This window comes from Suillus discolor (assembly GCF_016758755.1).
Source record: "Suillus discolor strain FC423 chromosome Unknown F5147scaffold_131, whole genome shotgun sequence".
NCBI lineage: Eukaryota > Fungi > Basidiomycota > Agaricomycetes > Boletales > Suillaceae > Suillus > Suillus discolor.
In genome coordinates this window covers 1-63,598 of record NW_024541378.1, presented here as the reverse complement: position 1 = coordinate 63,598, position 63,598 = coordinate 1, and the positions used below count along the sequence as shown (strand labels likewise).

Genomic DNA, 63,598 nt, shown 5'->3' with positions numbered 1-63,598 from the left:
CGTTGGTCGGAGGTCAGAAGATGCCAATGCTGCAATGGAAAAACAGTTTGACCTCATTGATCGCACCATCGATGAGCTTGCAGTTTTGACTGGCATGCCAACGCAGCAAGTTTTAAATTTATTTCTCAAGTCTCGCGGCCGCATCAATAACGGAACAAACCACTGGAACATTTACGGGCAATACTTTAAAGCTCACCACCTGCACGAGCTACAGCAAGCTGGCAAAGATGCGAATGTCATCAGTAAGTCTGTCTTTTAGTTCAGTCATTGTGACTCATGTTGGGGTGCAGTCACATCAACCATCCAAGGCGGATGTTATAGGTCCTTCCAGGATGCATATCCTGATGATTGGCAAGACATCCTCGACACATTCGACGAGACACGGATAGCTTCAGGCCCGCCTCTGACTGTCGCACAGCGGTCACAAGAATTCACGAGGTTGACAAAGAAAGTGACATCCTTGGTAAGTCTTACATTGTATACTCAATTTTCACGCACTGATGGTGTTACAAGTAACATCGGTCACGTGGCCCCCCTATCATTTTCCCTTCATCCTCGCCCTCACCATCTACCGGCTCGTCCTCCTTTACCGACTTTCCGTTGACTGGATCCTCGGGACCATTCCCGTCCCTCGCATCGTCTGTCTCTATGCACGTGCACGCACGTTCCTCCCCTGATTCGACCACCAATGTGGTCCCGCACCTATGACTTGGTCTTACTCGTGCCACCAATGTGGCTTTCCCTTTCTGTTCCTTCTGACTGCAGATTCCCGCACGTTGTATTCTTACCGTTGGTCCGTTCCAATGTTTCTCGGTCTCATTCCACATTCGACCATCCATCACTAATCCGGCTCTGTTGCCAATGCACCTATACCATTCTCGTTTACCCTTTACCCTTACCTACTGTGCGGTAGCCTTGCCCTTAACCCTCTCCACTTAGTATAAGTAGTCGGTCACCCTGTACTAGATTCTCTAACTTGAATCTACTCAATCTTCCCTCTGAACGCCCCTTTGGCTTCAGTCTCTGGTATCTTTTCTTAGTTGCTCATCGCGACTAAGTCTACCTTGATCGACCTCATCGTTCGGACAAGACAGTCCTAACCTTGAGCGATTCCAAAGACATCCATCTTAGAAGTCACGTGACATGTGCGTACTGTGATCACTGCCGACTCGTCGTCGCCAGTCTCACTTGCTATACCGGATCCTTCCGGTTACGTCACAAACGTTAGCGGACGACGCCCCTCTTAGGGCTCCACCTAACAGATCTATTTGAGTGCGTAACAAAAGATTCAAGTTTCACCTCGAAGCCCCGCCATCTGCGCGGCCCCCATTTGACTAAACAGACACCACGACTACCTGGATCAGGAAGTACCCCTGGGAACGCGACCCCAACACTCCTGACTCTGAAACCGAAGAATCAGAAGCAGACCACACGTCCTCTGACGAGTTTCCCGACGAACAACCGTATGGCAACCTCAACTCGAACCCCAGAACAAGAATGTCTGGAGGCCCCACCCAACCTACGACCGTGACCAAGCCTGAGATCAAGGCTGGTTCACCTCAGAATTTCGAAGGGAGCACCGACGATGCTACAAGATGGCTCTACTCTGTGGAGACATACTTCCTCATCAACCCAACGATCTACAACACCGACCAAGTCAAGGTCGCTGTTGCCCTCCAATATATGACTGGAGGAGACGCACGCATCTGGGCGGACAACTTTTACCAAGAAGCCTTTGCCAAGTCCCCGCCGGACTTCGGCACCTTCAAGGACTTCAAATTCCAGTTCAACACCTCCTTCCAGGCCATCGACCGACAAACCGAGGCCATGACCAAGATCCAATGCCTCGTACAGACTGGGGACGTCACACCCTACATCGCAGCCTTCAAAACCTACGCCGTCACTGCTAGCATCAAGCAGGACATTACGCTCATCCACTTTTTCGAGCGAGGTTTAAAGGCTGGCCTTCGCACCGCTATCTACGCGAAGGAGGCCGTCCCCACCACCATCGACAAGTGGTACTCTGCAGCCACACAGCTTGAGTCCAACTACAAGCGTGGCAAGGCAGTTACTGGTAACAACCGACCAGTACGCCCTACGGGTAACCGGCACGTCCCTAGGCCTCAGGTCCAGCACCGCGACCCTAACGCCATGGACGTGGATTGCACCCTCACACCGAAAGAGAAGCAAGACTGCTTCGATAAAGGCCTCTGCTTCAAGTGTCAGCAGAAGGGTCACCAAGCGAACGACTCCCGGTTCCACCCGAAGGTGCGCCGAGGAGACAAGAATGACGAAGAAGACACTGGCAAGAAGCCAAGCAAGTCTGGTGTCCGCCAGCTTGACGAGTCTTCTGACAAGGAAGACCTGGAGGTCAACCGAGTTGGAGGAAAGGATTTTTGAAGTGAGGAATTGTCGAACGGTCAATTTTCTCTATCTGCGCATTGTATACTAAAGCTGTTGGGAAATCCAACGAGTTTCGTGTCCCGGTGACACTATTCTCTTCTTGCAGTGCCAAAACTGTTCCAACGACCGCAATCATCGACTCTGGGGCAGGTGGGACCTTCATTAGCTATGACTTCGTCAAGTGAAATGGGATTCGAACCCACCTACTCAAGAAACCCTTCCGGATCACTACGGTGGATGGGAGCCAGTCCTCGGCAGGACAGGTCACCCACTACTGCATGCTATTCATTCGTCTCGACAAGAGACTTATGTATGGAAAGTTCAACGTAATGAAACTTTCCAAGCGTGACGATCTACTTTTTGGAAAACCTTGGCTTAGCGCCATGACTCCCGAAATCGACTGGAAGGCAAACACGATCTCCCTGCCTGCGACCAAGCAGTCAAAGGAGGTGGAGAAAGCTCTCAATGCTTCCTGCAAAGAGAGTGGAGCCCGACCCTACCTCTTCCGAGGGGAGAAAGCCGTACTCGAAGAACTCGACAAGGAGGATTTTACTCCCCTCAAACGACTCCCTGAGGGCACCCAACACTGCCTCAAGGAAATCAAGAAGCGTAAGAAATGCGCCAAGAAGAAACCAGCACCACGAATGGAGCCTTTCGAAGATATCAACTTCGACACCATGGATGACGTCTGGGTCGGACAGACCCAACCAGCGGATGAAGTTAAGGATGTTTCCACCTACCCTCTCGCTGACGACGAAATTTTAGTGGAATATGCTCCCGACGGAACCTCCGTCCGGATCATCGAGAACGTCATGTTTGACTTCCCCCTCACCCTCGACAGAACCTCCGAAAAAGAGGTCTGAAAAGCCCTGCGAAAACAGGCAAAACCCCTCCGGAACCTGTGGATCCTTGCTAGCCAGCAGGAATACACAAAGACCTCCAACAAAGCCCAAGAATTTGCCATGGAGGACATGCAAGAAAAGAAGAAGAAATCATTCGAGGAACTGGTACCTTCCTATCTTCATGATTTCGCTGACATCTTCGCGAAAGATGGTCTCAACAAGCTCCCTCCCTCACGACCGGGGGTTGACCATAGGATCGAAACAAAGGAAGGCTTCATTCCGAAGTCTTCCAGAGCATATCCGCTCTCCCCGAAGGAAACCGACGCAGTCAAGGCCTTTCTGGATGAACATCTCGCCAAAGACTTCATCCAGCCCTCGAAGTCTCCTCAAGCTGCTGGATTCTTCTTTGTCGGCAGGAAAGACAGATCCCTGCGACCATGTCAAGACTATCGGTACATCAACGAATGGACGATCAAGAACGCGTACCCACTCCCTTTGATTCCACCCTTGCTTGCGAAACTCAACAAGGCTCAGTGGTTCACAAAGGTCGACGTATGCTCAGGATACAACAACATCCTGATACACCCTGACGACAGGTGGAAAGCCGCGTTCTCCACCTCATATGGGCTCTTCGAGCCCAAGGTAATGTTCTTTGGACTGTGCAACTCTCCCACGACTTTCCAAGCTTACATGAACCAGACTTTTGCAGAAGAACTGAACGAAGGATGGCTAATCGTCTATATGGACGACATCCTAATCTTTTCAGACAATCTGGACGAACACCGACAACGGACCCGTCGTGTGTTGGAAAAACTCCGCAAGGAGTCCCTCTTCCTCAAACCCAAGAAATGCACCTTCGACTCCCAGGAAGTTGAATATCTCGGTATGATCATCCGACCAGGACAGGTCGCCATGGACCCCGCCAAGCTAAAAGGTATTAGCGAATGGCAGCAACCCTTGTCTGTCAAGGATGTACGATCCTTCCTCGGGTTCTGCAACTTCTACTGGCACTTCATCCCCCACTACTCTGACATCGCATGACCTCTTCTGGACCTCACCAAGAAGGAAGTCCCCTTCGCATGGTCAGACCCAGCCGAAGCGTCCTTCCAGCACCTAAAGACGCTCTTTACCATGGAACCGGTCCTGCGGAACCCTGACTCTTCGCATCAGTTTGCGCTTGCAACTGATGCATCCCTCTTTGCGACCGGAGCAGTATTGCTCCAGACGGATAGCAACGGGGATTACCACCCCTGTGGCTACCTTTCCCAGTCTCTGAACGCGGCGGAATGCAACTACGAGATCTATGATCAGGAGCTCCTCGCCATCATCCGTGCCCTCCAAGCTTGGAGGCACTTCTTAGAAGGGAACGCCCACCCAGTCATTGTGTTCACAGATCACAAGAACCTGATCTACTTCCGCTCTGCCCAGCGACTCACCCGACGACAGGCCCGGTGGCACCTCACGCTCACCAATTTCGACCTGGAACTACATCATGTTCCTGGTATGAAACTCGCTGCACCAGATGCCTTGTCCCGACGGCTGGACCACGACCAGTCTGGCCACGATAACGAAGACCGTGTCCTCCTCCCGGACACCCTCTTCACCCGTCTTATCGATACCGAGCTCGCTGATGAATTCCAGCGGCTCTCAGACGACCCCTCCGACCAGACTGTGAAAACAGCTCTGGACGCTCTTTCCGGGGTGTGCGCACCTCCAATGAAATCTGCGCTCTCTGACTGGAGGTTCACCAATGGTGTCCTCTTTTACAAAGATCGTGCTTACGTCTCCCCCGACCTCCGGCATCGTGTGCTTGCGCTGCACCACGATCATCCTACCGCGGGTCACCCCGGCCGTTCTGTTACTGAATGGAACATCAAGAAAGCTTACTGGTGGCCTGGCATGGGCTCCTTTATCCGAAAATACGTGGACGGCTGCGCCATGTGCCAGCAAATGAAGGTTAACACCCACCCGACGACCCCCCCCCCTGACCCCTATACCCTCGACTTCTCTCTGGCCCTTCTCTCAGGTCTCTGTCGACCTGATTACTGATCTCCCGGAGAGTGCCAGCTACGATTCCATCATGGTCGTGGTAGACCATGGGCTTACGAAGGGGGTAATTCTCTGCCCTTGCAGAACAACCATCACTGCGGAAGGCGTAGCTGAACTTTTCTTCAAGAAAGTGTTCATGCGCTTTGGACTCTACGACAAGATCATCTCAGACCAAGGCCCTCAATTCGCCTCGAAACTAGCAAGAGAACTAGGACGACTTCTCGAATACCAAGTCGCACTTTCCACTGCCTACCATCCTCAGACGGATGGCCAGACCGAACGGCTCAACCAAGAGCTAGAAACCTACCTCCGGATCTACTGCCGGACGACCCCCTCCGAATGGGCAAGGCACTTACCCATGGCCGAGTTTGTCCACAACTCCTGAAGACACTCTGCCAGGAACGCCTCCCCGTTCTTCCTGATGATGGGATATGAGCCACGAGGCATTCCCCATCTCTTCCCCGACTCTACCCTACCAACCACCAAAGAACGTGTCAAATCCCTCGCCAAGATCCGTGAGGAAGCCCTCGCATGTCACAGCCTTGCACAGCAACGCATGGCTGATCGTTCCTTTGGCCAGCGTTACAAGCCATGGAACGTTGGTGATAAAGTTAGGCTATCTGCCACGAATCTGATCACCGGGTTCCCTTCTCGGAAACTCACCCCGAAACGATATGGACCCTTCCCAATCCAGAAGGTCCTCTCTCCCATCACATTCCAGCTCAAACTGCCTGACAGCTGGCGTATCCACCCCACGTTCCATGCCTCGGAACTTTCTTCCTATCAGGAGACGGATGTGCATGGCCCGAATTTCACTGAACCTCCCCCTGACCTGATCGATGGGGAGGAACACTATGAAGTGGAAGCTATCCTCCAACACAAGGGTACCGGTGCGCACTGCCGATACCTCATGTCATGGGTAGGCTATCCACCCTCCGAATGAACGTGGCTCCCCGAAAAAGAGTTGAAGTCCGCAGTGGAGCTGCTGAAGGCGTATAAGAAGCGACTCAAGATCGCTTCAATCGCCATCAACTGTTGATCTGTTACCACCATTGCCCCTCTACAAGAACGACACCGCGACCACAGGACCAAGCGGTTCCACACCAAGGCCCATTACTCCACCTCCCCTCGCAACAAACCCTTGCCCCAGACCCCTGAATACTTCCATCGACAACAGATCCATAACCGACATTGTGCCACTAAACCCCTCGACAAGCATCGTCCCGTCACCCAAGAATTTACCTATGCCAATACCCAAGGAAAGCCCCTCAAATATGTCGGCTTCAGCATCGTCGCTTTCCTCTCCCCTCTCCGCTTCCTCTCCTGCATCTGTATACAGCCCGACCCAGATGCCCCGACAACCGCCTGGCCTTGAAAGGCCCACCTACACCCCGTACCGATGACCCTCCCTGTGCTCTGTCCAAGAAGACAGGACGCGCACCTACTGGGAAGCAGTAATCTGCGACCCTCAGTATGCCCTCCACATTGACAACTACCTCGCCCGCACCAACGATGATGTCACCTACAATATCATCAACGCCTTCAGAGGTGCGGATGCCCTTACTGGCGACATCACCAGGATCAATCTCCAGAGGGATACCACCATCTCCACCATCTCCACCCGCTACAACCAGGGTAAAATCAAGCAGGCGCTACTGAACCTGCTCGAACTTAGGAACTTCCAGTCAGTTGTTCTGGCTGTCGAGGAGGAGCGGGCATTTAATCACCCTCCCGACCCTGTCGCCGTCATTGAGCGTGCTGTCAGTGACAGAGCTCCGACTCCCTTCCTTCCGCAACCATCCATCGAAACCGATGATGAACACGTCCCCAACGTCACTCAGCTGACAAACCCCGAAATCGACCGCCTCTATGAGGAATACGAACGCGAGTGTTATGCGCCACGTAACCCCACCCCCGAGGCGGACACTATTGTCTTCCTTGAAGTACACAACTCCCCTGTCACCATCCCCGAAGCAGATGAATCCCATCCTGCTCCCACCATCGCCCCCAACGACTTCGTACCCACTCGGGACGTACCCCCTTTGACCATTGGTTCTCTAATTGAGAACCCAAACCCCCTTCCTTCCCCACGACGCCGTGGACGACGCACGCGTATGCAATCCGTACTCTCCCTCGGACTCCCCCTCTCCCATGCACATCACCCACGCACCCAGAACTTTACGAGGCACTACACCCATGAAGACGCTCAGGGCGACGCTCTGAACCGTGCCCGCATTGAGGCCACCGAGACCACCCAGATCTATCATTCCAACGTGATCTGTCGCCAATGCCATGTATATGGCCATAAACAGAAGCACTGCGCTCAGTACTTCTGCCGCATCTGTGGGCAATTTGCCCCAAAACACCTCACCCCCTTCTGTCCACAACTCGATGGACGAAAACTGCTGCGCCGGGGACCCTCCTCGGACAGATTCTATTCTGATATGCGCAGGCTTGAAGCAGCGTATGATCACGAAGCTGCCCGCATCGAACAAGAACGCGAGGAGAATGCACTCGAGGCCGCTGAATGGCTTGCCGACCTCAACTTCGATCCTAGCTGGTACGACAACCAGGATGATTAAGCTCGTTGAGCTTGAGCCTTGAAACGGGGGTAATGTTACAAGTAACATCGGTCACGTGGCCCCCCTATCATTTTCCCTTCATCCTCGCCCTCACCATCTACCGGCTCGCCCTCCTTTACCGACTTTCCGTTAACCGGATCCTCAGGACCGTTCCCGTCCCTTGCATCGCCCGCCTCTACGCACGTGCATGCACGTTCCTCCCTGATTCAACCACCAATGTGGTCCCGCACCTATGACTCGGTCTGACTCGTGCCACCAATGTGGCTTTCCTCTTTCTGTTCCTTCTGACTGCAGATTCCCGCACATTGTATTTGTACCGTTGGTCCGTCCCAATGTTTCTTGGTCTCATTCCACATTCGACCATCCATCACTAATCCGGCTCTGTTGCCAACGCACCTATACCATTCTCGTTTACCCTTTACCCTTACCTACTGTGCGGTAGCCTTGCCCTTAACCCTCTCCACTTAGTATAAGTAGTCAGTCACCCTGTATTAGATTCTCTAACTTGAATCTACTCAATCTTCCCTGGAACATACTTCCCTCTGAACGCCCCTTTGGCTTCAGTCTCTAGTATCTTTTCTTAGTTGCTCATTGCGACTAAGTCTACCTTGATCGACCTCATCGTTCGGACAAGACAGTCCTAACCTTGAGCGATTCCAAAGACATCCATCTTAGAAGTCACGTGACATGCGCGTACTGTGATCACTGCCGACTCGTCGTCGCCAGTCTCACTTGCTATACCGGATCCTTCCGGTTACGTCACGAACGTTAGCGGACGACGCCCCTCTTAGGGCTCCGCCTAACAGATCTATTTGAGTGCGTAACAGATGGAGCATACAGCTAGATCTGGCCACCGCAAAGCATGGCTTTGAAGCAGCGCTGCTTATGTGCGGGAAGGTCGTGAATCAAGATGCATCAATCGGGTACATACACACGACCTCTGGTGCAGAAGAGGTAATTTTTAATCATCGGTGTATCATAGGCCTTGCTGACTGCGTGTTCTCGTAGTTTTGGGCTTCCCGTTGTCGTGCCGATGAGGACACGATGGTGGGGCATTTTAAGGCCCATGTGTAGTAAGTCAATTATATTTTCACCTCAATACTTCAACTGACTTCTTTTTCAGCCACCAGGCTTCTCTTGCCATTGTCGAGGACGTTTACAGTGAGGCTCAGCTCAAACCTTCAGAAAAGAAAATAGCATTGCCTGGGCGACACGTGTGCGCGCCAGCGGTAGCAGAAGAGGATGACGAGGTACAGGAGGTTCCCGACAATCTCGATTGGAAGACACTGGCCGACCACATACAATGTATCAAAGTCGGCATGACCTCGATGTTCAGTAAGCTCAGCGGGAAATTAATGGCACGGTCAGGAACTTTTCCATGGAAACTATTACCCGCCGAGCTGGCGCGTCACCGTTTTGTGATGAGAGGGTATCCTGAAGACATGTTAATGCCGGGAGAGCCACGCGTAACGGTTGCACGACCCAAAGGCATCAGCGACCTTGATAAACGTGAACATGTCGTACTTGCAGATGCCTTGCGATCAGGCAGATTGACCATCGAACGACAAAAGATGGGAGACTTGAGTACGTGCGAATCAATTCAATTCTCATATGGCTAACTAATCATTTTATAGACAAAACATCTCCTATTATATTCGGCGAGGCTCCTCCTGAAGAGTCCATGCATGCACGCGGTCGTCGCATGCTTGTAGATGGCACCATCGATCGTGAGGGATTGGCCCATCTTGGACCAAGTGCAGCGGGCACAAAGGTCCAGAAGCCCCCGACACGCAAGGAAGCAGCTTCCCATCGTCATGCATCCCCCGTTCTCGTGAATGACCAGTCTCCACAACCACAGACAATCCCTTGCAAGCAGAAGCTCGTCCCGATTGTTGAGCTCCGTAAGTGTCCTCCTCCATGTCCACTGAAGGCAACCAGAAAGAAGACATCCATACCAGCAGCACGCGAGGTCACTCCCATCGACATGTCCAGCGCACAGGCCAGCTTGGAGTCAGACGCCGAGGATGAGTTGAAGGAGGACCAAGACCCTGTTGAGGGTGACGACTCGGAGTATGATGATGAAGTCGCCACCTCTCGTAAACGCAAGGTCAAGGCATCTAGAGGCTCTCGCTCACAGAAACGACGTGTCCTATCAAGCGATGTTGAAGTCATTGAACCGTCATGCGATGAGAGAAAAGAGGTCAAGGGAAAGGGCAAAGCGACTCACCAGGGCACTGGCAAAGGGCAGAAGACTGCAAAGAAGGTGCGTTATCGCTCAGTCACAGTGGAATCAGACTTGGGGCAGGAGAAAATGCCTGGTAAGCAAGGCTTTCATATGTCATCCTGTTGTACTGATCAATATCTCTTTCAGAAATTGAGCCGTTACGCCTTTGTGATGGCCCAGAGCAGCCTTTGAAGGCACCAATTCAATGTGGTGAGTCCGAATGATGACTTACATGCTGGACTTTGGCTGATGACTCTTATTTAGAGCGCCCCAAGCCGAAGAAGATTGTTCCAGGTTCTGAGGAAGCTGCCCGTCAAGCTGCTGTATACATCGAGGGTATGCGAGGAACAAATGCCACCAATGATGGAGGTTCTGGCGTCAACGGGAGTTCTGACACCAATGGAAGTTCTGACACCAACGGGGGTTCTGACCTTGCCATGCAGCCGATGTTGAGACCTGTCCAAGCCCGCCTCCCGGGCCCACGTGGCATCCAAGAATGGGCCCTCGTGCTACCACCATCATCAAGTGACTCCATGGATGCAACGTCACATGTTCATGCTGTGTCTCAGTTCCAAGTCTCACAAAATCGTCATTATCCTCAGGCTGATCAGCGCCACATCGAGCCGATAAACTATTATCAACACGGCAACCAGCCTGGTCAGCATCGCGAGCAGATAGACTATCAACGTGTCAGCAACAACCAGCCGCAATATCGTCAAGACATGATGTACACACATCATCCCACACCCTATGCGGCTCAGCCTGAAGCTCGTGAAGGCAGAGCTGGAGGGTACCGTGAAGGCAGTGGACCATCTGGAGCCTCAGAAGCCTCTTACCAGGACTCGAGGAGCTATCGCAATGATACTCGGCCCATGTACCCCCAAGATGCTGTCTCTCGTCAAGAGTCTCATTACCCAATCTACGCTGACAATGCTCTTAACTTACCCTACTCGTCATCTCCAGCTCCTTCTGAAGACGGCTACATGAGTGGGGCTCCATATTGATTGTGAGTACATCAACAGCACCATAATTCGTCTTGCGCATCTTTGTCATCTTGCTTCTTGCCTAAAGATATTAACGCATGTATCTATTCACATTCCTGGTGCCATCCTTACTTTTGATCCTGTGTGCTCGATGTTTCTGCATCTCACTCGTGCTTGCTTTGATCGGTAGTACTTAACTGCCTTCGATGATAGTTTACATTTGTATTTCCTATTCTGATAAATCAGAAGTGTCTGGTTGAACAAACATACTTCAGAAGTTCGCAAGGCGATCAGGATAAAAATAAATTGTTCAAGAAAAAAGCTGCTTGAGTCAAGTGATTGTAGTTACAGGGACACTCGAACTCTCCTCCCGTGCCACCTCGTCAACGAAAACTCCATGTTTTCGTCAAGGTACCAGTTCCCCCATCCTCCTGGAGATTGCATGCAACAAGGCAACGCTCGAAGGAGGCATCATCGAGGACGACACAGAATTACAATGGTATGTTGCAGAGTATGTATCAGTAATGTCCATGTCTGTGAGCCCCCTGAGCCTTGCAACCCTCGCAGAGACCCTCCATTCGACTCTCGCAGACCTCTGGGCTCCTCCTCGCTGGAGGTTCTACGAAATGCACTACGGTCCTAAACAGGATCTGAGGGGAGGCCTCCCTGTGGAGGTAGGCTTTCAGGCAGATTACTACCTACAACGAAACCCACCCTGACAGGCTCTCGGTACCTTTTCCAAGTGGTGCCAAGGGTGGGAAAGAAACGGACAAGAAAAATGGATCGCTTGAGTGCTGTTTATGATCACGTGCCTTGAGATCGGACCTTTCCTTTTTGAACTTTGAATCAACTTGCACTGGTGACGGGCGCTCGTAGAATGAGTTTAGGGCAAGCGGGGCCCTCCAGCTCAATGCTCAGAGGACCCGCAATCAATTTAAGCATCGAGAAGTGACAGCTCCTACTACATGAAACAGAATCCTCGAACTTGTGTAGATGCTAAGTATCTTAATCAAATCTTCTGCTATCCCTGACACTGAGAAGGGGACTGATTCACGCGTGCATTAGTACCTCTTGGTACCATTCGCGAACGTGACTTCCACTGCATCTTTGCTTTGCTCAAATTCAATGGCTTGATGGCCCCACTTGATCTCGACGCCATGCTTTTGGGCCGTGTCGATTAAAAGCTGTTGAAACTCTGGGCGCCGCACTCCAATATCGGGAAAGCCAAATCGTTCTCGCATCGTCGCTGGAAATATCGCTAATAGTGGTAGTCCATCTTTCTTTTCAATGGGTGCATTGTTCTCTGCGATGCCGCTGGTCTTGATAGGAATACGAGGCTGCGCTCTTATCGGCAACTTCCCTAACGCCCAGCTCTTGGTGTCTAAGAACCTCGTTCTCTGGATTTAAGCGGAATGTGGTGTATGCGAACTCACAAAGGGTCATGCAAGCGATGTCGTTTGTGGCATATCACATGGTGAGCAGTAACTCGAGGGGTGTTGGCGGCAAGACCACATGATGGTGGCGAGAAGAGAAGGAACACTCCACGAATACACGAGTAAGTATGTCGATATTGAGGCTTGCCAAAACTGATGACCGTTGAAGTGGCCTCTGCTGACTGGTACTAGTTTCAAGTTTCAACTAATATTGATATTCGGTTCATTCATGACGAGACGGCGAGGGTCCAGGCGACGAACGTTCTAGCAGTTACCGATGGTACTGGAACAAATACTTCAGCTTTCAACCATTAATAGGTAACATAAGGTCCTCACAAGATTTAGCCTAGCAGTTATTTGACACTTCCGTCGCGACCTGAAGCTGAATTGCTTGGATATGACAAAGGAGGAGAAAGAGAGCACCATCCGTGTCGTTGCAACTCGGAACAGGTGTGTTTAATTGTGCCGGAACCGAGCTGTATATGTGAGCGCTTGAGCAGCTGCTGACACGGCTTTCCTCTACCGATTGAATAGAGCTCGGCTTGCGAAGCAGGGTGACCGGATCCAATGAAACCATCGCATTCACTCGAAGACATTACTATGTGGAGAACCGGAGGGAACGAGAAAGCTGTCAGGGATTTGCGATATGTGGGGAGCAGTACCAAACGAAATGGACAAGGATAATGCCTTGAAAGGTCCGTGGCTGTGCCGCTTCATGTCGTTTGAACAACAGTTTTGGTCACGTGGAATGGCAGGAGGGCACCAGACGGCGGGAGGGCGCAAGAAAGCGAGCGGCGGGTGGGATGAGACGGAAAGGATGTCGATGTCAACAAGCGAAGGGGATGCATTAGCATGAAAAGTAAAGGGTGCTACAATTGCAACAATGATGCATCGATGGAGCGCTACAGTTAGTAAGTTACAGTGTGTGATGCATCAATATGGCACGAACCTATGAGCTTGGGATGGTGAACCAGCTCCGGACGATGAAAATGATGAGTGCAAGATTGCGAGCGCAACTATGATGGAATTAATACATAGTATGTTGAATGTTCAACGTTCAGTGCCGTTGTCGCGGAACTTACCCGTCGAAGTTTCCATATTTGGATGGATGCAATAGATGGTAGCAGACTCAAGTATCAATGACAGGAGCACTATTAGGCTCTTGACGAAGGTAACCGTCCTGGGCATGATGAAGGATTAAGTGAGGATTAAAATTGCGGTAGGTAGGACTGATGGTAGCAGACTCAAGTATCAATGACAGGAGCACTATTGGGCTCTTGCCGAAAGTAGCCGTCCTGGGCATGATGAAGGATTAAGTGAGGATTAAAATTGCGGTAGGTAGGACTTAAGTAGGTAGGTCACAAGCGATGACGATGTTGCAACTTATGATGTCATGTGCGGATGACACATTATTTATGGCAATTCTTGGTAACAATTGCACCAGCCAAACATCGTTCTTTGATCCGAAACGACGTGCATCGTCAAATTATTCGTCTTATCCCCAGACACCCGTTCCGAGCGTCGCTTCGACCTCCATGTAATGCCGTACCAGGTCTTGCGCTCCAGCTCTCAGCAGCGCCTCCGACTACAATAGTGATTGCCTGACCTGGGCCGCTGGAGAGAATGTTAGAGCAAGATTCCCGCGCCCTCTGCTTGTCAACTTGAGGAGACAAGAAGCAGTAAGTTCGGAATCGAATGAGTACTCTAGAGACTGAGAGTAGGAGTGAAACATCACTAGACCTGTGATAGCTTGCAAGTGACGCAGTCCATGGAGCAATGATGTTACGTTTGTCACCTTTTTACATACACATATGGAACCTGGCCTTAGAGCTTAAGGTTAGACGAGAGTTTGCGTCCTAATGCTCGGTGCTGAGGTTGGACGAACCTGACGCCTCTGTCATGCTAGTAAATTCAAGGATGTCACACGTAGAGCGTGCGCTGACTTTTAACGTTGACGATTGAAATTTTCCAGGGAGCTGAAGTGGAACCTTCTGAATCTGATCAGTGGAAAGGACTGAGGCGGCATGTCCCAGCGATATGAGTGAATCAGAGCAATTTAAACCTCGTTCAACGATCAGATGCCAGTCCCAGGGAAATCAACATTCTTTACATACGTCTGGCATTAAACAGAGTGCGCTCATCTCCAGGTCCCCGGGTCATGATTTTTATCATCGAATCCAAGCAAGACACGCAGCTCTCGTTGCAGTGCTTAAATTTCGACTACCCCAGCCTAAGGGTTTTAGTACCTATAACGACATGTCACTAATAAATGGGATCATTGCAATTTTTCCTTACCGTGATGTTTTTTTGCGTTAAACATCCATCAGCTTCGATATTGAACGGTTTGGGCCTGCAGGCTGAGAGATTTGGCTTAGAACCCAACAAGGGTTTCGGAGAGTGTTCGATTCGGGCTGGAAGAACGGTTTCTTTTATAGGCTGTGCGGAAGGCTCGGAGTGTTGGAAGCAGATTAATATTACTTGTAAGTTGGCTTAGCTGCTTACTCTGATCTTAATAAATCAATGATCGATGATGGGAGTTGCGTTACAAGCTGCAAAGCCGATGACAGCTCCACTTCCACCGTATTATGATCATGTGACTGGTATTTTCGCCTCTCTGGCACGTGAAGTATATATTCTAGTATCATGATGTTGTAGTCATTCGAGCCTCCCTTACAATGCGCATGAAGATTTCAAAGACTTACCGCTACTGGTGGCGGCTCTCCGCCGGATGCTTGGCCTAGTAGAGTCAACAAAGAGAAATGAATTGATGACTAATCAACACAAACATACGCACTCTATGACTCGGAGTAGTGTTCGAACTTCGGACGTAGATTCTATCCGACAACAGTGATGTATGATGGTCCCATCAACTTCAATGCTTGTCTACTGGTTTCAGAGATCCTTGTAAACATATTTGCAGAGGTCAACGAGCGCGACGAAGAGGAGGCAGCTAGGACTTTGGCCGCCCTCTGTCGCACATGCCGCGCATTTCGGGAGCCTGCGATGAAAGTCCTCTGGGCACACCTGGGAACTCTAGTCCCTTTAATCAGATGTATCCCTTGTGTCAAGATTGTCAAGAGTAAAGGAAAAATACAGGATGATCTCCCAACTTTGGTGAGCGCCTCCAAAGTTCACTGACCTTGCTGGGCGTCATCTGAGTATTGCCCGCAGGTCCTTGAAAGAGAGATGTCCTCTACAGACTGGGAGATATTCCTTTCACACTCGCATCTTGTTCTTTAGCGCATGTACATATATGCACGCGTGTAACTGTTCCGTACACCTGGAGGCTGGGACACGTTCGATGGACAGATACGTGAATGTATTTATTTCGAATATGTCCCCCAACCTGAGCAGCATCTATTGCGTAATGCGGACTCTGGCTCTTATTTGGTTCAGGCAGTGTTAGCGTATGCACATACAGTTGACTGTCTCATGATGTATAGTGTCGGGATCCTCCTCACACCTATACAATAGCTGGTACTGACAATGGTCCACCACTAAAAATACTATCTGATATCGTATTGAATAGGCATGCAGGGTCAATACATTATACTTGCATTTTCTCACTGTCCCACAGTGGGACCATCGGAACCTTGATACAGTATTGAAATTATGCACTAGTAAGGGCGTATACATTCAACTGTATATGCACGTGTGTAATTAATTACTCATCATGCTGGCAGCTGTTTTTATTGTATTTTACGCGAACCACATCACACTTTTTAATTGGACACCATGTGATCGCCTCTTCGACCTACTGGGTCTATATACGCGACCTTCCTATTTCAGTACGCACATTGCTTCGGATTTATTCCTGTTCGGTAATACACAGTTCGTTTGAAGGGGCTACACATCTGGAAACTCATGCCCGAGGCAGTACTTTTCCACGATCTTCTTGTTGTCTGTACTCTTCAGATGCTAAGCTGTGGTAAGCCATATCCATCATGATCACGCGGAGTGCTAGGTAAGCAGCAATTCATTGGCTTCGGGCTACCTGTGACGACCTGTTTAGATCGTCGGTGCATCTACATCAGAATATCACGGATCCATGATATTGAGGTCATATGCATTTCAACACGCGTGATCGCATCACAAGGTAGTTACTATGCCGTCCAAACGTTCAAGAAAGCAAAAACAGCCCGATTTACATAGTATCGGAACCTTGTGCTTACGGGACTCTATTTCTGGATGGCATACTAGTATATAAACAGGAGGCAGTCGTGCTGCTTGTGCTAGTATTCCAACACCAGGTCAACCTGTTCTAGTTGAGGCAAAGCTGTTATGGCGTTCATTGTCGCTGTCATCCTGTTTGCCACCGCTGTCCAGGCATTTCCGTCTCTCGGCGCGCGACAGGGTATTACTGCTCTGGCGACGTCTCAGATCGACCAATTCACTTCGTATACCTATTACGCTAGCGCAGGGTACTGCACAAACAAGCAGACGCTCGCATGGGATTGTGGCAGTGAGTGATCACAGGCACCTACTTGGACGTGTTGTTGTTCTCTGATGGCTGACGAATGATCTTCGAACAGCCAACTGCGATGCTAATCCGGGATTCAAACCGGTTGCCTCCGGTGGTAACGGTGACTCGGTTCAGTACTGTGAGTATCATTGAGCTAAGCGTTTTGTTGAGATGTTATTTCGATGACCGAAACAAACAGGGTTCGTCGGATATGACCCAAATTTGGATACGGTGATCGTCTCTCACCAGGGCACTAACCCCTCAAAAATGTGAGCCACCTTTTTCAGCTCCCTGAAAGTCTGTCTGTACTGATGTACGCTCGCCAGTCTGCCTCTCATCACGGATGGCGACTTCTTTTTGACCGCCCTAGATTCGACATTATTTCCGGGTATCAACTCAGATATTAAAGTTCACAGTGGCTTCAAAGGCGCTCAAGCCAGGTGTGTACATAGATCTGCATCATTGGCTGTACTAGCACTGAGTTCGTGATTCCACAAAGTACTGCCACTGATGTCCTTGCCGCCGTTGAATCCGCCATGTCCACCTACCGCACCACGTCGGTTACTATGGTCGGTCACTCTCTTGGTATGCTGTATTCTCGTGCTGTATTTGGCCTTGTATTTATTAAATATTCACAGGCGCTGCGATCACCCTACTTGATTCTGTATATCTTCCCCTCTGGCTTCCTGCGGGAACGACTTTCCGCACCATTGGTTATGGCCTTCCTCGTGTACGATACCCCCGGGGTCTCATTACCGCTCAGCTAATATATATAATTCTTCTCAAATAGGTTGGGAATCAAGCATTTGCCAATTATGTCGACGCAAATCTTCATCTCACGCACATCAATAATGAAGAGGACCCAATACCCATCTGCCCCGGTATGCTCTTAGGCTTTGTGCATCCTGCAGGCGAGGTGCACATCAAGGACTCCGGTGAATGGGCTTCTTGCCCCGGTGAGTTCATGCATCATATGGTCTGATAACGGAGTGCTAAATAATTGGTCATCAGGGCAAGACAACTCGAGCACTCAGTGCATTGTTGGTGATGTTCCCGAGATCTGGGACGGTACGTATTTGATAGTAGTACTGATTGTTTGTGTTGCTGATAGGCCGTACAGGTCACGAGTCTGACCACGATGGGCCATATAATGGTGTCGAGATGGGATGCTGAACTGGCACGACTTCACCTGAAGATACTTCCTTTGACTTTATGCATTACTTGCATTCTCGGTATTGTACTTTTATTTGGTGTCCGGAGTCCATTGGTTCATTGGAGTGCAATTTATATATCGGCACTGTACTCGATGCGATCCGATGCGCGGCCATGCGATTAGCAAATCGACCAAAATGAAATGAGTCAATTATGCGCCATGTCAAGGCCTGCGCATATGCATGAACAGCACACGACTGATTGTGCGGTCACCTGAATAGTACTGGATCAACCTAACGTTTGCTATTGTCCTCATTCGGGAGAGCACGAAGGCCCGTGGCTGTCTCACGGAAAAAGCAGGTGAGCCGTTCATTGATTTCCTCGTCAAAATCTTGATGATCTGGAGTGAAAGGCCCCTCGAGACGGCCTTCCTTATGCCCGGACACAGCCAATGTAGTAATGTACTGGTCAGAACAGAATATAAAATTAAAAATAGTGCTTTTATCACTAGCTATGCTGTGCAAGGGAAATATTGATCAACCAATCACCGTTGAACTTTGAATGTTGATTTGAACGTTCTCCGGAACCTTTAGTGGTTGAACGATGGAAATTGATAACTCATGATTTTCGAAAGGCACCGCCGTCCGGTTTGAAAAGAGGAGTTGTAAGCGTCGGTAATCAGTGTCGTAATCGAACCTAAGTGTTGAACGCGAACCGAATGAATTGAGCTCTCACGGGAAGGCAACGGACAAAAAGAGGGACGCACTCCAATATTGGGAAAGCCAAATCGTTCTCGCGTCGTCGCTGGAAATAGTAGTAGTTCATCTTTCTTTTCAATGGGACGAGGCTGCGTTCTTATCGGCAACTTCCCTAACGCCCAGCTCTTGGTGTCTAAGAACCTCGTTCTCTGGATTTAAGCGGAATGTGGTGTATGCGAACTCGCAAAGGGTCATGCAAGCGATGTGGTTTGTGGCACATCACATGGTGAGCAGTGACTCGAGGGGTGTTGGCGGCAAGACCACATGATAGTGGCGAGAGGAGAAGGAACACTCCACGAATACGCAAGTATGTCGATATTGAGGCTTGCCAAAACTGATGACCGTTGAAGTGGCCTCTGCCGACTGGTACTAGTTTCAAGTTTCAACTAATGTCGGTTCATTCATGACGAGACGGTGAGGGTCCAGGCGACGAACGTTCTAGCAATTACCAATGGTACTGGAGCAAATACTTCATTCTTATGTATTCAGCTTTCAATCATTAATAAGTAATATTAGATCCTCACAAGACTTAGCCTAGCAGTTATTTGACATCTCCCTCGCGACCTGAAGCTGAATTGCTTGGATATGACAAAGGAGGAGAAAGAGAGCACCATCCGCGTCGTTGCAGCTCGGAACAGGTGTGTTCGATTGTGCCGGAACCGAGCTGTATATGCGAGCGCTTGAGCAGCTGCTGACGCCGCTTTCCTCTACCGATCGAAGAGCTCGGCTTGCGGAGCAAGGTGACCTGATCCAATGAAACCATCGCGTTCACTCGAAGACATTACTATGTGGAGAACCGGAGGGAACGAGCAAGCTGTCAGGGATTTGGGATATGCGGGGAGCAGTACCAAACGAGATGAACGAGGATAGTGCGCTTTATGTCGTTTGAACAACAGTTATGTTGGTCACGTGGAATGGCAGGAGGGCACCAGACGGCGGGAGGGCGCAAGAAAGCGAGCGGCGGGTAGGATGAGACGGAAAGGATGTCGATGTCAACAAGCGAAGGGGATGCATTAGCATGAAAAGCAAAGGGTGCTACAATTGCAGCAATGATGCATCGATGGAGCGCTACAGCCAGTAAGTTACAGTATTTGATGCATCAATATGGCACGAACCTATGAGCTTGGGATGGTGAACCAGCGCCGGACGATAAAAATGATGAGTACAAGGAGGAATGAGACGAATCAGGGTCATGGGTGGGATCACTGGGATGGTGGACTAGCACAGGACAGTGAACCAGTGCCGGCCGTGGGACGATGAATGAGTGTACCAGTACCAGACGGTGGACGGCAAGCTTCTACGTCAGGGTTCCGGAGTCGGAGTCTAGGTCTTACGATTAGCTTCATGATCAGTACTAATAAATAAAGCACACTTACTAATACGTAGTAGTACCTACACATACCTTTGAATTAGACTCCTCGACATCTCCAGAAATCTGACGGCCGAATAGTATGTTGAATGTTCAGTACTGTTGTTGCGAAACTTACCTGTCAATGTTTCCATATCTGAATGGAATGGATGGTACCAGACTCAAGTATCAATGACAGGAGCACGAAGGTAGCTGTCCTGCAGTATCTGGGCATGATGAAGGACTAAGTGAGGATTAAAATTGTGCGGTAGGTCACGGTAGGACTTCAGTAGGTACTTACTACTACTGTAGAGATACGACACTAGGTTCGTCACGTGCAGCCCGTGACGATGTCACGCTTAGTCTTACAGGTTCGAATGTCCAGGTGACCTGTGACCTTACCCAAATAGATTCGCCTGCGGATCGTAGTGCTTCGCCGCTCGCAACGCCGTTTGCAACCATCTGACATGCTGCTTCGTGATTCAAGCAACTTGCTTCAGTCTGTCATGGATTCGCCTCGCATAGCGCTGACTGGTAACGAGTGGAATTGGAGACTCTGTGGTCTTAAAGCCTGCCAGTGTAAGGCCGGGGAGAATTTCAATCTCTCATTCGCGAGCCTCGCAAGTCGAGAGGCGTTGCAATATTTACGTGATGTTCAGAAGAATGATCCAGCTGGATGGACGAGGATTGCTACTGCTCAGTACAAGACTGTCAGCGTTGACCAGGCAACAAACTCCGAGTCAGAGAACGAGGCCACTGATACTACCGGAGCCGAATCCCCCTTCGACGATGCTAGCAAGCATGACCTCGATGCCAGTGACGTGCCAATGGATGCACTCCTTGATCATATGGCTTCCGGGGGTGAACACGTCCGTTCTGACTGCCGTATCGATGCAGATGGCGGACTTCTGTGTTCAAACCACTCCGAAGTCTATGATGTGGGTGACATTACTGCCAAAGATGTGGAGAGTGGCTCGAATAGTGTTCCGAAGGTTGATTACAGGCGTGGAAAGCGTAGACGCATCGCAAATTCGATGTATGATGATTTCTGGTCCCATTAGCGCATAACCTATGTTTTTTTTCCCATATGTCACAAATTAGCTTCGTCCCACCAAAAATTCATGTGACAGTCACACCAAATAGATTCGATTCGTTAAGGGCTGTGACCTGTGACGAACCTAGTATCGTATCTCTACAGTAGTATGATCACGTGCCTTAAGATCGGCCCTTGAATTGTCTACTACGCCGGCCGGCGCCGGGAGATGTTGATCCAAAATGACATCCATGATCCATCGTCAAATTATTCGTCGTATTCCCAGACACCCGTTCTGAGCGTCGCTTCGACCTCCACGTAACGCAGCTGGCAATTTGTTGGCCCAGTATGCAAAGTATTACGCTGGGAACCCACTGGGGTTGGAGGCAACATAGTGATGTGAGTCACCCTGAAAGGTCTTCTGTCTTTAGTGCGACAGTGTCCTCAGCTAGAAAGTATCGGCCTCGTTATGAACGCTATAACTACAGATATCACATCTCAGAGGCCTGGGGGTGGCGTTCGAAGGCCCAAAGTCACGAGTCTAAACGTAGGAGACTCGAGAGTCGGTGATCCGCTCGCAGTTGCTGCGTTTCTATCGAACGTTTTCCCACGTTTATTATCAGTTGACGCGTTTAATCGTTTGGGGGGCAGGCGGAGACCTATACCTGCTGCGAAGGAGCATGAAGAGAAGTGGAAAGAAGCGGAAAAGCTTTTACCTGCATTCTCCAAAGTTCGCGCCCAGGAGCACCCTCCTGTGGGACCAAGAAGGAAGGCCTTCTTTCTCGAGGAGCTGTATCTTGCTTGAAGAAATTTTTTGTGTAATAAATAAAGATTGCGGAGTATCTATGAAGTAAAGGTATGTAATACGTGACAGTAAGCAACTATGTTCTGACTGTGGCCACCAGTGACGAGCGCCTGTTCTTTAGCGCATGTACATGTGCACGCGTGTAACTGTTCCTTACACCTGGGACACGTTCGATGAACAGATACGTGAACGTATTTATTTCGAATATGTCCCCTAATTTGAGCAGTATCTATTGCGGACTCAGGCTCTTATTTGGTTCAGGTTTTAGCGTATGCACATATATGCACGTGTGTAATTAATTACTCATCCTCATGCTGGCAGCTGTTTTTATTGTATTTTTCGCGAACCACATCACACTTTTTGATTGGACGCCATGTGATCGCCTCTTCGACCTACTGGGTCTATATACGCGACCTTCCTATTTCAGTACGCACATTGCTTCGGATCTATTCCTGTTCGGTGATGCACAGCTCGTTTGAAGGGGCTGAACATCTGCAAACTCATGCTCGAGGCAGTACTTTTCCACGATCTTGTTGTTTTCTGTACTCTTCAGATGCTAAGCTGTGGTGAGCCATATGCATCATGATCACGGGGAGTGCCAGGTGAGCAGCAATTCGTTGGCTTCGGGCTACCTGTGACGACCTGTTTAGATCGTCGGTGCATCTACATCAGAATATCACGGATCCATGACATTGAGGTCATATGCGTTTCAACACGCGTGGTCGCATCACAAGGTAGTTACTATGCCGTCCAAACGTTCAAGAAAGCAAAACACCCCGATTTACTACGGGAGCCTTGTGCTTACGGGACTCTATTTCTGGATGGTATACTACTAGTATGTATATAAACACGAGGCGTGCTACTAGTGCTAGTATTCCAACACCAGGTCAACCTGTTCTAGTCGAGGCAAAGCTGCTATGGCGTCCATTGCCGCTGTCATCCTGTTTGCCACCGCTGTCCAGGCATTTCCATCTCTCAGCACGCGACAGAGTATTACTGCTCTGGCGACGTCTCAGATCGACCAATTCACTCCGTATACCTATTACGCTAGCGCAGGGTACTGCACAAACACGCAGACGCTCGCATGGGATTGTGGCAGTGAGTGATCACAAGCACCCACTGGAACGTGTTGCATTCTGATGACTCTGATGAATGATCTTCGAACAGCCAACTGTGATGCTAATCCGGGATTCAAACCGGTTGCGTCGGGAGGTAACGGTGACTCGGTTCAGTACTGTGAGCATTATTGAGTTAAGCGTTCTGTTGAGATGTGATCTCGATGGCCGAACCAAATAGGGTTCGTCGGATATGACCCAAATTTGGATACGGTGATCGTCTCTCACCAGGGCACTAACCCCTCAGAAATGTGAGCCACGTCTTCTAGCTCCCTGAAAGTCTGTACTGATGTACGCTCGCCAGTCTGCCTCTCATCACGGATGCCGACTTCTTTTTGACCGCCCTAGATTCGACATTGTTTCCGGGTATCAGCTCAGATATTGAAGTTCACAACGGCTTCCAAGACGCTCAGGCCAGGTGTGTACATAATTCTGCATGATGGGCTGTATTGACACTGAGCTTGTTATTCCACAAAGTACTGCCACTGATGTCCTTGCCGCCGTCGAATCCGCCATGTCCACCTACGACACCACGTCGGTCACTATGGTCGGTCACTCTCTTGGTATGCTGTATTTCTCGTGCTGGATTTGGCCTTATATTTATTAAATATTCACAGGCGCTGCGATCACACTACTTGATTCTGTATATCTTCCCCTCTGGCTTCCTGCGGGAACGACATTCACCACCATTGGTTATGGCCTTCCTCGTGTACGATACCCCCGGGTCTCATCGCCGCTCAGCTAATATATATAATTCTCTCCAAACAGGTTGGGAATCAAGCATTTGCTGACTATGTCGACGCAAATCTCCATCTCACGCACATCAATAATGAAGAAGACCCAATACCTATCTGCCCCGGTATGTTCTTAGGCTTTGTGCATCCTGCAGGCGAGGTACATATCGAGGATTCCGGTGAATGGGCTTCTTGCCCCGGTGAGTTCATGTATCATATGGTCTGATGAAGGAATGCTGAATAATTGGGCATTAGGTCAAGATAACCTGAGCACTCAGTGCATTGTTGGTGATGTCTCCGAGATCTGGGATGGTACGTATTTGATACCAGTACTGATTGATTGTGTTGCTGATAGGCCGTGCAGGTGACGAGTCTGACCACGATGGGCCATATAATGGTGTCGAGATGGGATGCTGAACTGGCACGACTTCACCTGAAGATACCCCCTTTGACTCTATGTATTACTTGCATTCTCGGTATTGTACTTTTATTTGGTGTCCGGAGTCCATTGGTTCATGGGAGTGCAATATATATATCGGCACTACATTCGATGCGATCCGACGCGCGACCATGCGGTTAGCAAATCGACCAGAATGAAATGAGCCAATTTCGCACCATGTCAAGGGTTTTCGGAAAGTGCCCATATGCATGAACACACGACTGACCGTGCGATAAATTAGGGAGTGCGAGTGCATTGGAAATCGTATGTTGGTCACCTCATTTTAATTTGAGCACGTGGGTTCCAATGAGAGGGGACATCCCCATGCCCTACATATATAGGGCTGCTCAATTCTAAGTTCGTGTTCACTTGGGAGAACTGGGTATACCAATTAAATTAAATTTTTTCAGTGCGCCTCCGTAAATTAGTCCCGACCCTAAGAAGGCTGGATGTGTCTGATCAACAACAGTTATCATATGGATATGTGATGTCATACGGGCATGCACAATATTCTGCTCCAGTAGGCAGTTACTAACCGAGGACCGGGTAGTGGAGCCTGCACACTCCACAGTTCTGAAACCAGTCCCAAGCTTATGGGCGGCTCGCAGGGAGTCGCCGACACGAGTCCCATAACGAGGGAAGAGACACGAGCTGATAGCGTACAGGTCGCTGCGGTTTCCTCCCCATTGATTCAAAGATCGTATTCTGTTCTAAGATTTGCGCTAAGCGGTCAAAAGTTGCACGACCAACACTGCCAGAGCACGGGCATGTTAAGAAGATCGAAAACGAAACACACTCACTGATGTTCATTACAAAGGTCCCGATAAGGCCCACTCGATGATATATTAAAGAATTAGTTGCACTTCCGAGTCCGACACAGGCCGTAGGGACCACCGGACATGGATACAATCAGTGAGAGAGTACAAAGGCCCGTGGCTGTCTCACGGAAAAAGCGGGTAAGCCGTTCATTGATTTCCTCGTGAAAATCTTGATGATCTGGAGTGAAAAGCCCCTCGAGACGGCCTTCCTTATGCCTGGACACAGCCAATGTAGTGATGTACTGGTCAGAACAGAATATAGAATTGAAATCTTGTTTTCATCACTGTGCAAGGAGAATATTGATCAACCAATCACCGTTGCGACTTTGAACGTTGAATGTTGATTTGAAGTTTGAACGTTCTCCAGAACTTTGAGTGACGCGTTGAACGATGGGAACTGATAACGCGTGATTTTCGAAAGGCACCGTCGTCCGGTTGAAAATGAGGAGTTGTAAGCGTCGGTAATTAGTGTCGTAATTGAACCCAAGTGAACGCGAACCGAATATTGAATTGAGCTCTCACTGGAAAGAAACGGACAAAAAAAATGAGGGACAAAGTTCCCCGACTCGCTTGAGTGGTGGAATGATCACGTGCCTTAAGAACTTTGAATTGTCTACTACGCCGGGAGATGTAACAATTGCAATATTCCTTGATCCAAAATGACATCCATCGTCAAATTATTCGTCATATCCCCAGACACCCGTTCTGAGCGTCGTTTCGACCTCCACGTGACGATCGAGCAGCTCAAGGTTGCGTAGTCTACCATAACACATCTTGCAGGACACTAAAGACAACCCCGCATATCATCGTGATTCGTGCACCACCCAATATCTAGGCGAAACTAGAGCTCATCACAGGCATCCCCGTTCAGAATCAGAAAATATCGTTGCACAATGGCGATGACGATTCTCAGGTCGTCGCGCAGCTGGATGATGATGCTAAGCCGCTTGGGTACTACGGTGTTCGGGATTTCCAGACGATGAAGGTATTTTCTGTTCGAATTTTCACAAAGCAGTCGTTCATGCATATGTTGGCGTCGTTTGTTGTAGGTCGTGGATACGAACCCTTCGACGTCGTTTACGGGTCAACTCTCCGATGTATCGCAAGTAGAGAAGTTCGAGCTCAGCGACGACGCATACGCACAACGAACTGGTGATCAATCAGTCATTCCTTATTATCCACTACTAGTTCTAATTCCCTTCATTTCAAAGACTCCGTGTTGGCTTACAAGCAAAGACATAAAGTAGGGCGCTTTGCGCCCCCTTCAACAGAACCTACTCCTGAACCTACGGTAAACATCCCCATCGGATCACGCTGCGAGGTAGAATCAACAGAACCGGGCTTGAATAAGCGTGGTGCAGTTCGGTTTTTTGGTCAGACTGAGTTTGCTGCTGGACTTTGGGTCGGTGTCGAGTATGATGAGCCAATAGGCAAGAATGATGGGTCGTAAGTTTGAACCCTCGTATTATTTGCTGACACTCATTTGGATATCTAGTCTCAAAGGGGTGCAGTATTTTACATGTCGTCCGAACTATGGAGTGTTCGTACGCCCTCCAAAAGTCACAGTCGGTGACTTCCCTGTGGAAGAGATCGATTTTGATGACGAAGAAATCTGATGGGGTGTTGACGTACTCGTTGTAATATATCCGCCCAGTATTCACAGTTGTTGCAGATCCATGATTAGGACCTTAAGGTGTATTGAAACCTTCACCCTACCCCAATGCCTCGGACCGGCCAGCCTTGGCAGCAAAACGCACTGTCCCCTGGTTCTCGGGACTCTATATTTAATCTAACAATACAGTTGCTTTTCACCGTAGCTAGTCGGTTATCACGTCCGTCCACTTTAATCAACGATACTGAGCTCCCTCAAGCGTGTCTTTGCAAATTCGTCCTTATAAGTGTTCCATATCCTGTATTGAACACAACTAAGCTCGACACGGACAATGAAGGGGGGATGGAATACCCACCTGGTCAATTCCTCGATATACAACCGTTGCACTCTTTCGATCTCCTCCAATGGTGGTTTTTCGCAGCGTTGAACATGAATCGGTCGGCCGACTATGCAGAAGTGAGACACCTGGCAAGCTATCAGGTTAGAAATAGCACTCACTGACTGACACAATCCGTCGTCGGTACGGCATCAGACCCAAGTTATCTGCAATGGAGATGATTCAAGGAAAGGTCACCAGTCGAGTAAGTTTGAAACTCACAATTCAGCATACCACGCCCATGAAAAAGCGGAAGCGTAAACCCAAACATGCTCTGGAATTTCTTTTGCAGAACATATATCGTGGTACCTTTCTCGTTCGGCATTTGATTATATATCTGACCAATAAACGTTGTCGACGATCCGGAGTAGCAAAAAAGTGCATCACTTACATCATTCTCGCCGAACGAGAACACAGGCACAAGGTCCGCCCTGAAGAAATGTTTCGATCACATTTTCTATCGAGCCTTGTATCAACTCACCCATGCTGGATCGCGACCTTGATAAAACCTAATCTACAATCCATTTGTCAGGCGCCAGTTTGTGATGGTCCGGTATCGGGGCTTACCTGCGCTTCAATGTTAGATCTGCCGTACCAGGTCTTGCGCTCAAGCTCTCAGCAGCGCCTCCGACTACAATAGTGATTGCCTGACCTGGGCCGCTGGAGAGAATGTTGGAGCAAGATTCTCGCGAGACACTGCTAATCCCAAGAGACATGATAACTTCGCGATATAAAGGAATGTGGAAGTTATTAGTGAGCGTGAGTAAGTGTGGCTTAATGCCTGGAAAAGCTTTGGAAAAGCCGGTGGCTGATAGAAGATATTTGAGACATTGATGTTGTGGGGAAAGTAAAACACTCGCCTTCTGTGGCGAAGGTTGCAAGCGCGCCCCTGGTGGGTTGGTTAGAAGTATGCAAGAATGCAGAAGAGAATAACATTTTACATTCCAATTATGCCTGTTTAAATCGCAAAATGAGTGATGCTTAGGACTAAAGGGGAACAAGACTACCATGAGGATGATACCCGAACACGTAGGGGCGATCGGCGGGTAGGTCGCACTCCTGTATTGAGCATCTGGTTGAATATTCCGGGCGCAAATTAGGTCAAATCACTGCCGTACCTTCAAGAGCCTAGATGGTGACGTAAACGGTTGCGTCTATAACACACCAAGAACCACACTTACGATGCGGGGTAATATTCTGCAAAATACTGCCAGATCTTCAGGGACCGGAACCACGGAGCGAGTCTGTTGCCGTATGCTGGGCTCTTGTCTATCCAGAAAATCCAGATGAGGTACATGACCAAGAACGGCCATAGCGCTGGTATGGAGCTTTGGTGTGTTCATCTCAGCGAGTAAACGGTATATCGGAGAATCGTAGCACGTACCAGAGCATTAGGAACGCAAAACAGGACGTAACTAACAACACCGACCACACGGCCACGACCATAGTCTGCAGTCTCCTCTTCCGCGGTATCTTGGTTGGCACAAAGCTGGATAGCACAAGAGGCGGAATTAAAGGCATAGAATGCCATAATACAATCAGTCAGTGACATAAACAAACTATCTGATACGCACTCGATGCTAGCATGAATTCGGGCAGCTACAGGACGCAATGGTGCACCGGTTAACTTCGTTAATCGCCCTCTAAGAGAAGATGCGGAAATAGTTCTTGAGAAGGTTGTCAGGTCATGGCCTTTGTCCATCCTGGCTAGTCCAATATTTATTGGACTCGGTGTTCAGCAGGCGACTGAATCTGCGTATAAGACTCTTGTTCTTCAGAATCAGTAGATGACGCGCGCAACTGCTTCCGTCAATCACGTGTCCGGGATTTACCCTTGCCGCTTATCAATTGGCTGGTAACATCGAACGGTCAGCCCATCGTATCGATCAAATAGACAGGCTCCATCCAACCACTCAGTACTCAGTACTCAGTCCCAATCCACTTTAGGCACCTGCTTGACGTTCAATATCCAATAGCAAGCTATTAGGTCAGAAAGTGGGGTTTCTAGGCTTGAACAACGTGAGTGGTCAGTAATATAATTACTTAATTGAATCAAAATAATTGGATGGTGGCCCGACCTCCATTCTAATGCACAATCTTGACGATGACCAGACACTGAACCTTGAAGCTGGAATAACCGTGCTCCAAGTATACCGAGGGGCCGTCGACTAGCCACTATTATGCGCATAGAGTGACATCGACTTCGCAGCCCGTGAGGGGCTCACTAGAAATCGAGTTCGTCCCGATCGCAGATTCGCTGTCTTCTGCGTCCATCACTTCATCTTATCATCTTCCTCATCTTCCTTACCCACCTCTTCCATCTCTCCCTCCTCGTCATCTGCAACACCCAGCCAGATGAACGCAGCTGCAATCGCCAGTTCCCATTCTGGAAGCACAGAACGTCACTCTTGTGTTCCGACCTTATAATCTTGTGGTCTCTGCTCCTCCACCTTCTATCGATGCTGCTCACTCGAGCGCGGATAATGTGGTAACGACGACGATTACTACGACGGTTGTCTATACCGCTACTGCAACTCCGTCTTCATATTCATCATCCGCTGCTGGAAGCCCTATGGCCGATATTGCTGCGCTTACCATGACATCTTCATCATGCTCGTCAATGTCAGTAGCATGCAGTTCGACATCGACATCGACATCGACTTTGACACCCTCTCCTGCTGTCCACGCTGCTGCTGCAGCTTCAAGCACGGGGTCGTCTTCTTTGCAAGCAACTTCTACGGGCTCCGCTACCATCCAAGCTGCATCGTCATCGATACCACCCTCTCCCCCTGTCCATGCTGCCATTATCGCCTCAAGTCTAGGGTCATCATCTTCTCAGGCAACCTCCCCGGACTCGGCGACTAGCACCCAAGCTACATCACCACCATCGATACCGCCCTCCCCATCTGTTCACGCTGCCATCGTCGCTTCAAGCCCGGGGCTGTCGCCGTCTCAGTCAACCCCCACGGGCTCGTTGAGCACCATTCAAGTAACATCATCATCGATGGGGCCCTCTCCATCTGTCCACGCTGCTATCATCGCTTCAAACCCAGTATCGTCATCTTCTGAAGCAATCTCCATGGGCTCGGCGACTACCAGTCAAGCGGCATCGACTTCGCAGCCCGTGAGGGGCTCACTAGAAATCGAGTTCGTCCCGATTGCAGATCCACCGTCTTCTACGTCCATCACTTCATCTTCCCTGCCATCATCTTCCTCATCTTCCTCACCCACCTCTTCCATCTCTCCCTCCTCGTCATCTGCAACACCCAGCCAGATGAACGCAGCTGCAATCGGAAGCCTTGTTCATCTGCCCTAACCGCAACTCGATCAGAAAGGTCTCTCGTAACGCACAAGCAAGTAAAATTCGTGGATGACAAACACCTGACTGTAGTACATGTTATCACAGTCTGTGCCTAAAAACTACATATAACACCAATGACGTCTGTAAACTTTGTATTTACGAGCCGGAAACACTTTAAGAGAAGGAATGAGAGCAATATATTCCGCTGCCTGCTTGTCGAATTTTGAGGTCCCCGCACCAAAGTGCAGGACCTCCAGAGGACACTTTGACCGTGCTAAAAATGCTTTAAACTCCTCGTGAGGCCACTCAAGCTGTATCCCTTCATTGGCAATAAAATTGCGCAAGTTGAGGAGTGACAGGGCATCAAGCATGTAGGGGAGTGATGCGAGCGATTCAGAAGAACTAATATGCAAGAGTTGAAGCTTCTCGTGCGTACATAGCTTTACCGGTAAGGGGGGTTCAGGGTGCATGTCCATTATGAAAATCTTGACTGAGGAGAGGTTGGGAGCCTGCTGCAGCAATACGACGAGTACATTTTTTTGGCAAACACAGATATCAACATCTGTGAGGTGGGTCCATCTGAAATTCTTGAAGGGATCGAAGTCGGCCGAGTAGAATGATGGTTCACTACTGACTCTGAGACTGCGCAGGGTGAATGAGTGGTTCAAGATAGATCGTGCAATAGTACTCCTCTCCAATTGAGAGTAGTTGGTCAGCCCATCTATGGTAAGCACCTGAAGTGCTGGGAGGTCGTTTAACAGAAGTTCATGGGTGGCGGCGCAGCAAACGATACGAAGAGACGAAATTTGATTCGTGTAATGTTGAAGAAGGCCGATCAAGGGATTTGAAAAACACATGACTTCCAACGACAGGGGAAGTCCTTGCGATCGCTTGAGCCATGTGTCATAGCAGAAGGATTCCTTCTTCCTGTGCCTGCAGCGGGAGCTCCTAAACCCACCAAACAGTCTGCACCATAAACCTGGCGTTCCCACAGCAACTTCCCGCCATCTTCTGCATATCCTGGGCAACAGCATAGGAGATCGTAGCTTTTATGGGCGCAAATAGAATGGTGGAAGTGTGTGCATGAAAATTTCGGATAAGAGTTCGGCTGGTAAGCTAATGGCAGCCGGTCCAGGTTCCTTGTGTAAGTTCATGGGTTGAATGGACATGGTTACCTACAACTAGACACTCACGATGTTTTGTTTGTTCGCCGGCGCTTTCTGACCCAACTTAGTGAGACGAGCGATGTGGCAAAGAAGTGACGCTATGGATGAATGGTGAACCATTATCGTCTGCATATCCAGGTCAACAGTATGGGAGATTGTAGCTTTGATGGTTGCAATAACCTATCAAATGACGGGAGTGTGCTCCATGCGCACAATAGTGGCTAGTCGACGGCCCCTCTGTATAATGGGAGCACAAGCTTCAAGGTTCAGTGTCTGGTCATCATCACTGAGATGACGCATTAGAATAGAGGTCGGGCCACCATCCAATTATTTTGATGCAATTAATCACTCACGTTGTTCAAGCCTAGAAACCCCACTTTATGACCTAATAGCTTGCCATTGAAGCAGCGGGACGCTCTCTGCTACTTAATACATGGCTCGAGTGATCGTCATGGCAGTGTACCTGACCAGAAGTTCAAATTCCGCTCATTGTGAACTTAATACACCCCTATTTGCGGTTCAACATCAACTTTCAACAATGGTTAACCATTCATCCATAGCGTCACTTCTTTGCCACATCGCTCGTCTCACTAAGTTGGGTCAGAAAGCGCCGGCGAACAAACAAAACATCGTGAGTGTCTAGTTGTAGGTAACCGTGTCTCATTAATTAATCATTGTCCGACGCAGTCACAACCAATCGTATGTCTATTTTGATATATCTGATAGCGTAGTATTGACGGTAATTAGAACAAGGAACCTAGACCGGCTGCCTCTTGCTTACCAGCTGAACTCTTGTCCGAAATTTTCATGCGCACACTTCCACCATTTGATGAATTATTCCCCCCATCAAAACTACGATCTCCTATGCTATTGACAAGGATATGCAGAAGATGGCGGGAAGTCGCTGTCGGCACGCCAGGTTTATGGTGCAGACTGTTTGGTAGGTTTATGAGCTCCCACTGCAGGCACAGGAAGAAAGAATCCTTCTGCTACGACACATGGCTCAAGCGATCGCAAGGACTTCCCCTGTCGTTGGAAGTCATGTGTTTTCCAAATCCCTTGATCGGCCTTCTTCAGCATTACACGAATCAAATTTCGTCTCTTCGTATCGTTTGCTGCGCTGCCACACATGACCTTCTGTTAAACGACCTCCCAGCACTTCAGGTGCTTACCCTAGATGGGCAGATCAACTACTCTCAATCGAAGAGGAGTACTGTTGCACGATCTATCTTGAACCACTCATTCACCCTGCGCAGTCTCACAGTCACTGGTAATGAACCATCATTCTACTCGGCCGACTTCGATCCCTTCAAGAATTCCAGATGGACCCACCTCACAGATGTTAATATCTGTGTTCGTCAAAAAAATGTACTCGTCGCATTGCTGCAGCAGGCTCCCAACCTCTCCTCAGTCAAGATTTTCATAATAGACATACACCCTGAACCCCCCTTACCGGTAAAGCTATGTAAGCACGAGAAGCTTCAACTCTTGCACATTCGTTCTTTTGAACCGTTCTTATCACTCCCCTACATGTTTAATGCCCTGTCACTCCCCAACTTGCGCAATTTTATTGCCAATGAAGGGATGCAGCCTGAGTGGCCTCACGAGGAGTTTAAAGCATTTTTAGCACGGTCAAAGTGTCCTCTGGAGGTCCTGCACTTTGGTAGTGGAATGACGGAAACCCCAAGATTCGACGAGCAGGCAGCGGAATACATTGCTCTCATTCCTTCTCTTAAAGTGTTCCCGCCTCGTAAATGCATAAGATAGACCTCGTGCAAATATTTTAGCAGATGTCTTTGGTATTATATTCAGTAGTTTTCAGATTTTACTTGCTTGTGCGTTAAGAAAGGCCTTTCTGATCGAGTTGCGGTTAGAGCAGATGAACAAGGCTTCGCACAAACAGTCCCATTATTCCTCATACGCGTACTGACGTCACATCGTGCTAGCCCACCCAACTACAGCCTTAGGTTTCTGCACGACGAGACAAATGCAAGTATTCTTACGAGTTCCAAACTGTATTTGCTCTCTTGGATAGCGACAATGTAATTCATACAGCAATCTATCCATTGCATCGATATCACTACAGTCTAGATATTATTTATCTAAGTGAGCTCCCCATATAAGGTACCCACCTATTTTGTGGCTGCCGGCGCAACTGTTGTGCTAACAGAAGAACTGCTCGTGTTAGGAGTGCTCGCAGTCGAAACGCCAGAATGGGAATTGGCGATTGCTGAAGCGATTGCAGCTGCGTTCATCTGGCTGGGTGTTGCAGATGACGAGGAGGGAGAGATGGAAGAGGTGGGTGAGGAAGATGAGGAAGATGATGGCGGGGAAGATGAAGTGATGGACGTAGAAGACGGTGGATCTGCAATCGGGACGAACTCGATTTCTAGTGAGCCCCTCACGGGCTGCAAAGTCGATGCCGCTTGACTGGTAGTCGCCGAGCCCATGGAGATTGCTTCAGAAGATGACGATACTGGGTTTGAAGCGATGATAGCAGCGTGGACAGATGGAGAGGGCCCCATCGATGATGATGTTACTTGAATGGTGCTCAACGAGCCCGTGGGGGTTGATTGAGATGGCGACAGCCCCGGGCTTGAAGCGACGACAGCAGCGTGAACAGATGGAGAGGGCGGTATCGATGGTGGTGATGTAGCTTGGGTGCTAGTCGCCGAGTCCGGGGAGGTTGCCTGAGAAGATGATGACCCTGGACTTGAGGCGATAATGGCAGCATGGACAGAGGGAGAGGGCGGTATCGATGACGATGCAGCTTGGATGGTAGCGGAGGCCGTAGAAGTTGCTTGCAAAGAAGACGACCCCGTACTTGAAGCTGCTGCAGCAGCGTGGACAGCAGGAGAGGGTGTCAAAGTCGATGTCGATGTCGAACTACATGCTACTGACATTGACGAGGATGATGAAGATGTCATGGTAAGCGCAGCAATATCGGCCATAGGGCTTCCAGCAGCGGATGATGAATATGAAGACGGAGTTGCAGTAGCGGTATAGACAACCGTCGTAGTAATCGTCGTCGTTACCACATTGTCCGCGCTCGAGTCAGCAGCATCGGTAGAAGGTGGAGGAGCAGAGGCCACAAGATTAGAAGGTCGGAACACAAGAGTGACATTCTGTGCTTCCGGTGTAGACGAGGAAGTGGTGGGCTGAGGCGCAGACGTGGAGCTGGTGGTACTAGACCCGGTAGATGTCATCGTGTTGGAACCAGTGGTGGAAGAAGTCGTAGTATCCCGCTCAACAAACATCGCATGCGAGGAAGTGCTGCCGTCGCTGTTCGTCCACAACGGCTTGATGACACCAGTAGAGGGATCGTACTCGAATATCTGACTCTTGTGTGGATCCGCGGCCAATATAGTGTAGTCGACGATAGGCGCTACGCCGTTGGCATATGAGTAATCCAGGTTTTTGACGTCATTTTCGGGTTGCGACGGACGGCACATCTCCATTATCATTGGTTCAGGCCCAGATGGATTCGGGTCAAAAGTCGCGCAGTAGAGCGAGTCGAAGATATCGGTTTGAACCATGACATGCTTCGTCGCGTTTGCTATGAAGGTATTTCAGTTCGTAAATAAATAAAAATGCAGCGAAAAAATACCAGAGTCGTTAAATGAGCCATCATTAGCGTCGACCAAGTAGAACTGGGTCCCGTTGGTGCTTGACGCATTGAGAGGGAAGGAACCACTACTAGCGTAACTGCTAGTCGAGTTGGTCGACGTAGTATTAGTGGAGTTATACGTCGAAGAATCGAGGGCAAGAGATGCGAGGTGCTGGCCTTGATCTCCGCTCTGGAGGTGTGATTATAAGAACACAGAAGTGGGGGAAGAAATGCTCCATACCACAATATCAATGATTCCGGAAACAGGACAGGAAGTATCGCGACGGCCCAGCCTTCGTTTTGAAGAGCACATGGAGGCTGCTCCCCTGGAGACTAGATAGTTATTTCCACCTGTACCATGGACGAGAGCAGACGAGCGGCGAGAAAGAGGAGTAGGACGACGTGAGGGTGCATCACGCAGCGAGAAAGGTGGATGAACATCGTCACCGTGAACATGAGAAAAGCCAAGATTCAGATTTCCCGCCAGCGGGTTCGATGGGTCGGAATTGGAAAACCTGAAGAACCTCTGCAATATGGGTAGGTATCAGAAGACGTCAGTCAAAGACAAGCTAACTTACCGAGCTAGGAGTATCGATGATTGACTTTCCTTTGTCCTCAGAGTGTTTGTGGGGAACATGTCCAGTAGTCAGCCTCGGAAGTGAAAAGATAGTGCGGTGTTTATCAGCCTCATACGCAGTAGCAACCCGGTTGCCACTGGGATGGCTTGCAATATATGCAGCGTCGGCAGGGGGTGGAAGCACGATAGCGATGATCGTACAGATGCTTGTGAAAGCAACAAACTGAGATGTAAAGCGCATGACAAAAATCGTACAAGGAGAGGATGCGGTCCGGCGCAGAGTTAAGAGAAACAAGAATGATAGATAAATCTGAGGAATACGATGCCTGTCGCAAGCCTGTCGTGCAACAAATCACCAGGATCTGTGTGGTAGGAGAATGAGATGGAAAACCTAAATATTTTGAAAACATCGAGACTTTATAGCCTGCAGGAAAAGGATGCATGTGAGACACCCAACGTCACCCACCACGCAGGAAGCGCGTATGCCAAACCAGTCTGAATTGAAATCGACAGGCTTTAGCAACGGGAACCGTCAGTCGTGTTTACTACGCGGACACGTCTGGAACCATTTCATGTATTCTGAATGATCGGGACTTCCATAAACTGTTCATATAATGAATACCGTCAGTTTCAAGTTGAAATGAAGCGACGTACATGTCGCAGAACTACACATTAACTCATATTTGCGGCATGCCTAACACATAGGATTATGGCTGAGCTGTACATGCATGTGTAATGTCATACCCAGACGCCTTATTTTGGCAGGGAGGGAAGTGGAAGTTAACAAGGCCATCTGGTAGTGACACGTCCCCTTCCAAATTCTCTGCCTAGCGTCCAAATCTTATGGTGTGGGGGCGACTAGATGCGGTGACATTGCAGCCTCGACGATATGCAAGACATGAAAGAGGTACATATAGATCTAGATGTGTGCAGAACAATCATGATGTCTTCAATTTGTTGAATTCGAAGGCGGTTCTGGGTTCCGAGAGAATCTGGAATTAACTTCAATAGCAACTCCGACATCAGCAAAGGAAAGTCATTAGGGTTACTATTTAGGACGATAGATGATCCAATAGCGACCACGATGAGCACAGCGAGGCTGAAGCGCAAGCTCGGTGACCTAGGAATTGATACGTCCAGCAGAAAGGCAAACGAGAACTTCTGCCTTGTGCGTAAACTTTCTCTCATCCCCACAGCTTGCCAACTCTCCGTGACCACCACAGATCGGCACCCCGCTGCCCCCACTCGAAAAGTCAAAAGACACAGGCGAGTTCGTACCGTTATGGAAGCAAGAGGTGAGCTCTTTTAGGCGTTGTCTTGTTCCAAACTAGAGATATCTTCCAGGTGAGGGATGAGAAGGGCCGGAGAAGGTTGCATGGTGCCTTTACTGGCGGTTTCTCTGCTGGGTACTTTAATACAGTGGGCTCTAAAGAAGGTATGTCCCCCGAGAGAAAATAATACGCCCCATGTCATCTAGCATTCTACTACAGGATGGACACCGTCAACATTCATATCCTCTCGGTCCGATAGGGCCACGAACAAGAACCGCCCTTCCCGCCCAGAAGACTTCATGGACGAAGAAGATCTCACGGGAATGCGTGATGACCAAAAGCTTGTCGATGAGCATGAGCAGATGGATTTACTGGGAAGCACACAAGACGAGATAAGCAAACGTGGTGTGGGTACCGACGACAAAGAGTGTGTATTATTGAACCGCTTTATATGATGCATCGCTTACTAGACCCACCTCACCAAGCGCAATCACACTCGCACTCGAGCAGTCTCTCCTCCCAGCACCAAAGGACTCTGTAGGCGCTCGAATTCTGAAGAAGATGGGCTGGCGCATTGGCCAGGGTGTTGGCCCACGGATAACATGGCGTCAGCGTGAAATAGCATTTGGCCGTAACCCAGACGTACCTTCCGACGACATAGACGAGGAAGCGAAGAAACACTTATACGCCCCTCGAGACACACCGCTCATCATCGTTGAGAGGAAGGATAACTTTCATGGCTTGGGCTATGACCCTGGACTAGGGTTGCATGCGAGTCTTGGCGTTGCACCTGAGGCTTCCAAACAATCCAGTGGCCCACGCTTAGCTGGCGCGTATTATGTCTGCTGCTACTGCTATGTGCAATTTTCTGACTCTGACCCGTGGCGACAGGTGGTTTTGGCCTCGGCGCACTGAATGATGCAGACGACGATGACTTAGATGTTTATGATCACTCTCAGATTCATGGTAGGAATCATCATGCATACGATGCGAATGATGTGCACAATGAGGAGCATGTTCTTATGAGTGCGCGATCGCAAGGCGCACGGGATTTGGGAAAGACAGCACAACCCCAAGTAAGTCACCACCCAAGGGAAGTGAGACATTACGGTTCAACTTATGAATTCTAGAGACCTTCTACCGGGAAATTAGTGTTTCGTGATGGGAAACCGCCTTTGAACGGGTTCATCATATCTGAGAAACCCGTGGCGGAGGACCTTTGGTCAGTAGCATTTTTACGTGTATGTTGCTTATGGTGGGATATTCACAATTACCAGCTTCCCAATACCCGACGTGCCAAAAGATTGGACGCCAAACCCCAAACGCGTTTGGGAGATGGAGAAAGCCAATTCAAAAGATAAAGAGAACGCATCTATACCTCCTCCATCGCAAACTCAGTCACACGCCCAGTGGAAAAAGGGCATCTCTGCGAACCAGGTTTGACAAAATTCATCTCCTGCAGAACTCACGTGCTTACATGCTATGGACAGCGGGGAGCAGCACTCGGGGAGACACCCCTCCCTTCTGCACCCAGATCCATCTTCGAGTACATCTCCAAGAAAGACCAAGAACGCATTAAGAACATTGCTGCAAGCCGCTTCGCCCCCACTTCCACATCGGATGATCCCTCGCCAGGTCCCTCACTCCCCATGCCTCCCACGATCACACATACCGAGCCCCACGTCGCCCAAGCTGCTCTCCACGGGTTTCAGCCCTTCACGACCGATCCCACTAAGCAGGCGAGGTACACTGCCTATCTCCGTGCACACGCAAATCCTGGCTCAGGCGTAATTCCACCCGCACAGAAGCCCGAGCAGTCAGCCGAAGAGTTCGCAAAAGAGATAAACGATTATGCAAAGTCAGCTGCGTTATTCCGCCCCGTTTCTGGAGCCATGGCTGGGCGGTTTACAAGTGCTGCTGTTCTGGATCTCGGGCCAAAGATCATTGAGGGCCTGCACACGCCTGCTGCACAGCCAGAAGAGGGGGCGGACAATATGGATGTGGCGGAGGAGAAGCCGAAGGAGGAAGTCAAGGAAGAAGCTCCGAAGGTGCATGCTGCTCGACTGGGGATGTATGGTGTTATGACGCGCGAGGTGTGTACGTGGCAGCCTGCGCGGCTGCTGTGCAAGCGCTTTGGCGTCAAGGAACCGGATCTGGATGTCCCTGTCGATACCTCTGGGCCGTCAGCACCTGAGACTGCGGCGCCTGAGTTCACGGGCGCGGCGCCAGCAGACGAATTCGCGGGTGCAAGCGCGGGAGTGACGCAAGTAGAGGGTAGGGGTTCTGGGAGTAGCAAGCGCGATGTTGCGAATATTGGCATGGGGGAAGATGATGGGCAGGGGGATGATGTGCTCACGTATGAACGTCCCGGGATGGATATTTTTAAAGCAATTTTTGCGAGTGATGATGAGGAGAGTGACGAGGAGAAGGATCGCATAGATGATGTCGATGAGGTGGACGAGCCCCCTGCCGTTTCTGCGCCAGCTGGGCCATCTAAACCAGGTCCAGATGTCAAGCCACCACCATCGAATGGTATCGTGGAAGATGTTGATCTGGCTACGTTCAAGCCTACCTTCATACCCCGGGGATCCAAACCGAAAGACACGGAGAAGAAGGAAAAGAAAAAGAAAAAACAGAAGAGCTCCAAGGGTGGCATTCTTGTTTCCTTTGATGTAGAAGAGGATGGCGGGGACTCATCGCTCACAGCCGCGCGTCAAAAACACCGAGATCGGGATAGTGAGAGGCCGAGGAAGAAGAAACGGAAGGATCGAGAGGGGGGTGGGGGTGAGGATATGTGGGTTGAAAAGCCTGCGCCAGACATCGTGAAGGCCCTGCCCGTCAATCTGTCCCTTGATAGTGAGGACAGTCAGGTTAGTGGACAGGGAAGCGGACCTCCTCGTGTTCGTAAGAGGGCAATCGATTTTATGTAACGCTATATGCCGCTACTAGGTTATTTGCACTATATACAGGTTTAAAGTTAGCGTTAATTTTGGTAGGTTCTCGTGACCATTTTATCAGGCACTGTGACTATCATGAACGTGCGGGTAACAACGCAAGCGTGAGGATTTGACGTTTTTATTGTGTTTTCCTGTCCCGAATGCAAGTCCTTCTCGCACCTCTTTTTGACTACGGCAATAGGACACACTGACTTACTTATGACCATCCAGATCCCACGGGTGCGTGCTGTCTACAAGTATTCGCTGCCTCGGAGTCGTCGCTTTGCAAAGTCAGCAGGTGTCGTTGTGAGATCAACAAAGTTGGTATGAGATGCTGCAGGCATTTAATGATCAGATTGTAGACACTTTGTGACGGAAGAGATCATTATCAGCTTCAAACCAGTGACCACGCTATCTTCCTGATTCCTGCCAGTGAATCTTCGAACGTTTCGACCTGTGCAACAAACAACATGCAGAGCCAGAAAATTGACCCAAAAGTCGATTTCTTCTCATTCTCTGACATGATTGGCGTACTGCAGAACATCGTAAGACCTTGGTTTCATGGGCACTTGTGTCTGAACGTAACAATAATTACTAACATTGATAGGTTCCGAGCAGCTCCTACGAACCATCATGATCAAGCCCTTCACGCACGCCAAACGTCAATCCTTGCGCGTCGCTCACTACCTCGGGAGCACAATAAATTCAGCTGGCCTGTTTGTTGCTCTATCTTGAGGCTCGCTACATACAGCCATTGCAAAAATCCACCTTGTTCGACTCTCTGTCATCCCCCAATTTACTTCAGCTTGAAGCTCGCTATGTATGGCCTCATGTGGAAGCGACCACATTCCTGGCATGGTCAAATTGTCCCCTGGAGAATTAGTTTTTGGCACTGGAGTAATGATGACAGATGAACAACGAGCAATATGCATTGCCTGTATTCCTTCCCTCGAAGTATTCGTGGATCCCATGTGTTATGGTCGCGATTACTACATGTGATGATATTGGGCCACAGGGACTTATAATCACTTTGCGCAACTACCACCTTGTAACAATGTAAGCTATCTCTCTTCGCGGCTTCAAATAAATGAATGTGTCTATGACAGGACCAGCCTTATTCGGGTAGCCAACCAATGATCCAGAGTCACCATCCGTTCTCTATCAGTACCAACTCGTACATTGTTCACATAGACAACATTGTCTCGTTGTTCCTGTAATTCCAGTGATTACTCTGCACCTGATATGTATCCTAGTAGGAGGTAAGAGAATAAAGGCGTTGCTGCCGATGATGCAGTGGCGATATGACTCGGACAGCGGACAAAGGGAAGCCTTTTGGCTAGCCTTTGATCCAGCATGCAAGGTACGTAGTGATTTCAACGAGTGTGATTGTGTAAAGTGGCTCCATGCCTTTCACTGGAGCGAAATATTGTGATTGCCCCCTTTCACAGGCACTACTGTGGCGGCAGGTGTTGTCACCTAGCCAGACGTTTATAAACAGTGAAGTTATCGTGGAATGATGTATTTTCATCTTCCTCGAACATTACAACCTGCCCCGCATCACATTGTCAACAGCATGCAGACAGTCGACAACTCAGAAGTCAATTTCCCTTCGTTGCCTGCAGATATCAATGATGAGCTACGGAACATTGTACATGATGTTGTAAGTGCCAGTTTTATAAGCAATCGGGTTTGAATGTAATGAAAAACAGCGACGCATACTCACTACCGACCGTTTACAAGTAAGTGTGCGTCAATTCCGCATGATATCTCGGAGATGTTGTTAATTGATTATGACCAGATACCAGACCTTGAAACTAAGTACTCCGGTTCCACCGACAACCGCTGGGCCTTCGAACTCGGAGACCACCAGAGCATTCGTGCCATTATCGCCGAACGCGAGCAGCAGTTACATGCGGTGTCGCAAGAGATATCAGGCCTGAAAACAGTGATGGATATTTTTAACAACCTTCACGAACAGCTCGTCAAAAAGAAGGACAAGATTAACCAGTCCATGGAATTGCACAAGGGATTCGTGTCACCCCTCTGGAGTCTGCCAGATGAGATCCTGTCCAACATTTTTGTTCATTGCCTTCCGAACGACAAACACCTATCGCTTGCACAAAACGAAGCTCCCGTGCTATTGACCAGAGTATGCCAAAAATGGAGGAAGGTTGCTGTGAACACTTCCGAACTATGGTACAAGCTGCACTTGAATCTCAAGAACAGGAAAAACTTGCAGCAGCAAGATAACCTGTACCACTTATGCCTGAAGCGATCAAAAGGGCGTCCGCTCTCGTTGGTAATTGATTGCTATGCACACCAGATGCTCAAGTTGAGAAAATTTCTTCGGCCCTACTATGGCCATCATATCGCGTCTATCTCTATCCCTTGTTTCCGCGGAACCCGCAAGGTGTTGGGAGAATTCCAGGCACTTCAGGAGCTGATTTTGGACAACACAACCAGCCGTACTTTGTCAACTATTGCGACATGTCTCCATGTTCTTCCTTTGACTGTGCGCAGTCTCAAGGTAACAGGGTCATTCTCCCTCGACAGGAATTTACCTCCTATCCCCGCGTTGACTCACCTGACACATCGAGGTCTCATTATGTTCCCTGAGTGTGGTCCTCCGCTTAATCCGTCCATCTTCCAACCTCTCCTCGTTGGTGATTCGCAAATATACAAGCGAGCGAATACCACCCGTCGACTCGGCCCAGGTGCTAACCCACACCGCACTCGAATCCTTACGCATCCTCGAAACCAACACGAGCGCAGCCTCCCTGCTACCTGACCTGTTCAATATTCTATCACTCCCCAATTTAGGCGCGCTTGAAGTTTCGGGTTCACAAGCATGGCCTCATGAAGAAGCAAAAGCACTCTTAACACGGTCAAACTGTCCTCTGGAAAGCCTGATTTTTGGCGCTAAGATAGTGACAACGGATGAACAGCGAGCTGAATATGTTGCCCTCATTCCTTCCTTGGTCATTTCGCATTTTGTATTATAAAATGATGATATCGAGCTTCGCGTATTGATGTAATTGCTTCATATTACCCTGTCTTTTATGCTACCAATACTAGTGTTCGTCCGGTTGCTGACGGCAAAGAAGTAGTGCCATTAACCCTTTTCGGTCTCTGAGACGTATAAACACCCTTCGGTGACGATGAGAGAAGATAATTTGAGATTCGTTTGTTATCATCTTTAACTTGGAATCTCAAGACCTTTGTGAACGACATAAATATCTTGAGGTTGGCTGTCTATATGTTGCTTGCTGGCGCTGAATAAGTCATGCTGGTTTCGCTGCACGTTTCACAATTCATAACGAGCATAGTCTATTGAAGGGTTGGCAATGAGTAGGGATAGGCTACATATAGCATAATCGTGTGAGCATAATTTCGTCAACTATGTACATAAAAACAGTCCCAGTCTATTCTAAAAACAAGGAACGCGTAGGATCTAGCACTAATTTGAGGGATGGGAAAAGAGTGACATATTCCGCTAGTTGCTGAGCCGTCGTCGTCACTCCACCGCCGAAGATCAAGCTTTCTAGGGGACATTGTGACCGTGTTATCAACGCCTTGAATTCTTTGTGAGCCCATCGTCCTATATCGCTGACTTCGACGAGGCGTAAATTCGGGAGCGTGACGTCATCGAATAGCCCAAGAAGTCCGAACAAGACCGTGTTCACAGGTAAATTGCCGGAAAGGCGCAAGGATTGAAGTTTGGTGTGCTCCAATTGTCCTGAGGTCTCGATCGCCACCATGAATACTCCAATCATCGTCAACGACGAAAGATTGGGACAAAGACGGAGCAAGCAGGGTAAGGAAACTAGTCCCACTACCAGAATCTCAAGATTTGTGAGACCGGCCCATGAGGGAGGATTGAGCCTAGTCAACACATGAAATTCAAGCCACACGTCCAATAACCTGAGACTGCGCATGTTGGGCGGTAAATGCGTGATAGAGTCCCAAATGTGCTCGAGAGCTGGTGCAGGACCAAAGCTGTCAGTGTATATAGCCAGCTCCTCGAGTCCGCCGAAGTCCGCTGCCACCAGTGGAAAGGAGCTGGCACCGGAGAATAACCCAACATGCAGTGAGGATATTTGATCGACGTATGGCTGGAGCAGGCTTCGTAGCTCTGTCCAGTTATTGTTATCACACTCGAGTGTCAGCGACAGTTGACGTCCCCGTGATCGCTTGAGGTAGGAGTTATAGCAGAAAGCTCTCTGCTGCCAGTCACCGTGCCCCATTTCCAATCGCAGCCTGCGCCATAAATTCGGCATGTTCACAGCAATCTCCCGCCATCGTCGACATACTGCAGTCAACTGCATGGGGGCTAGATCTGGCACGGGCGTCCAGTTTGCGTCTTCTGGAATGCAGTAGAGGAAAATTTGAGCGAGGATTTCCGTGGGGAGGCGCCCGATAGGCGATGAAGATCCCTTGGGAGGACCGATGGACTGCATAATCTTGGCCATCTCTTGGACGAGTTGCCAGTAACGATAGTTGACATGGTTTGGGTTTGAGGCCTCGCGCATTACTACATGCGACTGCTGAAGTGAATGTTTGTTCAGACGCCAACACCTTCAAAATCAAGTACTTACAAGGCGACTAATGGTGCCCGAGATGGCTGATGAATCGGTGTTTGATTGCATATCGACACGAAGGAGGTTGAGATGTTGAAGATGGAGGTCGGAAATGATTCTGATGTTTGGCTAACCATCGCGTCCCTATTTGAACTACAACGCTTCGCAAACCACAGGTCCACAACAAACATACCTTGCTATTGTAGTTTTTCATAGCGGGTCTTGTGTCAAACACCGACCATCCACATCCAGAGACTTTGCATTGTTGCAAAGAGTGTTAGTGTGAACGCCTGTAGAATTTGTGGAAGGGTTATCTCGCTCGCCTGCGACTTCAACATACTTAGTCGGCAATACTAGCCTAGGTCATCCGGGACCTTTTGTTTTCTTTTGTGGATTATACCTGAAGCAGCTCTGTGGAGCTGTGACCTTTATTCCGCCTTATTCAGTAGTATTGTGTTTTTAGTGCGAAGGTACTCACAAAATCAGGCTCTGAGTCTCCTCCCCACATTCCTACCGACCGTACTAGTATGCACGCACTTAAGGGCCGTGTCACTTTTCGTCAATCACGTCCCCTCCACTACATTCTTGAATCTTAATAATGGCGCACCTGAATTCAAACAGAGTCACACTCAAGAGGTGGGGGAAATAAGAGTTCATGACATACACCTGGCGTAACTTTGGACGGGCCCCCCTAGTGTACCGTGGATAACCATCGAGTTATCCACCCACGTGGATATCCACCTAGTTATCCACGTGGATAACTAGGTGGATAACTCAAGGCCGAAATCAATAGGGTGGATTATGTGAATAACTCAAAAAACAGTGTACGTGCCCAGGGTTACATTAAATAACATTAAATACACTTAAAAAGCAAACACTACAAGTCCGCATTGCAAGCCAACTTATTTTGGCAAAACTTTAAATTCGCGCAATATCAAGCACCTGAGTGACATAAGATCCGACCTTTATATAGCTTGGTGCCCAATTTGGCCTCCGAGGGTTATAACCCTCGAATCCATTTCTCCGCTACACCAGTAATACCACCAGCGTTACCTCAATACTTTAGTAGCTCGTACTACTAGATACTCTGAGGATTAGATAGCAATAGATAACTAGTGCTGCCGCGGTCCGGTCCAGAACCATGGTTCTTGCGCCAGCCAGAACCGGACCGGAAAATGGTTCTCGGTTCTAGATCTTCCCAAACAGTCCAGTTCTGGTTCGGCCTTCCCGAACCATTCCGAACCCTTATCGACTTCGACTTTGACAACACCTGCCTCGACGTCAGACTGTCATCTTCGGGATTCACATTGTTGATTAATCAAGCTACATTTAGCCTTTTTGAAGGTATACTGGTAAGCACTAACTAATTAAACTCTCAAGTCTCTCACCCGCTCACCTCTATAACAGGAAGTTCTATTCATTGAGGACCGGCTACAACACTGCGCAAGATTACCTTTTACTGGAGGTGGATATGTTAGGCGCGGTCAAGGTGGATTTTGGAGGGATTGTGTCTTGCGCTATGCTGCAGAGGTGCATATTTGTGCTCTGAATGCTGATGGCTCCCTCGAGGGCCAGCACCCATCGCTACCAGCGCACAACCCATCACACGCCACGCCACCTGCACCTATGTTGATGCCCGCCACCTCACTGCATCCCCTCTCACTCGCTTGCTGTTCTTGCTGGCTGGCTTTTGCTGGCTTGCTCGCCGTGTCTCACTCGCCCACTGTCTCTCACCCTCTGTCTCTCGCCCGTTGTCTCTCACCCCACTGGACGCGACCCAATCTTTCAATATGATGAGAGTTTTTGGAGGTACGTTTTATTTGAGTTGTGATGACGCGATGTTGAACGATCACCTTGCACTACAGGCTTTGCGCATCGCGCGATTGAGGACATCATTTGGAAGAACTACCATCATTTTCGTCCTCTCACCTTTGGGTTTGACGCTTGTGCTTCAGGGCTATCGCAAATGATCCTGAAGTCTTCCCCAAACCACACAGGTTTAATCCTCAGCGTTGGATTGATGATGCAGGTCGCGCGCGATGATCTCCGGTTGATCTCCGGTTTTTCACTTTTGGCTTTGGCCGTCGGTGAGTAGTATCGTTCATCTCTCGACCATTTCTTACGCCTTACTTGAAAATGTCAGAGTGTGTCCTCGCGAATTGGTCAGTCTTCATCAATATGGCTCTCATCATGTGGGCTTTCCACTTTTCGGAGAATCCTGCGGCCGCCAGCATCACAATTTTTTCTGAAGCGCCGGCCACGTCAGCATCTTCAGCAGCTACAGAGGCAGAGGGGTATGGAGTTGTCATTAGAGTAGCTACTCGATGTGTAAACTAGTATTTCAATGTTTTGTTTTTCGCGCTTGCCACTGAAAATTTTCGGGTTCGGTTTGAGTTCGGACCAGAAAAAAACCGAACCGGACCACAGAGAACCGTTCTCTGTGGTCTGGTTCGGGGTTCGAAGATTTTGCAGAACCGGACCATGGTCTGGTTCTCGGTTCTCGTCCAGGACCCTCTGAACCGGACCGAACCGGACCACGGCAGCACTATAGATAACAATATTTAGATAATCTCCCTGATAACGATTACTTAGATAACCTTAGATAATCAGACCCACAAACGAATCCCGTGACTCATGGTTCACCGCGTCTCACAAGTCCCGTGACTTATGTTTTGACGCTGTCCGAGCTGTGCTGCTCGTCATCAGACACGACGAGCTCCTTTTCTCAATAATGGCCTCGACTCTCGAGGCGTTGCGCTGGCATGTAATATTACGTTGCCACCAGAAGATATCGGCCATGTGGCACTGCATGGACACGTCACATTGACACTTCTTTGCTCCACTTCAGTGCTTTCCCTTTCTCCCCATCATGTCTCACCGGCGTGGTAGGCATGTAGCAGCCTCAAAACTTAAAGTCCCTCTTGGAATTCGGCATGCGACTTCACAAACTTTTGGGCAGGGCCGATTCAAGTCTGGCGCCCGAGTTGCTAAAGAGGTGCAGGACGGCCTGAAACAGCGTCGAGACTACTTGATGTGTGCGTAATCAACTTTTTCCTGTTCTTTTGTTTCTTTTATTGATTTTTTCAATAGCATTACCTATAGATACACGCAGGGCATTTAGCAGCATCACTGTGAGTTCAAGTGCCCTGCCTGATGACAACATGGGTTCTCCGACCACTGAAGACCACTGGCACGATGAATTTGATCATGAGATATCGCATGAAGGAGGCGAATACAGCGATGCGGCTGCTTGTGTATTGCAATTTGCAGCCCAGTCAAAGTACGTTTACCAGTCATCTTGTTGGTTGATGAATTAATGAATCGTGTTCTAGATACACTAGTCACAAAGGCCCACAAGCACGACACGAGCACCTGAGGATGATGTATGCTCATTGGGACTTGCAAATTTCCCAGCTCGCTCGTGCCTATCTGCAATGGAAACACAACGACAAGTATCACAACGTGGATTTATCGATGGAGGAGGGTCATATATTCCATGTGACTAACATAGCTGTACCTATGGCATACATTGAATCAAAATCCAGAGTGCGAGGCTGGTGTTTTGATACACCAACATCCTGAGGAGCCTGCCAACGTGGCACTTTTAAGACTTGGACTCCTGGGCTGCTCTCCGGTTGAACCATCTGTTGCTATTGAGGTCCACACGCTCGAGCTTTACCACAGATTACGGCGTCGTCATGCGCAGCTTAGTATACAAGCATTCACACGAGCTTTATGCGATATTCACAAAGTATGTAACCTCATTTCATCTTCACGTTGCTAATACTTATATTTAGGTCAACTACCGCACATGTTTTCGAGAACAATTCTCCATAGCATTTGACGCATATCTTTCTATTCTCCAGCACATTCGGTCACAAGTTGATGATGCGCTCGGGCGTAGTGACATGGACTGGCGGCTCAAGCACATGTGTCCATGCTGCACCTATGAGGTAATTTTTCTGATATCATGTGCTATGATCGTTAAATTGTGCTTTTAGATCAACGGCGAAGAGATGCTCAAGCCGAAGATCCTGGTTGCCTGTGACGGCAACAATTCCTGCAAGTGAATTGCTGGCGCAGCTCTATCAGATCACCGCAACTTCAACAGTTCGTATTTCATTTCTCGTCAAGAAGTCGACCAGTTCAAGAATGAAGTTCAACACCGTCAACATATCGACCGTGACAAGGAGCCTGATGACAAGGTATTTTTTGTTCACTCTATTGTTGCACTCATTGATTTCGGTTGAGACTCAGGATGAGGACGTCGACAAGATGCTGGCATCCTGCCTGGCATGGAAGAGTAGTGCTCCCGATCACAAGAAGACCGCCGCTGATATATATGAAACAACTGGGATTTTTGCGTCTGCCTGCCGTCATGGCTTCATCATCAAAGTTTGTGAAATGGTCCGAAGTGGCGAGCTGTGAGTCAGCCTGTGACGTCTAAATTTTAATTTAATTCAAATCTAATGCTGATTAGTGCGAAATATCTGCTTGCCATCACGAACGCTATGATTGATGCCTATGGCAAAGACATTGGCATGGGCTATGATGTAGGATGTACCTTTAGTGGAATTGTGCGCAACAGTCCTCTCCTCAGCCAGAAAGCCGAAGAAGCTCGGATGCAGTTTTGTGTCAATTCATTTCATGGCTACGCTCACAATCGATTATGTCAAGTGCAACATCATCCTCTTTATCTACCTGGTTTTGGCTTAGAGGATCTCGAAACCATGGAGCGCGTGTTCTCGTCATCGAATTCTGTCTCACATGTTATACGCTATGCATCCAGGTACCATTGGGCACAATTCATCGATCTTCACTTTCAACAATGGGACGAAGACAAATATGGTGAACTCAGTGGGTGTTATCAAGGTTTCGCATCATATTGTCGTACTAATACATCATCAGGCAAGTTTCTACTGAACAACTACATGCAAGCTATTGGAATTATCAAGAAATACAGGAACGAGGTATCCAGTCTCGCATCGAGCCTTAACATCCGCGAAGATGATTTTGAACGTTGGATTGAAGAAGAGAAGCATTTTCTGATGGACCTCAAAGATGAACCGGTAGAACACGTACTTGCGTGTTCATACGTTCAGGCACTGATGGATCTTCAATCTGCCGAGTAAGTCATATATTCAATTTTGCAACGTTGTTTTAACGTTTGTGCAGTGTTACAGTAACATGGCACGAGTCCCCCGCCAGCAGACAGCCCTCTGCCACCGCACGGCTATAGATGATAGAGGAGTCTCACCAGCTCTGTGACGACAGATGACGACGACAACGATAGAAGATGATAGATGATAAGCGGCAACTGCCGGCTTAGATAAGCGGTCTGGACCGCACGTGACATGACATGACGACATAGGTCTAGAAGACCTATTTATGTTATCAAGATAGAAGGCAAGCCTCGTGTTGCCTCATGTACTGATAGAAGGATACCACGTGGATCCTATCTCTGATGGAAGCGTACCGCATGGACGCTATCTACGATAGAAGCCCGCCTCATGGACGCTATCTCTGACTCGAGTAGATAAGCAGATTAGAACCCAGCTTCGAGCTGAGCTTAGATACGATAGAGTAGCCTTATATAAGGTCGAAGATTAAAGTAGATGTTCCTTACTTTAATCTTACTAGGTACAACCCAGAAACTAGTCTAATCAACTAGGTTTACCCTTGAACTCCTTGTCCCGCTAAAGCTACTTGCTCGACATCGACTCGTACCTTCAGTGACGCCTCTCACTGTCTGTAAACCCTGCTATCATCTCAGCGTAACCCCTCGTTAACCACCACGAGCTACGTTCGAGTACGCAACCTTTGCTTGTTTGTAAAGGCCGACGACTCTCAGCACTCGGTACCACTGTCGTGGTTGTCGCTGTTAGATTATCCTAGTCGCACACGACCGCTTGTCGTAACATGCAGTCAAAAATGGCAAAAGATCTCGGATTCATTCAGGACTACGTCACATGCACACACCATCAATTACGAACAGAACGTGCGACAAACATCACAATTGGAGGCTCAACGCCGAGCAGCACTGGATGGTTTGATGATACATATTCGTGCAGTCGCAGATCTGGAAGAATGACTTGGCATCAAAGAGAGATGGACTCCCCAGCATCCTGAATATCTGTCAGTGCTTGAGCGAATTAAATCTCATGATTTCAGACGCGCACTTGACAAGTTGCAACAGCTTGTTGTACAGCGTCTACTTGAGCTTGCAAAAGCTAATTTGTCGGGCACAGGTAAGCGGTAGGGCGACAAACCAATCTTTTTTTGTTTGTTTACTGGTTTCTACAGGTTATAAACTTCGTGTTCATATCAGCAAGGCCATCAAGGCACGAAGCAAGGCCATCCGCAATGCCCTTGACAAATACAATAAGCTAGCACCCTCCATGCAACCTCCTGCACCTCAACTCACCTGGAACGATATCGTGAACTATGGATTTCTGTCCGAGTTTGAGTTGCTCAAACACTCGCATTCTCAACAGGACGTCTTACATAAGCCCTGGACAGTTCCAGGCAATCGTGAGATTGCGATGATGTATTTTAAGATGAAGCGCTCGCATGAGGAGTTGACCTGTCTCAATGTAGAGATTCATCGATTGCGTACCTTCATCTGTGATGAAGATATATTTCTTCAAGATCAAGTCGCTTTTTTACACGATGCAGACCCTCTTCTGGCACATGAAGTAGAAGAACTGAGGGTGTGCCGAGCTCGTGTCGATGCTATCCACATTATCCGTCTTGACACTATTGAGGCACTGCCTGAGTTTAGCGGAGTGCGTGGTACTGGTACCATGACATCTGATGCTGGGCTGGACGAGGATGACGGATCACCAGAAGACATAGCGACTGATGATGCCTTCAATGACGATATGGTTCGTCTGGCTGAAGTATTGGAAAGTATTGTATTAGACTGAATACTCTATGTACTTCATGTATCGTAGAATGCACCTGCATCTGCAAATCCAGAAACCCTTCCATTGTCTGGCAGGGACTTTCAAACCGTAAGAGTCAGGGCATTCGAGTCAGAACGACTGATCAATCTATACCTTTGGTTAAGTTTGAAGTGAACATGTCGAACAAACCTGAGACAGATAGGTCTGCCCAATCCGTCTATACCTTTGGTTAAGTTCGAAGTGAACATGTCGAACAAACCTGAGACAGATAGGTCTGCCCAATCTGCGGAATCGTACAGGTATTCCTAAAGAAGGTTCGAAGTCGGGCATTCGAGTCAGAACTACTGATCAATCTATACCTTTGGTTAAGTTTGAAGTGAACATGTCGAACAAACCTGAAACGGATAGGTCTTTCCTAAAGAAGGTTCGAAGTCAGGCATTCGAGTCAGAACTACTGATCAATCTATACCTTTGGTTAAGTTCGAAGTGAACATGTCGAACAAACCTGAAATGGATAGGTCTGCCCAATCCACGGAATCATACAGGTATTCCTGAAGAAGGTTCAAAGTCAACATGTTGAACAAACCTCGAATTGATAGATCTGCCCAATCTGCGGAATCTTCCGCCGGGTATTCTTGAAGATCAAAGTCAACATGTCGAACAAACCTCAAATTAATAAGTCTGCCCAATCCACGGGATGGTACAGGTATTCCTGAAGAAGGTCAAGTTCGAAGTCAACATGTCTAACAAACCCGCTGGCACGAGTCAGTGATTGCAAAGGTGCAACAATTAGACAGCTAATTCATTCCACATAGCCGCATTTACATCTGCATCGGATAGTCTGCTGGTCACGAGTCTCCTTGCCTAGTGCTAAGTTTTGCTTGTTTGATCCAACATCTTATCGAACTTATGTCACTGTTACAGTAACATGGCACGAGTCCCCCGCCAGCAGACAGCCCTCTGCCACCGCACGGCTATAGACGATACCGGAGTCTCACCAGCTCTATGACGATAGATGACGACAGATGACGATAGATGATGATAGATGATAAGCGGCAACTGCCGGCTTAGATAAGCGGTCTGGACCGCACGTGACGACACATGACGACATAGGTCTAGAAGACCTATTTATGTTATCAAGATAGAAGGCAAGCCTCGTGTTGCCTCATGTACTGATAGAAGGGTACCGCATGGACCCTATCTACGATAGAAGCCCGCCTCATGGACGCTATCTCTGACTCATGTAGATAAGCAGATTAGAACCCAGCTTTAGGCTGAGCTTAGATACGAAGAGTAGCCTTATATAAGGTCGAAGATTAACAGTAGACGTTCCTTACTTTAATCTTACTAGGTTTACCCTTGAACTCCTTGTCCCGCTAAAGCTACCTGCTCGACATCGACTCGTACCTTCAGTGACGCCTCTCACTGTCTGTAAACCCTGCTATCATCTCAGCGTAACCCCTCGTTAACCACCACAAGCTACATTTGAGTACGCAACCTTTGCTTGTCTGTAAAGGCCGACAACTCTCAGCACTCGGTACCACTGTCGTGGTTGTCGCTGTTTAGATCATCCTAGTCGCACACGACCGTTTGTCGTAACAGTCACTCTGGTGCGTGTTTTGCGGCTTGCCTCACTGTGGCTGCTATTATACGTCTGATATCTTATTGAACTTAAGTCACTCAACACGTGGTCGTGTTCGCCTCACTGCTGCCATAGCGTATTTAACTCCACTACAGGCCGACACAAACTGCTGCAGCGCAAAATGCGAGCCCCATATTCCCCTCCTGCAATCCGTCAGTGGGTGCAATCCCAAAACATCCAGCCACTGAATTGCGACATTGACTGCCAGCGATTTTCTCGTCGCCGCAGGATTCGCCAAGACAACAAAGATCAATTATCATCTGGCAACCTGTCCTTGCACGAACATTTTTGCCTCAACACAGAAGACTGAGAACTTGCCTTCTATGAGGGCATGTCAGATATCAAAGATGCAGTGCATATTTTTTTCTATGCTAAGATTTACTATCAACTAACAGTACCGACATTAGGCTACAGGCATGGCTCGCATTGCTGATGCACTCTTCATTGGGTTTGGTCTGCGACCCGAGTGGGATCCAAAAAAACCTCTTTGCACCTCTGATATCACAGTTGATGTCGTGACGACACGGCAGTTTGAGCAGGTTCCTCACTTCAAGTGCATCGCCGAACGACTACGAGAAACATTCATCCAGGAAATTGCCATGCTTCACATCTGGCATCTTCAAGACAAGTTGAATAAGGTCGCACCTGGACCAGGGTATCGTGTTGACCCAGAGACTTGTCGGGCAATAACCAGAAATATTCAGCTCACCGCAGGTCAATCCCTCCCCAATGTCGCTCCCCATGCTGCCCAGCGATCACCAGTCACACTAACTCCCACTCGGCATCACTCACAGTCTGAGTCACAGTCACCACGCAATGCTTTGACACCTTCCACAGCAAGATCTCAGCGTGTTGTTGAGCCTCGCACGTCTCACACATCTCCTCGCACATCTCGCATATCTCCTCGCACGTCTCACACATCTCCTCGCACGTCTCACACATCTCCTAGCACCCATGCACGCCAGCCAATATCTCCCAGTCTTCCAATGCAGCACCGTAGCAAAAGCCTACGGTATGGCCAATATAATACTGCTATGACTCGTGGAACAGCAAATTCATGGGTGCCACTCGTAGCACCAGCAACCGTATTTGTGCCTACATCTACACCCCCATCATCATCTTCACGCACTCTTCAACATCGCAGTCCTGTTGTCACTGTTTTCGAATCCAGCTCGGATGATAGCTCTGATGATTCTGATATTGCTGCTGCTGCTCCGCCTGCTCCACCTGCTCCACCTGCTCCGAGTCTTAGCTGTTCTAACCGCCCATCTTGGATTACGACTCCACCAGGGTCACCGTATGGAAATACTGCCGATGAACAACCCCCGCCAGCTTACTACACTAATCCCGATCTGTCATCCTTCAACTTCACGTTACCGGTACAAAACTTTCTTTGCACACACATTGTGTCACCAAGCATGCTGTGCTCAATTGACACTATTCTTGATTACAGTGCTGACTGTTGGTATTCTCGTTTTGTGGAGGTTGGATTGAGTCGCGCGGATGCAATCGAACTGCGTAGGCTAATCGTAGAAGGACTTTCTAACGCAGAGCTTGATGTCGTTCTCATTGGTCAATTGTAAGTAAAACTACTGGAATGAATGATTTATGTGATGCGTATGGCATCATGTTTACGTTGACTATTGACTTTTTCTGAGCGCTCATTAGTAGATCGTTAATTCGCTTGGTTGTCCCCATGCACTATAACCAAACTGAATACCCACTAAACGCTAACTTAGCATGTGAAGTTCCAGTAAAGGGTTGGACTGTATTCTAGGTCAGATTATTTTTCTTCTTCAAGTCGTCAAGTTTTGACTTTTCTACTGCTTGTGTACATGACAATGGTTCCTTCCATCACCCAGAAGAAGAAGGCTGTGAGGACTCATGAACAACGGAAGCTCTCAAAGGCGAATTCTGATGCTATGTGGACCGATATTGAGTCAGGACGCATGAAGTACCTCAAAATCATCGAGTCGCTGTCTGAAAAACACAATATGTATGTCATTTTTTGTTTCGCTCAGCTTAAACTTACTCAGTCTCACGCATAGGTCAGTAGACTGGATGTCAGGTCAGATGTATCTTGGCGGCAAGCTCCTAAAGAGAAACCGAACCGCCGGTGTTTTTAATGCCTTTGTACGCAGAAAGATGCGTGAATGCAAGGAAAACGGTGAGTACATGTTTTTGCATGATTTAACTAACAGTAATATATTCTATTAGGTCTACCCATGGGTCACGATGCACTCGCACTTGTCACTAAGCAAGTCAGCGAGTCTGGTGAGTGGAAGAATCTTGACTCCGAAGACGAAGACGACCTCCTGAAGGACATGCAAGATGAGAAGGAGATGAAGGCTAATATTAAAGTTACTGGCCGTGAAGCAGGGATTGACATTGAGAACACACTGGCTCGTGTTCAGCCAGAGGTAAATTTCCACTTGGTTCTTGCCAGCGTACCACTAATGTCTACTACTAGTTACTCGGCCTCGAGAAGCGTACTGGCTGTAATATAATGTGGATTCTTACCCGCGGCAAAATCAGCAACTCCTTCGTTCCACGTAGCTACGCCTCCGAACCTCTACAAACAGCATTCCTCCACCTGTACAAATCAACCATCGAGTCAGTGGGCATGCAAACTGATGCCTACATCGCATCAGGAGCTGCTGGTGTCGTCAAGATAACAACAGGACGCAGCGCAACAAAGCTACGTGCACAAATTCGGGAAGTGATCCGGGTTGGCATGCGTAAGTCTTTATATATATTTTTTCGTGCACGCGATCGATTCATTAATTGTAATAGACGAAATCTTAACTAAAAAGAGAGGTGTCTCCGAGGATTCAGTCCCCAGTGTGGCTTACAACTCATATGATGCCTTCATCGTCAAATGGGGGGTGGAACTGAGCGGCTGGACAGAGGGTGAAGTCAGGAACCCTGGTACCATCACTTCATCTATCGGTCTTGCGCGTCTCCACGCTGCGCTCAAAAACAATGAATGCTATTGGCACGAGCTTACTCCAGATGAATGGGAGGAAAAGAAGGAGTTGTTCGAGCAGCAAGTTCTCAATGGTACGATCAAAGGACGTGCTACACGTTCCGACAAGGGTATCGGTAGAAAGAGAGGTGCAAAACAGACCTATAAAAGTCGCGAGGTTGTGGATACTGATGGGTCAGAGGACGAGCAGGATGAGCAGGAGAATAGAGATGAAGAACAGGAGGAGATCAACACCCAGAAGCAACTCGATGGAAACCGACACGAAGACACCCGCATCAAGAACGGCACCACTATGACTGATGATATTATGCTGCCACTGGATTCCCTCGGTGGTCTCCCTATGCCTCCGCTCGATTATGACCTGGATCCCTTTGATCCTGAAGCCCTCCGCAAATTCCTCGAGAGCCAGGATCTTCCTTACAAGCCTTTGTGTAGTGCGAGCACAAGCATCCTTCCCCAGACTGACGGTTATGTATTCTAGTCCTTCCTTTCATTTCCTGGCTTTGATACACGAGTTCCCCAGTCCTTCTACTTTAGAGTATTGTGTATAGTGTTTTTTAGATGTTTTATACTAAGAGTCTTATAGAAATAGAACAATTTTGCGCAGTATCTTTTGCTCGTCGTGTCCGATGACGAGCAGCATGGCTCGGACAGCGTCAAAACATAAGTCACGGGACTTGTGAGACGCGGTGAACCATGAGTCACGGGATTCGTTCGTGGGTCTGATTATCTAAGGTTATCTAAGTAATCGTTATCAGGGAGATTATCTAAATATTGTTATCTATTGCTATCTAATCCTCAGAGTATCTAGTAGTACGAGCTACTAAAGTATTGAGGTAACACTGGTGGTATTACTGGTGTAGCGGAGAAATGGATTCGAGGGTTATAACCCTCGGAGGCCAAATTGGGCACCAAGCTATATAAAGGTCGGATCTTATGTCACTCAGGTGATATCAAGCATTGCATGTTTGTTTGGTTACTGTTGAATATCATCGCAAAAAATGAATGGAACATTGTGAACTTCGAGTTATTCATCCTCCAAAAAACTTACATGCAGCAACATCTCAAGGATCAGCTAGTTGAACTGCTCAAAACACTGCCAACTAAGGCTCTGTGCAAAACTACCCACGGAGTTTTTGACAAGTTTTTAACTCGCCCTCACTTTCGAGGGGTTTTTGACATGTTTTTGACACACCCAAAAAATGTGTTTTTCCCAGTCATTTTGACATTTTTTTGCTACTATAATGCAAAGGTCCACTGTATATATTACAGGCCCTCGTGAAGGCATCGGAAAGGGGCCTGACGGAGGCAGACTGGGACATGGAATAGCTGTTACATGATGTATCTTTACTTAGTATTGGTGAATGAACAGAAATTTTGCGAAAACATGCCATGGATTGAAAATTTTTGCAGCGCGCGGATCCGCCGGGCCGATTTTGGAGCCCATTCAGTCACATCGTCTGTATAATACAGGCAGCCGAGGCTGAAAATATGCTGTTCTACACAGGCCAGCGGATGTCGGCCGATCGAATATGTTTGCCCGTGTCTAACCTTCGGCCGGCCGGCTCACTGAGAGATGATTTTTACAGCTGGGCTTGTACACAGTGATGCTCGAGATGAACATGTCGGCTGGTGGCCAGCAAACAAAAGCGGTGGGGTGTGATAGTGTCAGCTGGGCCCATGTAGCAAAAAGTGGCCGTGCATACTGGTCAGCCGATGCAATGACGGGTATGAAGGCATCATGCGGGCCGATGCAGAATATATTTGCCGTGCATATCAATCGGCCCATGTGGACTGCATTGCTTGTGCTTATCAGTCGGCCAATGCAGAATACATTGCTTGCGCGTATCGGCCAGGCAATGCCGGGCATGAGGCCATCCGGTGGGCTGATGGACATAAATTTCTGATGCTCTCAGGTCGGCTGATAGCAATGAATGCATCATGTAATCGAGTGGGCCGATAGAACTGATACTATCAGATGAGCGGATGGAAATATATTGCCGATACCATCAGGTAAGCCGATGGCAATGAATGCCTGATGGAATTGGTTGGGCGGATAGAAATAGCAATATCTAATGGGCCTATCAAAATGAATGCCCGATGTTCTCAGGTGGGCCGATAGAAATAAATTCGTGATGTAATCGAGTGGGCCAATGGAGCTGATACAATCAGATGGGCCTATAAAAATAAATTGCCGATGTTCTCACGTAGGCCGATGGTTCTGAATGCCTGATGACATCGGGTCGGCCGATAAAACTCATAATATCGGATCGGCCGATGGAAATAAATTCCCGATATACTCAGGTCGGCCGAGAGAAATAAATTCCTCATGGATTTGGGTGGGCTGATGGAACTGATAACATCAAGCGGGCCGATTACACATAAATTCCCGATGATATCAGCTGGGCCAATAGGAATGATGCCATCAGGTGGGCTGATGGAAAGGAGTATTCGATACAACCGGATGGGCCGATCAGACTGTTGCAATGAGGTGGGCTAATAGAAATGGATGTGTGATACAATCGTGTGGGCCAATGGGGAGAACCATCTCATGATATCAGGCGGGCCGGTGTGGCACAGGTCTCCCTTGCACATATCTCGGCACACCTCAGCTCGGTCGGTCGGTCGGTCGGTCCCCAGGAAAGATTACTTTCAGCATACAGCATTAAGTCAAATTGATCTATAGCCTTGTAATAAAATTATCTACAAAGGAATATATAACTGTAATCTACCTTTAGAATTCATTACCTGTCCATAGAGGCTGAAACCGAGACATGACTATCTACATCCTTGTATTTCGCATACTGTGGCCGAGGTGTCCCAACAAAATTGTGAAGACTATCACGCATGAACCATGTCCATACCACGCGATCACCGGTGAATGTGACGCCGTGCCTGACAATGTGTCCAGAGCAGGCAACGATGGCACCTGGAGTTATATTGCAACTGTATACCGAGGTTGGACAGGGTCATGAGCCCATCAGAATAATGGCCGACACTTGTCATGACATCGAACCCTTCTGGGGCGGATCTTGGATCTCGGTGAAGAGGGCATTGCCTGTTACAAATGACGGCTGCGCAGTTAAACACCGAGGCCCAAAGTTGCAAACGAGTATATATGTCATGAAGGCCATTGTCCATCGCCCATTCAGCGAGTTTTATCTGAGTGTTAACCGAGGCCCAATACAGCTCTGGATGCATCACTCGAAGAGCTGCCGAGGCAAGGAGTGCCGAGCGCTGCATGGATGTTATGACAGTAGGGCCACATTCCCCCTTGAGTGTAGCCGACACCTCAGGAGCAAATACACTGGTCGGCGGAAACCCGTATGGCTGGAACATGTAAGTAAACACAGCCATGACAGTGCAAGCGGCAAGCCTAACCTCTCGGCCTTGCTGGAACCAACAAGGAGCCATGTTGATGCATCCAGGAATTAGTGGCCCCCGATTGCTATGATGAAAATACCCAGGAAATGTTCGCCACTGGGTCTCTTCTCCCCCGGTCATGCTGGTCTTCAGGAGATGACCCATACCAACGGTGGCCTCTTCCATCTCGGCCTGTTGTGTCAATTTAAATATTGACCTGATGAGCCAAAATATATTGGCTTACCTGAATCCACAGGCTAATCGCGTCTGGAAGGTACCATAAGATGATATGGCCTGCCGGAATCCACAAGAACCGAGGGCTTGTCAAGCAATATTTGAGGACCATGAGGAAATTTTTGGAGGAGCGCCTCTTCATGTTTTGTGAGCCGCCCGGTAGAGCGCTTGTTGAGGGCCTCATTGTACTGAATCATATCAAGATTAAGTTCAACTGCTATATGTTATGAAACCGCCGACCGTGTCGAAAAAAGACTCACTTGGATGTAAATAGGCATCAGCGAGAGCTCGGGCCAACTGCCGACATGCAAGCATGGTTGGCACATCCAGTGCTAGCGGAGGCAAAACCGACTCCAACCGGACACCAACATGGCAAGCAAACAGCTGGTGCACAAAGTCACCGGCAATGCATGTGGTATGCAATGCCATGTCAGTTGGCACAGAAGTCATGATTGAGGGAGAGGGACAGGAATCATTCATTATCGGCTCTTATAGAAAAAGACCAACATATATTTAGCAGCGCTATATACATTTACAGCATATGTACATTTCCGGGCATAAGAATGAAACCGGCGATAGCTCAGCACCGGTCACAGAGTCAGGGCTTTCCAGCAAATTGCTGACGGGAATTCAGGAGCTGTTGTTGAAGTTCAGCGATCGGTGCCTCAAGTTGCGACATGGTGTATGCGGCTGCAGCCGCGATCTGGTGCTTCTGCTCCAGCAAAGGAGACATTGCCTCGCCGAGATGTTGGAGGTGGGTTCTGACCACCACGATTTGATTGAAGAGGGCACCGCCATCCACCTGACCGGTCACAGCCGGACCTGGCACGAGCATGGCGCCCATCAGCTAATAATTCACATAAATAGAAGTCCAACCGGAGAGGAAGAGAAAAATGACCGACCAGTTGTTCAAAGTGGTCTTGAGTCATCTCCATGACCTCATGCACATTCAAGACCGGCAGGTCCAACCCCAACCGGTCGAAGCGATCCTTCCACCAATCATAGCGGTAGTTTGGAACCACACGGTGATTGGAGCTCACTTGAGGGCCGTTCGGAGAACAGTGCAGAAAAAATTCATCATGCAGCTGCTCGGCAGTGATGATCCCAGTCTGGAATCGGGAGAATCGGCCGATCATGGCCTGGAGGAGGTCGGGCATGGTTGGATGAATGTTAAGAACCAACGATACATGTATGTATGGGAACACAAAACGCTGATAAAGGCATTAGTTGCAATATAATATTGGCCGACTGGCCGACCGATGAGACGCTCACATCTACCTCCCATTGAAGGTGCCGGATGAAGCTGGATTTGTATGCCAGTGTCCGAGGTATGTGGTTCTGGTGACAGAAGAGCCAGATGCTGGCGATTCGAGAAGTAGCAAACTCTAAGACATTTGCAACATCCCATGCAGTCAAGTCACTGAGTTCATAGGTGTAAAGAGTGGACGTGTTGGACATGATGTTATAGTTGTGAGCAACAGGGACAAAGTTTTTTGAGCATCGGCATTGTATTGCTGACTAATCCACCCCGGAACTTGCCGATGTCCGCATGCAGTTACAACCTCTATGGACCCCTATCACTCTGCAACTGTAGCCAACCCTTTTGTTCTTTCAAAGCTGTCTTCTGCATGCTGTGAGAGTCGGAGATATATTTGAGCCTGGCGGGCTGCATAGCAACGGTGCCCGACCGTGTGCTCTGTATCGGCCTCCTCCATTCGGCCGACCCATTGTTGGGATTTGTAAATAAAAAACGCCACTGTCCATGTCATTTCGCAACCGACCAGCAGTAGCTCTTCTGCCCAGCGATCACGCAGTGCCAGCGTCCTAAGCCAATGGACATGGTAAACTAAGGTGCAAGTTAATTAGCATCATGCAGGAACATGTAGGTCGGCGAAGTGCAGACATTCGTTCATCCAGTCATTGCTTGTAGAATCTCCTTTGTTACGACAAGCGGTCGTGTGCGACTAGGATAGTTCTAACAGCGACAACCACGACAGTGGTACCGAGTGCTGAGAGTCGTCGGCCTTTACAGACAAGCAAAGGTTGCGTACTCGAACGTAGCTCGTGGTGGTTAACGAGGGGTTACGCTGAGATGATAGCGGTTACAGACAGCGAGAGGCGTCACTGAAGGTACGAGTCGATGTCAAGCAGGTAGCTTTAGCGGGACAAGGAGTTCAAGGGAAAACCTAGTTGATTAGACTAGTTTCTGGGTAGTACCTAGTAAGATTAAAGTAAGGAACGTCTACTTTAATCTTCGACCTTATATAAGGCTACTCTATCGTATCTAAGCTCAGCTCGAAGCTGGGTTCTAATCTGCTTATCTACATGAGTCAGAGATAGCGTCCATGAGGCGGGCTTCTATCGTAGATAGCGTCCATGCGGTACGCTTCCATCAGAGATAGGATCCACGTGGTATCCTTCTATCGTTATCTAAGGCAGCACAAGGCTTGCCTTCTATCTTCTATCAGTCCATGAGGCAACACGAGGCTTGCCTTCTATCTTGATAACATTAATAGGTCTTCTAGACCTATGTCGTCATGTATCGTCACGTGCGGTCCAGACCGCTTATCTAAGCCGGCAGTTGCCGCTTATCGTCTTCGTCATCATCTGTCATCATCTATCGTTATAGAGCCAATGATGCTCTGTTATCGTCTATAGAGCTGGTGAGGCTCCGGTGTCGTCTATAGCCGTGCGGGTGGCAGAGGGCTCTCTGCTGGCGGGGGACTCGTGCCATGTTACTGTAACATCCTTCAACATCGAGGGACCAAAACCATGCCAACGTGTTGTTTCTTTGACCGCGCGCGTTCGGGTCGGCCACCACTGTAGTAGCCTTAAGGTCGGCCTCCTCCAAACGCTGATACCTGGTCAATAATTCATCGGCGCCAAGATCCAGTAGCTGCTTGCGGCATTTGGCATATATCTGTGTGTTTAAATGAAGGACCTTGTCCACTGAGTGCACCCGAGCCCATGCTCTGGTCGAGCATGCTTGCGACTTGGCCGACCGAACCGTGGTGCGAAACAGAACAGCCTTGTCGGCCAGGTTGACCCTGACGGCATGCAATGCATCATTTGCTTGCCCTTCTCTTAATGATATTTCCTGGAGCACCAGGTCAGCAACGCCCCACTGTGCACATCTTTCAATTCCGATGTTGGACGGCAATGGAATCACCACGGTCTCGGGATTGAACTCCACGGGTAGATCGTATCGGTCTCCATCGTCCGACCTATCTGGATCCTCACCTGATGACCCGACAGAATCCAATTCCACTGAGTCCAACATTCCTGTCATGCCGTCCAGATGCTCACAGCTGTTTAATTGATCGCCGAGAAACGTCAGTGCAACCCTGACAAAGTCATCCAGTTGTCCTTGCAATCTGTCCCGACGCCGGGCTATGGCCAGTTTCTGGGTGTCGGTCGGCCGCTTTCCTAACTTTTTAACATCAATCAGGAGGGCTACCTGCGCCTCCTCCAGTGTTATTCCACAAGCCAGCCATGTTGCAGCACCCCAATGGATCTCACCGGCGGGCCACTGTGCCTGACGGTTCAGCAGGTGCAATTCTTGCTGTTTTCTTGTTGGTGCTTTGCGAAAGGATATCAGCATATTAAAAAATAGATGTTGTATTGCAACGGACATTTTGTTAATTGAACTTCATATATGTCCATGGAGCTGGGATTACGCAGTCGGTCATCATGAGTGGCCGTCGCCTCTGCTTCCCATTTGGCAAGGGTGTCATCCTCGGCAGTCTCACTCAACCAGTCGAATGCATGTTGGCTGTCTTGGACTCCCTGCAGTGCCTCCTTGAATTTCCGGGAAAGGAATTTGCCTAAATACAGTTGGATTTGTGATCTTGATAGAATGATTTAC

The 63,598-nt window shown here is 48.8% G+C and overlaps 25 protein-coding genes across 25 annotated transcripts; 15 read left to right on the top strand and 10 right to left on the bottom strand.

Annotated features, from left to right (window-relative positions):
• Window positions 1-4: 4 nt before the first annotated feature.
• F5147DRAFT_523440 (uncharacterized protein) lies at window positions 5-463 on the top strand (the record flags this gene model as incomplete). Its single annotated transcript, XM_041429949.1, has 2 exons — window positions 5-242; window positions 291-463. Coding segments are annotated over 2 exons (411 nt in total), but the record flags the coding sequence as incomplete, so codon positions are not given.
• Window positions 464-8,761: 8,298 nt separating this feature from the next.
• On the top strand, window positions 8,762-11,104 carry F5147DRAFT_658943 (uncharacterized protein; the record flags this gene model as incomplete). The annotated part of the gene is made up of 8 exons (XM_041434522.1): window positions 8,762-8,830; window positions 8,885-8,949; window positions 9,000-9,460; window positions 9,511-9,777; window positions 9,838-10,139; window positions 10,182-10,194; window positions 10,248-10,310; window positions 10,365-11,104. The coding sequence occupies 8 exons, from the start codon at window positions 8,762-8,764 to the stop codon at window positions 11,102-11,104; spliced, it is 1,980 nt and encodes a 659-aa protein (XP_041285244.1).
• A 1,466-nt stretch (window positions 11,105-12,570) lies between these two features.
• Window positions 12,571-14,027, bottom strand: F5147DRAFT_66448 (uncharacterized protein). Its single transcript, XM_041435008.1, has 5 exons — window positions 13,761-14,027; window positions 13,599-13,696; window positions 13,466-13,532; window positions 12,853-13,227; window positions 12,571-12,799 (listed from the first exon to the last, which is right to left on the bottom strand). Exons 1-4 carry the CDS (start codon window positions 13,817-13,819, stop codon window positions 12,870-12,872), a joined length of 582 nt encoding a protein of 193 aa, XP_041285243.1. The 5' UTR covers window positions 13,820-14,027; the 3' UTR covers window positions 12,571-12,799; window positions 12,853-12,869.
• Window positions 13,803-15,108, bottom strand: F5147DRAFT_727765 (uncharacterized protein). Its single transcript, XM_041439282.1, has 6 exons — window positions 15,019-15,108; window positions 14,812-14,952; window positions 14,631-14,762; window positions 14,402-14,530; window positions 14,312-14,339; window positions 13,803-14,256 (listed from the first exon to the last, which is right to left on the bottom strand). Exons 3-6 carry the CDS (start codon window positions 14,686-14,688, stop codon window positions 13,998-14,000), a joined length of 474 nt encoding a protein of 157 aa, XP_041285242.1. The 5' UTR covers window positions 14,689-14,762; window positions 14,812-14,952; window positions 15,019-15,108; the 3' UTR covers window positions 13,803-13,997.
• Window positions 15,109-15,279: 171 nt separating this feature from the next.
• F5147DRAFT_727762 (uncharacterized protein) lies at window positions 15,280-16,055 on the top strand (the record flags this gene model as incomplete). Its single annotated transcript, XM_041439281.1, has 2 exons — window positions 15,280-15,630; window positions 15,688-16,055. Coding segments are annotated over 2 exons (339 nt in total), but the record flags the coding sequence as incomplete, so codon positions are not given.
• Window positions 16,056-16,711: 656 nt separating this feature from the next.
• F5147DRAFT_66377 (Alpha/Beta hydrolase protein) lies at window positions 16,712-18,435 on the top strand. The gene is made up of 9 exons (XM_041434927.1): window positions 16,712-16,978; window positions 17,049-17,117; window positions 17,178-17,247; window positions 17,305-17,418; window positions 17,478-17,563; window positions 17,617-17,708; window positions 17,769-17,934; window positions 17,990-18,046; window positions 18,099-18,435. Exons 1-9 carry the CDS (start codon window positions 16,798-16,800, stop codon window positions 18,149-18,151), a joined length of 888 nt encoding a protein of 295 aa, XP_041285240.1. The 5' UTR covers window positions 16,712-16,797; the 3' UTR covers window positions 18,152-18,435.
• Window positions 18,436-21,617: 3,182 nt separating this feature from the next.
• Window positions 21,618-22,074, top strand: F5147DRAFT_658939 (uncharacterized protein; the record flags this gene model as incomplete). The annotated part of the gene is made up of 2 exons (XM_041434521.1): window positions 21,618-21,668; window positions 21,709-22,074. The coding sequence occupies 2 exons, from the start codon at window positions 21,618-21,620 to the stop codon at window positions 22,072-22,074; spliced, it is 417 nt and encodes a 138-aa protein (XP_041285239.1).
• Window positions 22,075-22,991: 917 nt separating this feature from the next.
• Window positions 22,992-24,340, top strand: F5147DRAFT_588070 (Alpha/Beta hydrolase protein; the record flags this gene model as incomplete). The annotated part of the gene is made up of 9 exons (XM_041432057.1): window positions 22,992-23,172; window positions 23,242-23,310; window positions 23,371-23,440; window positions 23,494-23,607; window positions 23,667-23,752; window positions 23,807-23,898; window positions 23,958-24,123; window positions 24,179-24,235; window positions 24,288-24,340. 9 exons carry the CDS (start codon window positions 22,992-22,994, stop codon window positions 24,338-24,340), a joined length of 888 nt encoding a protein of 295 aa, XP_041285238.1.
• A 1,469-nt stretch (window positions 24,341-25,809) lies between these two features.
• F5147DRAFT_727729 (CAP Gly-rich domain-containing protein) lies at window positions 25,810-26,966 on the top strand (the record flags this gene model as incomplete). Its single annotated transcript, XM_041439280.1, has 6 exons — window positions 25,810-25,929; window positions 26,016-26,165; window positions 26,230-26,332; window positions 26,392-26,626; window positions 26,676-26,757; window positions 26,812-26,966. Coding segments are annotated over exons 1-6 (696 nt in total), but the record flags the coding sequence as incomplete, so codon positions are not given.
• F5147DRAFT_66176 (diacylglycerol acyltransferase-domain-containing protein) lies at window positions 26,910-28,944 on the bottom strand. Its single transcript, XM_041434727.1, has 14 exons — window positions 28,743-28,944; window positions 28,553-28,657; window positions 28,350-28,496; window positions 28,287-28,296; window positions 28,176-28,227; window positions 28,110-28,122; window positions 28,029-28,057; window positions 27,736-27,976; window positions 27,650-27,682; window positions 27,560-27,599; window positions 27,391-27,505; window positions 27,291-27,335; window positions 27,148-27,238; window positions 26,910-27,090 (listed from the first exon to the last, which is right to left on the bottom strand). The coding sequence occupies exons 1-14, from the start codon at window positions 28,868-28,870 to the stop codon at window positions 27,024-27,026; spliced, it is 1,116 nt and encodes a 371-aa protein (XP_041285236.1). The 5' UTR covers window positions 28,871-28,944; the 3' UTR covers window positions 26,910-27,023.
• Window positions 28,945-29,485: 541 nt separating this feature from the next.
• On the top strand, window positions 29,486-30,955 carry F5147DRAFT_66139 (uncharacterized protein). The gene has a single exon (XM_041434709.1). The coding sequence runs from the start codon at window positions 29,741-29,743 to the stop codon at window positions 30,482-30,484; it is 744 nt and encodes a 247-aa protein (XP_041285235.1). The 5' UTR covers window positions 29,486-29,740; the 3' UTR covers window positions 30,485-30,955.
• On the bottom strand, window positions 30,589-31,503 carry F5147DRAFT_781290 (uncharacterized protein; the record flags this gene model as incomplete). Its single annotated transcript, XM_041442613.1, has 1 exon — window positions 30,589-31,503. The coding sequence occupies one exon, from the start codon at window positions 31,501-31,503 to the stop codon at window positions 30,589-30,591; it is 915 nt and encodes a 304-aa protein (XP_041285234.1).
• A 670-nt stretch (window positions 31,504-32,173) lies between these two features.
• On the top strand, window positions 32,174-33,402 carry F5147DRAFT_781289 (uncharacterized protein; the record flags this gene model as incomplete). The annotated part of the gene is made up of 3 exons (XM_041442612.1): window positions 32,174-32,266; window positions 32,323-32,334; window positions 32,383-33,402. 3 exons carry the CDS (start codon window positions 32,174-32,176, stop codon window positions 33,400-33,402), a joined length of 1,125 nt encoding a protein of 374 aa, XP_041285233.1.
• Window positions 33,403-33,767: 365 nt separating this feature from the next.
• Window positions 33,768-36,060, bottom strand: F5147DRAFT_841414 (uncharacterized protein; the record flags this gene model as incomplete). Its single annotated transcript, XM_041444376.1, has 4 exons — window positions 33,768-35,191; window positions 35,243-35,432; window positions 35,484-35,768; window positions 35,821-36,060. 4 exons carry the CDS (start codon window positions 36,058-36,060, stop codon window positions 33,768-33,770), a joined length of 2,139 nt encoding a protein of 712 aa, XP_041285232.1.
• A 462-nt stretch (window positions 36,061-36,522) lies between these two features.
• F5147DRAFT_727717 (uncharacterized protein) lies at window positions 36,523-40,112 on the top strand. The gene is made up of 9 exons (XM_041439279.1): window positions 36,523-36,987; window positions 37,043-37,114; window positions 37,164-37,254; window positions 37,310-37,517; window positions 37,576-37,919; window positions 37,982-38,166; window positions 38,221-38,312; window positions 38,368-38,527; window positions 38,581-40,112. Exons 1-9 carry the CDS (start codon window positions 36,904-36,906, stop codon window positions 40,018-40,020), a joined length of 2,676 nt encoding a protein of 891 aa, XP_041285231.1. The 5' UTR covers window positions 36,523-36,903; the 3' UTR covers window positions 40,021-40,112.
• A 1,787-nt stretch (window positions 40,113-41,899) lies between these two features.
• F5147DRAFT_527038 (uncharacterized protein) lies at window positions 41,900-42,241 on the top strand (the record flags this gene model as incomplete). The annotated part of the gene is made up of 1 exon (XM_041430010.1): window positions 41,900-42,241. A coding segment is annotated over one exon (342 nt), but the record flags the coding sequence as incomplete, so codon positions are not given.
• A 1,133-nt stretch (window positions 42,242-43,374) lies between these two features.
• F5147DRAFT_727710 (uncharacterized protein) lies at window positions 43,375-44,749 on the bottom strand. Its single transcript, XM_041439278.1, has 2 exons — window positions 44,622-44,749; window positions 43,375-44,570 (listed from the first exon to the last, which is right to left on the bottom strand). Exons 1-2 carry the CDS (start codon window positions 44,670-44,672, stop codon window positions 43,449-43,451), a joined length of 1,173 nt encoding a protein of 390 aa, XP_041285229.1. The 5' UTR covers window positions 44,673-44,749; the 3' UTR covers window positions 43,375-43,448.
• Window positions 44,750-45,847: 1,098 nt separating this feature from the next.
• Window positions 45,848-47,071, top strand: F5147DRAFT_727707 (uncharacterized protein; the record flags this gene model as incomplete). Its single annotated transcript, XM_041439277.1, has 5 exons — window positions 45,848-45,955; window positions 46,011-46,133; window positions 46,195-46,412; window positions 46,469-46,690; window positions 46,747-47,071. Coding segments are annotated over exons 2-5 (688 nt in total), but the record flags the coding sequence as incomplete, so codon positions are not given.
• A 685-nt stretch (window positions 47,072-47,756) lies between these two features.
• F5147DRAFT_748517 (uncharacterized protein) lies at window positions 47,757-51,682 on the top strand (the record flags this gene model as incomplete). The annotated part of the gene is made up of 12 exons (XM_041440078.1): window positions 47,757-47,883; window positions 48,149-48,354; window positions 48,401-48,556; window positions 48,605-48,647; window positions 48,687-48,808; window positions 48,855-49,027; window positions 49,084-49,460; window positions 49,512-49,731; window positions 50,529-50,668; window positions 50,708-50,851; window positions 50,907-51,487; window positions 51,557-51,682. The coding sequence occupies 12 exons, from the start codon at window positions 47,757-47,759 to the stop codon at window positions 51,680-51,682; spliced, it is 2,415 nt and encodes an 804-aa protein (XP_041285227.1).
• Window positions 51,683-53,566: 1,884 nt separating this feature from the next.
• F5147DRAFT_781283 (uncharacterized protein) lies at window positions 53,567-54,733 on the top strand (the record flags this gene model as incomplete). Its single annotated transcript, XM_041442611.1, has 1 exon — window positions 53,567-54,733. The coding sequence occupies one exon, from the start codon at window positions 53,567-53,569 to the stop codon at window positions 54,731-54,733; it is 1,167 nt and encodes a 388-aa protein (XP_041285226.1).
• A 285-nt stretch (window positions 54,734-55,018) lies between these two features.
• F5147DRAFT_527619 (uncharacterized protein) lies at window positions 55,019-56,209 on the top strand (the record flags this gene model as incomplete). The annotated part of the gene is made up of 5 exons (XM_041430029.1): window positions 55,019-55,146; window positions 55,199-55,317; window positions 55,368-55,570; window positions 55,621-55,888; window positions 55,944-56,209. Coding segments are annotated over 5 exons (984 nt in total), but the record flags the coding sequence as incomplete, so codon positions are not given.
• Window positions 56,210-58,880: 2,671 nt separating this feature from the next.
• Window positions 58,881-60,183, bottom strand: F5147DRAFT_781281 (uncharacterized protein; the record flags this gene model as incomplete). The annotated part of the gene is made up of 6 exons (XM_041442610.1): window positions 58,881-59,082; window positions 59,153-59,466; window positions 59,518-59,691; window positions 59,744-59,793; window positions 59,843-59,947; window positions 59,994-60,183. The coding sequence occupies 6 exons, from the start codon at window positions 60,181-60,183 to the stop codon at window positions 58,881-58,883; spliced, it is 1,035 nt and encodes a 344-aa protein (XP_041285224.1).
• Window positions 60,184-60,331: 148 nt separating this feature from the next.
• On the bottom strand, window positions 60,332-61,191 carry F5147DRAFT_781280 (uncharacterized protein; the record flags this gene model as incomplete). Its single annotated transcript, XM_041442609.1, has 3 exons — window positions 60,332-60,580; window positions 60,636-60,944; window positions 60,991-61,191. 3 exons carry the CDS (start codon window positions 61,189-61,191, stop codon window positions 60,332-60,334), a joined length of 759 nt encoding a protein of 252 aa, XP_041285223.1.
• A 119-nt stretch (window positions 61,192-61,310) lies between these two features.
• F5147DRAFT_588077 (uncharacterized protein) lies at window positions 61,311-61,580 on the bottom strand (the record flags this gene model as incomplete). Its single annotated transcript, XM_041432059.1, has 1 exon — window positions 61,311-61,580. A coding segment is annotated over one exon (270 nt), but the record flags the coding sequence as incomplete, so codon positions are not given.
• Window positions 61,581-62,356: 776 nt separating this feature from the next.
• On the bottom strand, window positions 62,357-63,334 carry F5147DRAFT_588072 (uncharacterized protein; the record flags this gene model as incomplete). Its single annotated transcript, XM_041432058.1, has 1 exon — window positions 62,357-63,334. The coding sequence occupies one exon, from the start codon at window positions 63,332-63,334 to the stop codon at window positions 62,357-62,359; it is 978 nt and encodes a 325-aa protein (XP_041285221.1).
• Window positions 63,335-63,598: the final 264 nt, after the last annotated feature.

Coding starts and splice junctions, on each gene's coding strand:
- F5147DRAFT_66448 (XM_041435008.1), bottom strand. CDS start 13,819: ATGCCCAGGACGGCTACTTTCGGCAAGAGCCCAATAGTGCTCCTGTCA. Junction 13,533..13,598: donor AAATATGGAAACTTCGACGG/GTAAGTTCCGCG, acceptor ATTCCATCATAG/TTGCGCTCGCAATCTTGCAC. Junction 13,228..13,465: donor TCACCATCCCAAGCTCATAG/GTTCGTGCCATA, acceptor AACGACATGAAG/CGGCACAGCCACGGACCTTT.
- F5147DRAFT_727765 (XM_041439282.1), bottom strand. CDS start 14,688: ATGATAAAAATCATGACCCGGGGACCTGGAGATGAGCGCACTCTGTTT. Junction 14,340..14,401: donor TAGCATGACAGAGGCGTCAG/GTTCGTCCAACC, acceptor TTAAGCTCTAAG/GCCAGGTTCCATATGTGTAT. Junction 14,257..14,311: donor CCATATGTGTATGTAAAAAG/GTGACAAACGTA, acceptor AAGCTATCACAG/GTCTAGTGATGTTTCACTCC.
- F5147DRAFT_66377 (XM_041434927.1), top strand. CDS start 16,798: ATGGCGTTCATTGTCGCTGTCATCCTGTTTGCCACCGCTGTCCAGGCA. Junction 17,118..17,177: donor CGGTGACTCGGTTCAGTACT/GTGAGTATCATT, acceptor CGAAACAAACAG/GGTTCGTCGGATATGACCCA. Junction 17,564..17,616: donor TATGGTCGGTCACTCTCTTG/GTATGCTGTATT, acceptor AAATATTCACAG/GCGCTGCGATCACCCTACTT.
- F5147DRAFT_66176 (XM_041434727.1), bottom strand. CDS start 28,870: ATGGACAAAGGCCATGACCTGACAACCTTCTCAAGAACTATTTCCGCA. Junction 27,600..27,649: donor AAGGTCGCGATCCAGCATGG/GTGAGTTGATAC, acceptor ACATTTCTTCAG/GGCGGACCTTGTGCCTGTGT. Junction 27,239..27,290: donor ACGACGGATTGTGTCAGTCA/GTGAGTGCTATT, acceptor ACTTCTGCATAG/TCGGCCGACCGATTCATGTT.
- F5147DRAFT_66139 (XM_041434709.1), top strand. CDS start 29,741: ATGGCCGATATTGCTGCGCTTACCATGACATCTTCATCATGCTCGTCA.
- F5147DRAFT_727717 (XM_041439279.1), top strand. CDS start 36,904: ATGAGCACAGCGAGGCTGAAGCGCAAGCTCGGTGACCTAGGAATTGAT. Junction 37,115..37,163: donor TACCGTTATGGAAGCAAGAG/GTGAGCTCTTTT, acceptor GATATCTTCCAG/GTGAGGGATGAGAAGGGCCG. Junction 37,255..37,309: donor TACAGTGGGCTCTAAAGAAG/GTATGTCCCCCG, acceptor ATTCTACTACAG/GATGGACACCGTCAACATTC.
- F5147DRAFT_727710 (XM_041439278.1), bottom strand. CDS start 44,672: ATGCAATCAAACACCGATTCATCAGCCATCTCGGGCACCATTAGTCGC. Junction 44,571..44,621: donor CGGGCACCATTAGTCGCCTT/GTAAGTACTTGA, acceptor CATTCACTTCAG/CAGTCGCATGTAGTAATGCG.